The sequence below is a fragment of the Microcaecilia unicolor genome, chromosome 3 (genome assembly GCF_901765095.1).
Source record: "Microcaecilia unicolor chromosome 3, aMicUni1.1, whole genome shotgun sequence".
Classification (NCBI taxonomy): Eukaryota; Metazoa; Chordata; class Amphibia; order Gymnophiona; family Siphonopidae; genus Microcaecilia; species Microcaecilia unicolor.
The window spans coordinates 399415710-399487798 of NC_044033.1; the positions used below are offsets into that span (position 1 = coordinate 399415710).

The 72089-nt window shown below is 40.2% G+C and overlaps 1 protein-coding gene across 2 annotated transcripts; it reads right to left on the reverse strand.

Annotated features, from left to right (window-relative positions):
* Nucleotides 1-33336: 33336 nt before the first annotated feature.
* TFAP2B (transcription factor AP-2 beta) lies at nucleotides 33337-56369 on the reverse strand. Of its 2 annotated transcripts, none has more exons than XM_030195576.1 (7): nucleotides 56212-56369; nucleotides 52050-52508; nucleotides 47543-47603; nucleotides 40205-40424; nucleotides 38388-38506; nucleotides 36594-36735; nucleotides 33337-34695 (listed from the first exon to the last, which is right to left on the reverse strand). In XM_030195576.1, exons 1-7 carry the CDS (start codon nucleotides 56290-56292, stop codon nucleotides 34398-34400), a joined length of 1380 nt encoding a protein of 459 aa, XP_030051436.1. In that variant the 5' UTR covers nucleotides 56293-56369; the 3' UTR covers nucleotides 33337-34397. The 2 variants fall into 2 exon arrangements, with proteins under 2 accessions (XP_030051436.1, XP_030051437.1); XM_030195577.1 differs by lacking the exon at nucleotides 56212-56369 and adding an exon at nucleotides 53431-53775.
* Nucleotides 56370-72089: the final 15720 nt, after the last annotated feature.

Genomic DNA, 72089 nt, shown 5'->3' on the forward strand with positions numbered 1-72089 from the left:
CCTACACATAGCAATGCTTCCAAAACCAAGAGGGAAAAGCAGGGGAACCATAAGGGAAAAACAGGAAAGCTACACACACAGTCACCAGTGCACACTGCACTAACACTAACCTGGACCTTAGCAAAAGCAAGCAGGGAAACTAGACACAACGTCAGAAGTGAACACTGCACCACCCTACCTAGAGCAAACACCACTGTTGCAAAGGCTCTGAAGGAAACAACACTACTTCCTTATCAAGGCCCTCCCTGATGATGTCACACTCCCTAGACCTAGGCAAAAGCACACTGACCCAGAGAGGCCCAACCCACACCAATGCAAAACTGTGAAACACTTGAAGCCAGTACACCCAAAGAGAGTTAGAACAACTCAGACTACCCACACACAGGTGCAGTATAGTGAAACAATTAGAGCCCTGCTGCTGGAAGCTGCCAGCACAGAGAGACAGAGCCAGCTCAGAAAGGACAGAGAAAGAAACAGAAGCCAGCTAAGAAGCTGACTCCCAGGAAAGAGGTAAGTTTGAGAGGGGTTCAGACCCCAATCATAACAGCACCTCCCCCTCAAGGCTCCAGTGTCCCCACGGGAGCTCCAGGTCTCAAAAGACAATTTAGGTCTCCATGGGTAGCTGTGATGAAATCTCCCAATGGGTTTCACAACATAAATCTGGGCGGCTGGGCAGGACGTGACAAGTACATCTGGCACTAGGAAACCAGAATGGCTTTGGCCGCCACGAGGCTCTTTAGAACGGCTGCTAGGCAGGATCAGAGTCTTGGATGCAACAAGTAGAGTTCTATTCAACAGGAACCATCTCCTGAAGGAGTCCACAACTTCCTTGACTTCCTGGCACTCCACTGTAGCAGCCAGAACTGGGCTAGAGCCCACACCCATCCTGGAATCTGAAGCCAGACAGGAACTTGAACTGGACTTCAGACTAGACCTTGCCCCTTGGCTGGAGCTGGAACTCAGAAGGAGTTCAACATCTTGGCTGAAATGGGAACTCGGAGTAGACTCAGCATCTTGCCTGGAACTGGAACTCCAACTTGACCCGGACTCAGCATCTTGGCCGGGACGGCAACTCTCACTGGACTCTGCATCTTGCCCGGGACTGTAACTCAATTCTGATTCGGCATCTCGGCTGAACTCTGCACCCGGTGCAGACTCAGCACTCATCGTGGACTCGTCATCTTGGCTGGGCTCTGCACTCGGTGTAGACTCAGCACTCATCGTGGACTCATTGTCTCGGCTGGACTCTGTACTCAGTGCAGATTCAGCACTCATCGTTGACTCAGTATCTCGGCTGGCCTCTACACTCAGTGCAGACTCAGCACTCATCATGGACTCATCACTCGGTGTAGACTCAGCATCCCGGCTGGGACTGCAACTCGATCCAGACTCAGCATCTTGACTGGAACTGCAACTCGATCCAGACTCAGCATCTTGACTGGAACTACAACTCGATCCAGCCTCAGCATCTTGACTGGAACTACAACTCGATCCAGACTCAGCATCTTGACTGGAACTGCAACTCGATCCAGACTCAGCATCTTGACTGGAACTACAACTCGATCCAGCCTCAGCATCTTGACTGGAACTACAACTCGATCCAGACTCAGCATCTTGACTGCCAATGCTGCAACTCACTCCAGGCTCAGCATCTTGACTGGAACTACAACTCGATCCAGACTCAGCATCTTGACTGGAACTACAACTTGATCCAGACTCAGCGTCTTGACTGGAACTGCAACTCGATCCAGACTCAGCATCTTGACTGGAACTGCAACTCGATCCAGACTCAGCATCTTGACTGGAACTACAACTCGATCCAGACTCAGCATCTTGACTGGAACTGCAACTCAATTCTGATTCGGCATCTCGGCTGAACTCTGCACTCGGTGCAGACTCAGCACTCATCGTGAACTCATCATCTCGGCTGGGCTCTGCACTCGGTGTAGACTCAGCATCCCGGCTGGGACTGCAACTCGATCCAGACTCAGCTTCTTGACTGGAACTACAACTCGATCCAGACTCAGCATCTTGACTGGAACTGCAACTCGATCCAGACTCAGCGTCTTGACTGGAACTGCAACTCGATCCAGACTCAGCATCTTGACTGGAACTACAACTCGATCCAGACTCAGCATTCATCATGGACTCATTATCTTGGCTGGGCTCTGCACTCAGTGTAAACTCAGCACTCATCGTGGACTCATTGTCTCGACTGGACTCTGTACTCAGTGCAGACTCAGCACTCATCGTGGACTCAGTATCTCGGCTGGCCTCTGCACTCGGTGCAGACTCAGCACTCATCATGGACTCATCACTCGGTGTAGACTCAGCATCCCGGCTGGGACTGCAACTCGCTCCAGACTCAGCATCTTGGCTGCCCCTGCTGCAACTCGCTCCGGACTCAGCATCTTGGCTGTCACTGCTGCAACTCGCTCCGGACTCAGCATCTCGGCTGTCACTGCTGCATCTCGCTCCGGACTCAGCATCTGGGCTGGAACTCAAAACAGACTCTGGCACTGGGCTGGAACTCAGTGTGGACTCAGAAGCTTGGCAGACAAAGCCCTTCAGGCTGGACTCAGAAGTTTGTCGGGAAAAATCAGGAAGCCACCTTCTTTCAGCTTGGGCTTCAGGAGTATCCCGTAGGGTTGGCTCCGAGAGGAGTTGGAAGCGGTAAAAGAACAGCTTGGTAGATGGATCAATAGCAGAAACTGGGTTTTCTTCGAACCCAAGCCAGGAGACACGCCTTCTTTCCGCTGCAGCTTCAGGAGTATTCTTCAGGGCTGGATCAGACAAAAGTGCAACCCGGTAATCCTGGAGTGTCAGAAACGGATCCAGATCAAAAATGGGGTTGGAACTGGGATCCAAACTTGTACTAGGAGGCTTGGTTTGAAGCGCCACTTGAACTGGACTCCGAGGCTTGCGTGGAGGCGCCATCTGGACTGGCACCGGAGGCTCGGTGAGAAGCCCCTCTCGTACTGGAATCGGAGGCTAAGCCAGCAGCATCCCACGGACTGCACTCTGAAGCTTGAGTGGAAGCGCCACTTGAACTGGCATCGGAGGCTCGGTCAGAAGCGTCCCTCGGACTGGACTCTGAAGCTTGGCTGGACATGCTGCTCGGACTGGATTCAGAGGCTTGTCTGGGCGCGCTGCTTGAACGGGACTGGACCCCTGCTGGGCCCAGAGCGTGGAATTCCCAAGACGTCTTCTCTCAGCGACAGCTTCAGGAGTATCCCACAAAGCTGGATTCAAGACAAGGCTGCGGCGATACTCTGAGAGCGTGATGAAAGGGTCCATATCTGAAACTGGGTTTTCAGCGATTCCAAGCCACTGGACACGTTTTCTCTCAGCTGCTGCTTCAGGGGTCTTCTTCAACACAGGATGAGACAAAAGCTTCCCACGATACTGACGAAGAGTCATAGAAGGATCAAGAACAACGATGGAGCTGGACCCCAGCTGGGTCAGCTGGGCGGGGGTTCTTGCCGGGCTCATGGCCTTTGCAATCTGTCAGATTCTCCGGTTCAGAGCCCGCGGGACTGGGCTCTGGAGCAAACGTGAGCCCTTGGGCTGCTGACGAGGAGCGACAGCAGCAGGCAAAACCCACCAACCAACACTGGGTAAGCACACCAGCAGGGACTGCAGGCACTGCCCAGCGAACCGGAACACCTGGACTGGAATCCCCCGGACTGGAGGACACAGGACTGGAGCACGGGACTGGAGCACACTGGACTGGTCCACACAGCTTCACCTGCACTTAGCTACTAAGCCCCCCAAGAGTTGAGCTCATGGGTTCGAGTAGCCGGCAGGACTTACTGGACGCCGGATGACATAGGGACCAGGACTGGAAACAGAAGTGCTCCTAAACCTAAACTGATCTACGGGCTCCCAATCCCTAAACCAGCAGGAGTGTTCCTAACAGTAAACTGACAAAAAGGACTTCCTAAGCCCTATACTAAACAGGAGCTCCTAATCCCTGCTCAAGAAAGGGACTTCCTAAGCCCTAAACTAACAGAGCAGGGAACTCAACACAAAGCTAACACAGGTGCTACTAAGCACCAAGCTACAAGCAGAGCTTTACACTAATAAGCTAAACACAAAACTAACCAGCTACCTAAGCACTGCTCTAGCAAGCTAGATACAACTAACAAGGTGCTTCCCAAGCACTACTCTGGCAAGCAACCAGAAGAGCTCCTAGCACTAAAAGGGAAGACAGGGGAGCCACAAGGAAAAAGAAGGGAAGCTAATACATAAGCCAAAAGTGATTCTAAATCACCAAACACCAACAGCAAAGACTGCAATGCTCCCAATAGCACAAACACCAGAAGTACTTCTAACAGCAAACTCTGCAGTGTTCCTAACAACACCAAACCCTGAAGTACTTCTATCAGCAACAGAGCTTCCAAAGCCCTACACATAGCAATGCTTCCAAAACCAAGAGGGAAAAGCAGGGGAACCATAAGGGAAAAACAGGAAAGCTACACACACAGTCACCAGTGCACACTGCACTAACACTAACCTGGACCTTAGCAAAAGCAAGCAGGGAAACTAGACACAACGTCAGAAGTGCACACTGCACTACCCTACCTAGAGCAAACACCACTGTTGCAAAGGCTCTGAAGGAAACAACACTACTTCCTTATCAAGGCCCTCCCTGATGATGTCACACTCCCTAGACCTAGGCAAAAGCACACTGACCCAGAGAGGCCCAACCCACACCAATGCAAAACCGTGAAACACTTGAAGCCAGTACACCCAAAGAGAGTTAGAACAACTCAGACTACCCACACACAGGTGCAGTATAGTGAAACAATTAGAGCCCTGCTGCTGGAAGCTGCCAGCACAGAGAGACAGAGCCAGCTCAGAAAGGACAGAGAAAGAAACAGAAGCCAGCTAAGAAGCTGACTCCCAAGAAAGAGGTAAGTTTGAGAGGGGTTCAGACCCCAATCATAACACCACTGTTATGTTACACTCTCTTTATAGAATTACCGCCATAGTGGGGGTATTAACTTTGTCCCCATGGGTAACCCTTGTTTTACCTGCAGGACAGGGCTTTTATGTAATTATCCTGGCAGTTATATATGTATATGGTAGCCAAGGAGAATGTTTGCACCTGTTTTTCCAAGACCTTTATGAAGGCCTATTCATGAGAAGTTTGGATGTGTTAGCGATGTGAGTGATTGACTAACCTGTAAGCCCTTGGGCCATGGAGCTGGAAGAACTCTGAAAAGGCAGACAGAGTCTCAGTCTGGGTGACTGAGGTACTGTAACTTTGAAACAAGATTGCAGAGAACTAGACAGCTGGAACAGCTGATGACTGGAGTTTGGGGCTTATAAAAACTGGAACTCTGGAGAAGTTGCAGACTGAAACTCTGGAGTAGAGCTGTAGGCTGGACCTCTAAAGTAGAGCTACAGGCTGGACCTCCAGAGTAGGGCTGTGGAATAGAACTCTGGAGCTCGACACAGTCTGTGTTTCGGCTGAAAGCCTTCCTCAGGGGTCGTGTAAGCAACACAGTGAGAAGCGTAGGGAAAGCCTTCACAAAAAATAGCATATATACATACTGGAAGCTGAGCGTGGGTACCACTAGCAACATAAAACAGCATTCAAGGAATATCACAGAGAGTTAGTCTGTCCACAGACACAGATGCTAATACTCTGTGGTGTTCCTGAATGCTGTTTTATGTTGCTAGCAGTACCCAGGTAAGCAAAGACCTCTTATCCTACTAGAGTTGCCAACTAGCTCCAGATTTACCTGACAGGGTTGATCCAGTCCTGGCCTTACTTTATTGCATGCAAGGACCTATGGTTCTCATTTCCCCATTTGATTCCCTAAGAAAAGCCAGGCTACAAGTTCCTGCATGTATTGGGGTAAGGCCAGGACTGGGTCAACCCTGTAGGACAAATCTAGAGCTAGTTGGCAACCCTAGTAGGATAAGAGGTCTCTGCTTACCTGCAGACAGTGGCTAAAAGGGACTAAAGCTGACTCATGACTTCCAGAGTTCATCTGCCTGATGCAGCAGAGACAGAACGGAGAGCAAAGGACTCAGTTTCCTAGCTGTGGAAGATTCCAGGCAAATGAGGAGCCACCTTCCTCTTAGGAATATTTAGGAAAGCTTTAGAGTCACAGAGCAGACGTGTGAATATGTTGCTCCTTCCTGCTGCTTGGTGCTGGGACGCTGACTCTTCTACCGACAGTTTAGAATGGGGCAGCGAAAAGGGGCCACCAGAACTTACCCTCTGGCTCTGGTTGCTCCATGGCATTTGATGCAGACTACGCTGATGGAAGCTGTTTTGTGCCATGCTGGGGCAATGGAACCTGCTTCAGGAAGGAGTGCTGAATGAGTCGGCAGACCTCAGTGCACATCGGGCATCACTTAACCAAGATGTGAGATCCCCCCCCCCCCCCCCCCCGCAGCCTGGAGGCAAGTTAGCAGCAGTGCCAGAAGGGGATTCTTTATCCCAAGAGGTTGGTGGAGTTCCCCTCCAAGGAGGGACAGCTGCACAGGAAACTTCAGTGGAACATTCGACTGTTGAAAAAGCTGTGCTGTAGGCTGTAGTAGAGGAGTTTGGAGTTTCTGGAGGTAACAGCTTACTGTTGGGGGAAATTAAGAGACCAGCTGTTGTAGATTTAGAGACTCTTTGGCAGACTATTAGAACTATGAACACTAACCTCAAATTGGCAATATTTACTATAAAAACTGATATTGAAGCTATCTCCTCTAAGGTAGAGGAGCATTGAGAGTTGGGGGGAGCATGAGGAAAAGGTACTGGAGATGAAACAACTTGAGTTAATGTTTGTGAAAAAAAGATCGTTGGTGGCACGAAAGCTGGATTATATAGAGAACCAGTTGAGGAAGAACAATCTGAGATTTTCCCAGATCTCCAATTGTTTCTCCGTTAGAAATGGTGTGGAAGTATTTTTGTGTGATTCTGTTAATATCACCTGAGAATAATCCAACTATTATGACAGCTCATCATTTGACTTTAGGAGCACCACTGGGAAGTTCCATTCCAGTGGAGATTAAAAGAGATGGCCTGGAAGATCTGAATTTAACAGTGGTTTTGAAAAGATTCCTGGAGGTTATAACAGCAAGAACAACTCTCCTAGGGCCTCTTTTACCAAGCTGCGGGAAAAGGGGCTGGCGCTGGCATTGGCGCATGTTTTACACGCTCACTGAGGCCCCCTTTTACCACAGCTGGTAAAAAGGAAGTCTCGCTTTCCTGCAGGAAATGGCTGTGCGGCAAGTAAAGCACTTGACGCATGGCCATTATGGGGGGGAGCCCTTACCTTACTTAGCACTCCTTAGTAAACAGGGCCCTTAGTCTGAAAATTATGATGAATCTTATGATGAATAAGGACAAGTCTTCCAGCAATTAGCTTAAATATTTGATATCATAAAAGTCTTTAACCACAAATTCCATACAGTATGGCAAGGTTGCTCAGACAATAGGTGAATATTCAAATTTGAAATAATTGAACTTATCAACAGACTTGACTTGTGATGTAAAAACTGCTGAAGAATAATAAAAGACTTCATGATGACAGGTCGACCTCCATGTTCAAACAACGTGATTAAAAGACGTGGAGGAGTGGCCTAGTGGTTAGGGTGGTGGACTTTGGTCCTGAGGAACTGAGTTCAATTCCCACTTCAGGCACAGGCAGCTCCTTGTGATTCTGGGCAAGTCACTTAACCCTCCATTGCCCCAGGTACAAATAAGTACCTGAATACAATATGTAAGCTGCAATGAGCCTGCCATGAGTGGGAAAGTGTGGGGTACAAATGTAACAAAAATAAATAAATAAAACAGGCCATAAATGCTGATATTCCCATATCAGTACATATGGACTGTTTTAATCATGTTTGGAAATTAGTGCACGGCCATTAGTGTGTGAACCCTTACCACTACCTATTCACTAGGCGGAAAGGGCTCCTGCATTAACCCCACGCTAATCAGACAGCATGCGGTGATTTACTTGCACTACCCAGTTAGCACAGGGCATGCCTATTCTCCAACTCCAAACATGACCCCTGCGCTAAAAAAAAAATTCTTATTTTTTAGCATAGGATTGGCACTTGCTGATTCCAGAACTACTGTGAGATAGCTATAGCTGAGCGTGTCCCACAGTAGTGCCTTTTTAGTGTGCAGTACACATGCATTAATGCTTACTGTCACTTTGCCCCATAGATTTTTGTTTATAAACATTAAAATTAGGATCTATCTAGATGTCCTGGGGGAGACTCAGAAGGGAAGAGGAGAATTTCTTTTTTTTTTTAAGCAATTTTACAATATATTTCTAAAAATAGTCTTGATACAGAAAAGAAAGATAATAAAGAAAATAAATTGTAAGAAATACATCCTATAATATAATTCTCACCTCCAACGTTCTGTGCCTGGGACCGTGGATCGGTGGTCTCCGAGGCACCATCAGTGACGTCCCACCTCACGCCCCTCCCACACTCTGTGACGTTACCCCTCACGCCCCTCCGCGTAACCTAACCGCCCTCACGCCCCTCCCACCCAGTTCAACACTTGACTCCGCCCTCAAAAAAACGCTGCCGCCCTCCCTCCCAAATATTCGGACTGTCGAAGAGGACCAAGAGGGAGGGCAGCGAGACGTCGACCGAATGGATGCGGAGACTGGCGAATCGGAATACAGGGGGGAGGGAAAGAGCAGTAGGTCCGACCATCAGAGAGGAAGAGGGAGGGCGGCAAGACGGCGAGGTAAGCAAAGAAGCACATTGGTTGATCTCTGTTTCCACTCCCCTACGCAGCCGTCATTCCTATACACACAAAAACAACCAAAACTAGAAGCTGCTGCTTCACACTGTCGTTTTTACATTGAGGGAGGGAGGGGGACGGATGGAGGGAGGGAGGGGGGGACCCTGCAACTGGGAAAAAGCGAGAAAGGGAGGGAGGGGAGGTAAGCAAGGAAGCACATTGGTTAATCTCTGTTTCCACTCCCCTGCGCAGCCGTCATTCGTATACACTAAAAGACAAGCAAAACTAGGGGCTGCTGTTTTACACTGTCGTTTTTAAATTGAGGGAGGGAGGGGAGGGGGGGGGACCCTGCGACTGGGAAAAAGGGGGGGAGGGGGACCCTCCTGCAACTGGGACGGAGGGGGGGACCCTGCAACTGGGAGACAGACTGGGGGGGGGCGGCCACCCTAGAAGTGGGAGGGGGGGGGCCCTGGCACATACTCTCATTCTCACACACACACTCGCACCCAGTCTCACTCTCTCTCTCTGTCACACACACACACTCACACATTCACTCTTTCTCACACAGTCACTCTCACACACACTCTCTGAAACATACACACTCCGAGGAAAACCTTGCTAGCGCCCGTTTCCTTTAAAACAGAAACGGGCCTTTTTTACTAGTAATAATATAAGTTCCAATGTTTCTCCAATCTCTAGTCCACAATTAAGTGGGAGCAAGACATAATACCAACAGAAGAGGAGAACTTATTTTGATGTGACTACAGGTCCTTCAGTTGGGCACCCTTTTTCTCTAAAATGTCCATGCAAGTGTTTTATTACATACAAGTAAAAAAGGCCCGTTTCTCAAAAAAATGAAACGAGCGCTAGCAAGGCTATCTTGTAATGGTGATTATGTTTTTAAGGCTCTCGCCAAAGCAATTTCTCCTCTCTCCCCTGCCCTCCCCTCCATGTCCAGTGATTCTTCCCTCCCCTCCCATCCCCTCCGTATCCCGCGATTCTGACCTCCCCTCCATGTGCAGCGATACTCCTGTGCCCTGCTGTCCCCTCCATGTCCCGTGATTCTGGCCTCCCCTCCATGTCCAGCGACTCTCCTCTGCACTGCCCTCCCCTTGGTGTCCTGCGATTCTGGCCTCCCCTCCATGTCCAGCGATTCTCCTCTGCCCTGCCCTCCCCTCCGTATCCCAGGAATCTTACCTCCCATCCATGTCCAGCAATTCTCCTCTGCCCTGCCCTTCCCTCCATGTCTCACGATTCTGGCCTTCCTCTCCATGTCCAGCGATTGTCCTCTACCCTGCCCTCTCCTCCGTGTCCTGTGATTCTCTCCTCTCCTCCCATCCCCTCCATGTCCAGCAATTCTCCTCTACCCTGCCCTCCCATCCGTGTCCCGCAATTCTCTCCTCTTCTCCCATCCCATCTATGTCCATTGATTCTCCTTTGCCCTGGCCTCCCCTCTATGTCCAGCGATTGTCCTCTGCCCTTGCCTCCTCCCTTCCGTGTTCTGCGATTCACCCCTCCCCTCGCCTCCCATCCCTCCATTTCCAATGATTCTCCTCTGCCCTGCCCTCCTCTCCTCCCATCCCATCCATGTCGATTCTCCTCTGCCTTGCCTTGCCCTCCCCTCCCCTCTATGTTCCTCAATTCTGTCCTCCCCTTCATGTCCAGCGTTCCATTGCCTTCACTTGTTTTGCTTGCATTTGTAACATCCTGACGTCATGGAGGGGAGGGAGGGGAGAGAGGAAACATTGCTTAGAAGAGAGCCTTCCTATTATGGCCAGTTTCATTTTTGATGAAACCAGCTTGGTTCCACTAGTATGCAAATAAAAAAAAGGATCTTTTTTTTTTTGTTTTGTTACATTTGTACCCCACGCTTTCCCACTCATGGCAGGCTCAATGCGGCTTACATGGGGCAATGGAGGGTTAAGTGACTTGCCCAGAGTCACAAGGAGCTGCCTGTGCCGGGAATCGAACTCAGTTCCTCGGGACCAAAGTCCACCACCCTAACCACTAGGCCATTTGTCAAAATGTTTCATGTATTATATAATGATAACAATTCAGGGACTTTCATGCAACCACTTCTGCAGTGATTTGTCTTGTAACCTGTCAGATAAAGCATAAACGAAAAACTTTCCCAGGATGTGTCATAAAGTCAATCATACATCTGTGAACTGAAATCCAGGAATTTAATCTTACTAATAGATCAGGCATCTTGTCTATCTCATATTTTTCAAGTAGAATCATGCAAAGTTCTATCTTCAAAAGATGCTGTCACACACTACAGACATGTGTAATCCTTTTGAAATTAGAGACTTCATTACATTTTCTACTATGGATCCTATTCAGACATAGGGAAATTTAAATTATTTTCTCTTTTGCATTTTTGGGTTGTCTAAAGAAAGAGCAATTTTGAAGAGGAGAGGGTACAATTAGAGGTGCATAACTTATATGTTCATATAAACAGTCCAGTCTATGGAGCACATATAAGATTTTTTTATTTGATTCAATTCTCTCTGCATTCCTGATTACATTAGTTTCATCCAAAAGTCTGCCATATTTGGAATCTGATTCCTCATTATGACATCACTTGACATTTGGCTTCCTGAATGGAAAAAAAGTACACTTAGACATTGGGAGAGGTTTACTGAGGACAGGGATTGCCAAATCCAGTGCTGAAAGCCGTAAACTACTCTGATTTTTAGGATAACCAGAATATGCAAATTCACCTAATCGGTATTCCACATGTATCTCATTATTCCTCATTTTTGCCCATTGTGGATATCCTGAAAAACAGACACTGGAGGATCTCAGACTAGACTTGAAAACCACTGACCTGGAAGCAAACTTAAGCATTGCAAAGAGACAGCTGACAAATTATTCCAAGTTATTTTAGTAAAACCAGTGTGTTATGTTCCCAGTTCGTGGGCTGAATAGATGTAATAGATGTAATGAAACAAAATGCTTGTGTCTTGCTCAGCACTTCATAGACCTTTCACTGATTGTGCATAACATCAAAGACTCAGTTTTATTGTTGTGTCATTTCTAACAGTGTTATATTGTTTGTGTTATTGTTTGGGGTTGAAGAAAGGGCCTGCAAAGTGATCCTTTCGTATAAACATAAAGAGATACAATGATTTTTGCCCTTTCTGAAAGTTTTCTAGAGCAGATTGGCATGGTTTAACCAAATGCTGTATCAAATTTAAATGACCATGGGGTTATTTCACAGTGCTGCGGTAAGCACTAATGTGTGCTTAAGCTGCAAAAAAAATGGCTTACCATGGGGTGCGCTGAGGTGTCCTGTGATAATTTTTGGATATGCACATGCTACCTATGCGTTAAAACATAAAACTTATTTTGTAGCGCTGGGGCGGGTCAGGGGGCGGAGAGTGGTTGTGCTGTCTGCTAATCGGTTAATGCAACTACATTGCTGTATGCTAACTGATTTACACATGCTTAGTGTGGGAGCCCTTAGTGCACACTAATGGGGACGTTAACATGTGGACATTAATACAGAAAATAAAATAATAGGTGGTAAAATGGCCTTAGTGCGCAGGAATGACCTGCATAAGGATGCACTAAGGCCACTCTGAACTGCAGTTTAGTAAAAGGGCCCCCACATTTTCCTCGCTGATATCATTCTTGGGTTTCTCTTTTGTTGTGACCTTTGATATTCTTTATGAAAAATAATGATTTTTAGCTTTAACTGTTCTTTAATAGGAGCATTTACATAGTTGCATTGCATTTCGTGCTGATGGATGGAGGCTTGTGAATTGTGTTATGTTTGATTTTTTTTTTTTTTGCTTTATTGGTTTCATTTTTAGCACACAGAGGGGGCAATTTTATAACTGGCTGCCTCCCTTAAGATGGTCTGAGAATGCATGGTGAGATCCGATTCTATAAGGGCATCTGGGTACCCAGATTCCATTATACATTACTAGCATAACAGGTATTGGTGTGCCTTACATTTATGTTTCCGCAATTATACCATCTACAGTCCCGGCATAACTGCAGTTGTATAAATGTGGTGGGGACACTCGTAACTTATAATATTCTTTAAGTTATGCATGTAAGTGGAAGCCTTGTTTATTGGGGGGATGGGCCTGGGTCTGCCTGCCTGAAGTCCACTGCAACCAACAAAAACTGTTCCAGGGACTTGCATACTGCTGTCAGGGAGCTGGGTATGACATTTGAGGCTGGCATACAGGCTGGCAAAAAAGGTTTTTATTTTTATTTTTTTAGTGTGGGAAGGGGTTGGTGATTACTGGGGGAGTACAGGACGGTCATCCCCCATTCCCTCCGGTGGTCATCTGGTGAGTTGGAGCACCTTTTTGAGACTTGGTCGTGAAAATAAAAGGACCAAGTAAACCCGGCAAAATACTGATTAGCGTCGCTTTTTTTTCCATTATCCGCGAAAGCCGGCCATCTGGTACCAACGCCCAAGCCTGCCCATGTCCCGCCTTCACTACGCCACTGACAAGCCCCCTTGAACTTTCGCGGGCTCAGCGATGGGAAAGCGGCAATGGTGTCAAAAAAGCAGCTTTCAATTATACCGATTTCGCCCCTTTTGAGAGATCGCCGGCCATCTCCCGATTTATGTCGGAAGATGCCCGGCGATCACTTTCGAAAATAAGCCTGATAGTAACAAAGTAAGAACATAGAAACATAGTAAGTGACAGCAGATAAAAACCTGAATAGTCCATCCAGTCTGCCCATCAGTCACATTCATTATCAAATATTTAAATCAACAATGAATGTGATTTATTTTTATTTATTAATTTAGATTTTGCTCACACCTTTTTCAGTAGTAGCTCAAGGTGAGTTACATTCAGGTACTCTGGATATTTCTCTGTCCCAGGACAGCTCACAATCTAAGCTTGTACCTGACGAAATGGAGGGTTATGTGACTTGCCCAAAGTCACAAGGAGCAGCAGCAGAATTTGAACCAGCCACCTCTGGATTGCAAGAGCAGCACTCTAATCACTAGGCCACTCCTCCATGATGTTGTATACTTGATGATGGTCTTTCTTTGCTGTTTCTGGGACATAGACCATAGAAGTCTGCCCAGCTCTGTCCTTATGTTCCAACTAGTGGAATTGCCATCAAAGCCCACTGCAGCCTATCCAAATGCATCTCATCATTTGTGGGTCAAAGACCTTAAACGTCTGCCCACCACTGTTCTCACATTCCAAACCACTGAAGTTTCTGTCAAAGCTCTCTCCAGCCTGTCCTAAATCAGATCACCATATGCGGGACTCATACTGTACAAGCCAGTCCAGTATCGACCTTAGTTGATGCAGCCAGAGTCACCATCTAAGCATCACTTGACATGCTAACACATATGCAACCCTTAAAATTTTTTTTTAATATAATTCATTTTCTAATTATGTCTTTTTGAATTCCACCACAGGTTTTTTTTCTACCACCTCCCTCGGGAGGTCATTCCAGGCATCCACCACCCTCTCCGTGAAAATGAATTCTCTAACATTTCTTCTAAGTCTACCACCCCGCAACCTCAATTCATATCCTCTAGTTTTACCACTTTTCCTTCTCTGGAAAATATTTGTTTCTATATTAATATTTTTCAAGTATTTAAACGTTGGTATCATCTCCCTTGTCCCTCCTCTCCTCTTGGGTATACATATTCAGGTCTTCCTGCCTCTTCTCATGTGTCCTTTGGCACAAGCCCCAAATCATTCTTGTTACCATAGGAGCCAACTTTTCAAAATTATTGGGGGTGCTAAGCCTAATGGAAATAACCCCTGCCTGGACACATACAAGGAATTTTCTCAATTTTGGGGGTGCTTAAGCACCCACAGCTTTCACAGAGTCGGCTCCTATGCTTGTTACCTTCCTCTGGACCTTTTCAAGTCTTCAACTGAGAAAGAATGTCTTTCTCACATATTTTTGAACAGGAAATCACATTTTCCTGTTCAAAAATGGCTGTGAGATGGGCAGGTTTTTTAGTACGTAATGAGTAGGACGTCCTAATTCTGACTTGGATATCCTTCAAAAAATGCCCCTCCATGTGTTGGTCATACTGTACCTAGAAAAATTTACCATTTTCATGCGTGAAGGCCTATTTTATATAAATCTTTCACACTGGTAGTCAGATATCCTGGTCAGGGCTGGTTCAATTCTGATAGAATATTAGAAAAGGCTCTGCTGGATGTATTTACCAGCATGGAGAGTAGCAGCTATTTTACAAATATACATGTGGAACAAATGAACAGCTCTATCTCAGTAGCTTTCATTTAATAGTGTTGGCTCTTCTGTGTGGAAGTGGTGATTTTGTAGCTTCCACATGTAAGTAGAACCACTTCCATTGTTTCTGTCCCATTTATCTAATCTAAATGTATCCATTCATTTATGTACCACTAAATCCCTATCTAAGTTCTAAGCGGATTACAAAATTCAGCATATGGGAAAGACAGCCATTTTATAAACACCATATGTGTAAGTGCCACCAATTTAGTAATGAGGCCACAAATTTTATTTTTCTTCATTTGGGAGGTGGAAATAAACAATGAGGGATTCAAGAGAATTATTCCGTTAATGCCTCATTTAAAACCCTGCCTGAAGCAAATGCTTTTTAAAAATCTGATGTAAAACCCAAGAGGGAAAATGTTTCTATTTGTAAAATGGGTGTCGATTTTTGTCCCACCTCCTTGAAATCTCTATAGAGTGTGGATTTCCATGTTTACATATCAGCTTTCTGATATCACCCTTTACACTTGCATGCATTCTGCATGCTTAAGTGTCACTATTTTCATGTGGTGATGCTTCTAAAATAACTCCCTGTGAGGGGGTAGATAGAATGCTGCACTTCACCCTTAACTATGATCCCTCAGGTACTATGAGTCACCTTAGTACTGCCCAGAGAGGAAGTGAGATGGGAGGGGTGGAGCCAAATGGACAGGAACCAGGAACTATAAAAGTCAGGGCAAGAGTGGGGTTAGAGATGCCAAGGAATGGAAGAAGCAAACTCCAGCATATGCCTTCATATCATATGTCTGGCTACTATGACCTGGCTGAGGTAAGCCAACCTTTTCAGTTTGATACTTGTGACCTGGTTCTGAGTCCTGGCTGGCCCAGTGAGAGTGAGAAAAAAACTTTACAGACTGTGTTTGGAGCATGGAGTCACAGGCCATGGACTGAGTTTGGGCCTTGTGAGCCACAAGCATTTATCAAGACTTTCCCCTCTGAATTAAAGAAAGTTTACCTTTTTGTTCCTGAACCCATGAAACAACAGGCCTGAGGCTTAGTGACTAAAGCATTTATCTTATTTCCCCAACCTTGACTGACTGTGTTATTTGGAGGCCTACTGTCAACCCTCACTCACATACCCATAGTCTTTCATATTTGAAAGTTTAATTTCAAAATATTTGAAATAAATCATTCATTTTGAATTTGGCAAAAGGGGCACATGATAGGTCTGTTTTTACATTAAATATAGCTGTACCTCGATAAGATGCAGTTATCTCTGTTTTACATTTGCCTCATGGCTAAGTTTTTTGTGTAAGTTTACTGCAGAGCTAATCTCAATAGCAAATTTTCCTACAAAGAGGCCACTAACCCTTGGAAATCCCATGGATTAGTACATTAGCCTCCTAGGGAAAAAATTACGTACAGAACCAGAGAAGGACATTTCTCATTTTTAACTTTAATGGTTGGAATAAGGAAAGCATTAGAGCAGTTCATATTTTACCTTGGGCACCGTGAAAAAGATATCACTAGAAAAAATAATGGTAAAATGCATTTTCTGAGCTCTGAATAGATTATACCATGCAGAACATAATTATACTGTTAGTTTTAAGGAATCTGTTGAAAAGATATATAGTGGCCTTACTTTCTAACTCATGATCTATCACTTCCTCTCTACCATCTGATATATATACTCTCTGTCAGAGAAGACAAGTGATGGTGGTAATGTGATAGAGACATTCAAATACTTTAGAAGTATAAATAAAGACCAAGAAATCACTGCTGTGCATTGGAAAGAAAGTCCTAAAGCACTAAGTCATGGTGTAAGGTTTAAGAAGTGACATGAGAAAATATTTCTACATGGACAGGTGATAGACACATAAAATGGCCTTCCTGGCTAGACAAAAATCAGTGGTGAAATTCAAGCAAAATGCAAGCATTCTGATTTTGATCTGCCTAACTAAATAATTTTTTTAAACTATTAAAAAAGTTTCATCCAGATTAAATGGCATATATTTATTTATGCATTCTTGTATCCCACTATTATCCAAAAACTGGTTTTGGATCAATGTGTCTTACAATACACAGTTAGGTGAAGTTACAATAGTGTGTTGCAGTCATAGGATGGAGTTACAGTAGTGTTTTGCAGGCACAGAGTGGAATGTGACAAAGTTACCCTATGGATTTAACTATAGAATTTTTTGAAGAGGTTGGTATTCAGTTCTTTTCTGAAATGAAGATAGTTGGTAATACTTCTTGAGGCCTTGGGTATTTTTACTGCTGTAATTGCCTATTGCTCATGTTTGATCTATTCTTACTGTACACCGCCTTGAGTGAATTCCTTCAAAAATGCGGTAAATAAATCCTAATGAATAAATAAATAAATAAATAAATAATTCCACCATTCGGAGCCCAGAGAACTAAATCCTGCTGTGTAGATGGTTTTGTAAGTTATGTTTCTGCATTTGGGTAGATAAAGAAGTAAGAAGCCTCTGGGTTCAGGGCTTGTGTTTCTTAGGGATAGTTCAATCACATTTAGTATGTATTCAGGAGCCATTCCAAATAGTATTTTAAAAATGAGGGTGCCAGTTTTGAAGAACAGTCTTGTCTTGATTGGAAGCCAATTTAGCATTTCAAGCAATGGAGTTGCTTTTTTGTATTTAGATTTTTTAAATATCAGCCTTGCTGCCATATTTTGAATGGTTTACAATGATTTTAATGTGTTTTCTTTACATCCTACATATGCTGCATTACAATAGTCTAGTTGTGCCATTATCCATGATTGTACTATTAGTTGGAATGATTGTCTAGGAAAATAGTCTCTGATCCTTCTCAGTTTCCGTAGTGTTCTGAAGCACTTTGTTGTGACTGCTAATACTTGGTTTTGCAGAGATAGATGAGTATCTAGAATAATTCCCAGTATTTTTAGTTGCAGTTTGATTTGCTATGTTGAGTGGCTGATTGTGAATTGTTGTTGGGTATTGGGTCTCTCTTACTAAGCTGCGCTTGTAAATTGGTTTAATGCATCCTAACATTGGGTCTTTCCCATGTATTAAGCCCACTTATAGCATTGCAGTGGGAATTGAACCCAGTTCCCCAGGACCAAAGTCCACCACTCTAACCACTAGGCCACTCCTCCATGCTCCCAATTCTCAAAACCATGCCCCTGATCTGCCCCAAAACACTCATGACCCTAGTGTTGCCATGCCCCCTTTTTCGGGTTACACATACATTTTAGGTGTTGATCTCATGCCTAAGTTTATAAGCGTAAGTCCCAAATCTAATTTGTGCAAATAACTGCTTTTTAAAAATCCAATTATTGACACTAATTGTTTTGTTATTCTATTAATTTTCATGCATAAATCAGGGACTTGCCTAAATTTGTGCACACAATTTTTGGTGACTTTTATAGAACTAGATGGTTAGCACATGCAAATGGCAGAACAAATGCAGAATGCTTTAGTGTGTCCTGCCTTAGACCATTTTTCCTGCATTAGTCGTTCATTAGCACTTAATGCAGCTTAGTAAAAGGGCTCCTTTGTAAATGAGCCCCACTGAACTGTGTGGTAAGATTTGCCCTCTGTGCAATTCATTTTCTTAATATTGAAAGTTATATACTTTCCATTTGGTCTTAAAGGTGCATACCATTCAGGAGGGAAGGCCAGGTTAAGAGCCATTGCTTCAAATGACAGTACAATTTTCAGTGTTGTTTTGCAAATGGGACAACTGTGCCAAAGCTAGTGCAAGGGCTAGCATTTTGATAATGAATCCCATAAGTTGCAGTGGAGCATGCAGTACAGGATTGCTTAGTAATGCACAATCATTTAAATAAGTAATACAGGAGTCCTTTTACTAAGGTGTGTTTAAAAATGGCTTACAGTAGTATTGACGTGGGTTTTGGGCACACGCAGAATCATTTTTCAGCACACCTGTAAAAAAGGCCTCTTTTGTTTTTTTGGCCGAAAATGGACGTGCGGCAAAATCAAAATTGCCGTGCGTCCATTTTGGGACTCTGACCTTACCACCAGCCATAGACCTAACGGTAAGGAATTTGGGCGGTATTGATGCCACTTGTCGCTCGTCGCTACACGTGCCAGAAAATAAAAAATATTTTTCAGACCCGCGTAGCGGACGTGTGCCAAAAATGAAATTATCCCAAGAGCCACACAGTAGGTGGATGGTAAATCCATTTTGGCATGCTTAGGCGCCTACGCAGCTTAGTAAAAGGGGTCCACAATGCTATGGACACTGCAAATTCATATTTAAGTTTCACTTGTGCTGTTAAAGCAACACAAATGCCACTAAACTCCTGTATGCTCACCTATATAGTATCAACTTTGTTTTCTGAGAATTTCAAACGTTCATACATTATTTTATGGTTCACTAGCTTTCTCTTGTGGCATACTTATAACATTTTAATGGCAAATATGTGTTCATATTATTAAGATAACTACATTAAGTTGCACAATAATTGCTATTAGCAATAGCAGTCATATTAATATCAATAATAATAATAATAATATAAGAGTTAGATTCAAGTTTCATGTAAAGAAAGTTTTGCAAGTTGATTTTAATTGCATTCAGGTGTGAACGTTTGAAACACTGCATCTTTTACTGAAGAATTTGTTACAACTTCAGGAAGAGAAAGGCACACAGGGAAATGAACCAGATTTGATTACTCACCTTTCCAAAAGCATGCTCAATAAGTTATAGTGCAGGTGCACTAGGTAGCTGCCTATCCCCAAAGAGCCTGCAATCTTAGTTCATATCTGAGTTTATGAAGGCTGAAGTGACTTGCCCAGAATCACAAGGAAACTCAGTGGAAGAAGTAGGATTTGAACCATAGTTTCCTTTCTTTCAGAGATTCTATAAAGGGACATAGGCTTCTCCTTTCCTTAACAGTATGTTATCCCCCTGATTCTATAAAGGTCACCAAAATTGACATATACAAATTTAGGAGCATTCCTGATTTGCGTGCGCACTTAAATGCCAAAATTGGCTTTTAAACAAGCAGTTATTGGCACTAATTAGATTTAATTGGTACTTACCCTTGTAAAGTTAGGTGCAGGATCTGCGCCTAAAATTTACGTGTGGTCCAAAAAAGGGGGTGCAGAAATGAGAGGGTCATGGGCATTTTGGGGCTGTGGTTTTGAGTTATGCACGTAACTGTAGAATAACGGTGCTCTTTGCATAAATTTAGATGCAGGCATTTGCACGTTTTCATTGCTGCAAATGGCCCTGCTAAATTTATGTTCAACTTCTTTACTTAAGCTTTAATTCTAGAAACCATGCTTAATTTTAAGCACAGTTTGTAGAATACCACTTATGTGGGTGATTTTGGCACCAGTGTTTTAGGCTCCATACATAGAATCTAGCACAATATCAGGCTCATTTTCGAAAGAGAAGGACGCTCATCTTTCGACACAAATCATAAGATGGGCATCCTTCTCACAGGGTCGTCTAAATCGAAAGCCGATTTTGGACGTCCCAAACTGCTTTCCATCGCAGGGACGGCCAAAGTTCAAGGGGGCGTTTCAGAGGCATAGTGAAAGCGGGACTTGGGTGTGCCTAGCACATGGACGTCCTCGACCCATAATGGAAAAAAAAGGGTGTCCCTGACGAGCACGTGGATGACTTTACCTGGTCCTGTTTCTCTTACGACCAAGGCACAAAAAGGTGGCCAAAATGACCAGATGACCACTGGAGAGAATCGGGGATGACCTCCCCTTACTCCCCCAGTGGTCACTAACCCCCTCCCACCCTCAAAAAACATCTTTAAAAATATTTGTTGCCAGCCTCTATGCCAGCCTCAGATGTCATACTCAGGTCCATCACAGCAGTATGCAGGACCCTGGAGCAGTTTTAGTGGGTGCAGTGCACTTCAGGCAGGTGGATCCAGGCCCAACCCCCTCCCTACCTGTTATGTTTGTGGAGAAAACAGCGAGCCCTCCAAAACCCACCAGAAACCCACTGTACCCACATCTAGGTGCCTCCCTTCACCCATAAGGGCTATGGTAGTGGTGTACAGTTGTGGGTTTTAGGGGGCTCAGCACACAAGGTAAGGGAGCTATGTCCCTGGGAGCATTTTATGAAGTCCACTGCAATGCCCCCTAGGGTGCCCGGTTGGTGTCTTGGCATGTCAGGGGGACCAGTGCACTAGAAATGCTGGCTCCTTCCATGACCAAAGGGCTTGCATTTGGTCGTTTCTGAGATGGGCGTCCTTGGTTTCCATTATCGCTGAAAATCAGAAACGACCAAGTCTAGGGAGAACCATCTCTAAGGACGACCTAAATTTCAAGATTTGGGTGTCCTCGACCGTATTATCAAAACGAAAGATGGACGTCCATCTTGTTTCGATAGTATGGGTCTCCCTGCCCTTGGATGGGGACGTTTTGCAAGGACGTCCTCAACAAAACTTGGGTGTCCCTTTCGATTCTGCCCCTCTATGTGGCATTTACACGTCTCTGTGCATGGATATGCATGCAAATTCCATTATTCTAAACATTTATGCACATAATAGACATGGAACTGTTAGGGCCTATGCTACAGAATTCCCTTCTTTGTGGTCAAGTGCTCTAACCAGTATATATGTCTTTTTCCCTCAATGCAAAGGTTAAGAATTTGGTAAAAGAAAATCATACCATTTTTCTACACTCGTTTTTGTTTCTATTATTTATTCAAGGATTTTTTTTATCTGTTCCAGAAATTTGCACAAGCAAACTGATTTGTAAGTTGTTTATGCTATTTCACCAGAAACTTACACTGGTCCCTTTCTCTGGCATCCATAAAAGTTGCTAATATTTATAAGGTTTCTGTGGTAGGAAATCCAAGTTTTGCCACATAAAATAGTGCATGTAGTAAATTAATGAAACAAAAACAACATAAGTATGAACTTTATTATAAATTTGCTTAAAAACAGGAAGTATGGATGTCGGTTTGAATAAGTACACTGCTGAGTCAGACAAAAATGTCAAGGTTACTGAGAAGCTAGATTCCTTATTGTGTTCCGCTTCTCCCAAAATCCAGTGTGGTTGGAAAAGACCTCTTTCCAATGCCATCTGTCTGCTGAAAGATCAGCACCACAATTGAAGATGAAAATACAAGAAAAACACAACAATCTTTTATTAATGTAACTCAGATAATCACTGGACAAGAACCAATTTCTACCCATTACCATAACAGCTTGTCTAAAGAACAGAAAATTCAGATAGGAGCCTATCTAAAGGCCAACGTTTTCCACCCATTCACAGAGGTATAGATTCACAGATAAATAACCCCAACTATTGTACTTGCTCATCATATTTACAAATCCCCATTAAATTAAGCATAAATAAATACATACAAACTGAATATTGTAGTCCCACTTGGTTTCTTCCAACCAAAACTGAATCAACTGATATTTCTCATTGCTGCATATCAACACAATAATGATTAAGATTAAATAAAGAGATGTGGGCGTATTGTAAGGAAAGCAGTGTCAGATTGAAGGTTGTTTTGTTTCTTATTTCTAAATGGCAAATGGTAGAAACAATAGGTGTGATCTTCAGTGCTGTTAGATAATTGTACATATCAAGTATAATTAATCTAGGCAGTGCTTCAATTGTTTAAGAGGTAGGGGAAGAAAACATTTTCTTTAGATCTTGGCAACACTTCAACCCATAAATACCATGCTTTTAAACAAAAATGCTTCCTTATAACAAGATGCTAAGATTATAGTTTCAGGTAAGATTTTCTTCTCTCAGAAAACTGAATTAACTTTACGGAATAGAAGTACCCTAGTTAGAAGGTGGAAATAAGAACAAAAGGTGATACCATCTGGAATGCTTCAGACTTTTATGCAACATAGTGAGTGGTTTGAAGTGTTGGCCAGCATTTATAGCAGTAAATAACTAATCTAAAAATAAAACCTATTAAATGTTATCTCCTAAATTGAGTAAACTTGCCTATATAAACTAGAAATGAGTTGTTGTTTGAAATGAGTGTTGTTTCCCAATAATAGTGTGCACTATCGGAAAGGAGTGGGCGCTGTGTGATCATGCCCCCTAATTCTAGAAAGTTTTCACATCCAAATTTCTGAATAGAACATGAATTTGTGCAAACAGCTTATTGAATAAAAGCCATTATGTGTATAGCTAAGGGGCCCTTTTATCAAGCTGTGGGGAAAAGGGTCCTGCGCTGGCAGTGGGGGCCATTTTTCCCCATGTGCCAGGGCCCTTTTACCGCAGCGGGTAAAAAGATCCCAGGCACACATGGCCATATAGTAAGAGAACTCTTACCGCATGGCCATGCAATGGGAAGCCCTTACCTCCACCCACTGAGGTGGCAATAAGAGTTCCCTCACTAACTCTGCAGTAATCTGGCAGTGCGTGGCAATGCTCAGTTACCGTCGGGTTATCGCCATGCAAGCCATTTCCAGGGGGTTTCTTCCCCCCCCCCCCATAAATGGTGTGAGCTTGGGGTAGAACTACTGCCAGCAGCTACGTTGGGCCAGTGGTAGTCCTGAAAGAGCGAGCGGTAAGCCCACGTTGGGCTTACTGTCACTCTGTAAAAGGGTCCCTTAATGAATTAGCTACTAATTGATCTTAACCAATTATTGGCTATAATTTGTGTTATTGGTGCTAATTAGCAGTTACATATATAACTGCCCTTAGTATTCTATAAGTTTTGTGCCCAAATTCCAGAGCCTGCAGCTTCAAGGAGGGCATGGAACTGGTAAGGATATGAGGGGGTTGGGGATGTGTCAGGCAGTTACATGCATTAGGTACAAACATTTACACCAGACACTGAGCTAGCGTAAGTAATTGTGCATAAAATTAGGTGCATAAATGTGGACTTACACTACTATTACAGCTGCCATTATAGAATTTGCGCTTATCGAGCAGTATTCTGGTGTCTAACTTTAGGTGATTTATAGAGAATTACCCCATAGTGTGCACTTTTCTTAAAGAGTGCACACTTTCTCAATAGTGTGTGCATGTGCTCACATACATAATGGTTGACAAATGCATGCGCTATCCAGAAAATTCTATGTATGGCAACTAAAGATAAATGCACAATTCTGATCATGCCACCAAATTGCACTCATAACTTGATTGATTAACCAACTAATCCGCACCAATAATTGGACATAAACAAGCAATGAATGACACTAATTGGCAAGAGTTAGAATTTACATGCACTACTCAGTAAGCATAGTGGTGCATGTAAATTCTACCACACAGATCTCAAAAGGGGGTGTGGCCATGGGAATAGCATGGACAGGTTTTGGGTGTTCCTAAAATTTACATGCTATGTTATAGAATACACCCGCTCTGCGTGTAACTTAGGTGTGGGCACTTACACCAAGTTTTACTTGTTATAAATGGCTGTGACTGTATTTAGTCACAGGGACAGGTATTATGCGTATTCTATAAACCGCACCTAACTTTCAGCGTAATTTATAGAATGCTTCTAGATGCATTTTCTTCATTGTTAATTTTTTTTTGCATGATATACAGAATTACTACTACTACTACTTAACATTTCTAGAGCGCTACTAGGGTTACGCAGCGCTGTAGAAATTAACAAATAAGGACGGTCCCTGCTCGGAAGAGCTTACAATCTCTAGCTCTATGTGCATATACTCCCAAATTCTATAAAAGTCACTAAAAATTGTGCGTTCAAATTTGGGTGCACACAATTTAATTCAATGAGCCAATTAGCATCAATAATTGTATTTTTAACAAGCAATTCTGGGTGCTAGTTAGATTTAATTAAAATTTACATGCATAAATTTTACATGTGGGTCCAAAAAGGAGGTGCAGCCATCGGAGGGTCGAGGGCGGATTTGGGGCATTTCCACAATTTATGTGTATTATTATAGCATACAGAGATATGCACCTAATTTAGGCATGGGGAATTACACCAAAGTTTTGTTGGCATAAATGGTTGTCTAAATGGATTTGCAGTTCCCAGCACTATGCTCTATTCTATAAATGTTGCCTAACTTTAAGTGTCATTTGTAGAATAGCACTAAGCAGTTTTTTGCAACAATTTTGTAGGCATCCTTTATAGAATTTAGTCCATAGTGTGCACTATTAAAGACATTTGTTTTGAAATGAAAAAAAGACACAAAAATGTTCTGCCGTCCATCCTTAATATTAACCTACGAGTAGCTAAAATTGGTTGTGGCTCTCAGACTAGTTGAGAAATGAGTGAAAAACATCGTTTAAAAGTGAATCATACTGTATATACACACTCACATGCAAGCTTCAATGAAGCAATACTAGTATTGATATTCAACTCTTGTTAATTCTTTGTGAATTTTTCTTTCCATTCTATTGTGGTCAAGGACCTTGATGGTAAAAGGAAGAGAAAACATATATTCACAGTAAATATTCTAATGCATAGCTCAGAATAAAAAGGGATCTGTTTAGTTAACCACTCTAAGCAGTAAGGGGGAATTTTATGTAGGGCGCCCAAAGTTATGCATCGGGATGATGCGTGCTAAGCGCAGATTCTATAAAGGGCATTCCACTCAGAACTGTCTTTATAAAATTCTAGCATAAGTCAATTTTGTACCTAACTTTGGGTGCGAGCATTTATCCTTGCCAAAGGCTGGTGTAAATGCTTGTGCCTAACTTCTGACAGGCACAGAAATGGAAGCCATTCTATAACTCCATGCCTACATCCTGGGAATGCCCAAGACCTGCCCATGCCCTACCTTGGCCATGCTCCCTTTGGTGTTGTGTGTGAGATGCATTAGATGCACAGGTTATAGAATAGGGGTGCAGAGCAGATAAGCATATACCCAGCAATTACTGCCAATTAGCACTTTTAGGGACAATATTAATTGTTATCACTAATTTAGCCATTTACTTTATGTGTATATCTTACAATTCATGCCTAAAATTGTGTGCCTGACTTTAGGTGATCTATACAGAATTTGGGGTAAATGTATATCTCAGCATGCAATAGTCATTAGCACAGACACACTCGAATGGCTATTACACACTAAACACAGCCAGTGTGATAAAAATTCCAAGCTGATTGTTTAACAAAGGTAAGGGTAGGATCTAAGCAGGTTATGAGTGGAGATGAGCTGTGACCAGCCCTGACCGTTATCAAGTGGGACATTATATGTGAACTGTCAGGACTATCAATACAGTAGCTGCATTTAATGGCACTCAAGAGGTTAAGTGCAGCTACGCTATTGACAGGTAGTGTGGCCACAGTCCTTACAAAAATTACTTGACCTCCTCATGAACAGTATCCTTCCAATATGTAGCCCCTGCCTCAAGAGACACCCCACAAGCAACCCCTCTATTATACTCCCCCCAACCAAAAACTCCTCCCCGGGTAGAAGCTTCTCTCATCAGCAACCTCTAACAGTCTTTCAGCTCCAACTCTCCTTGGATTTACCCAGAGTCTCCCTGGTAATGTAGTGGATGGGCAGGGGCAGAACCCCTCCACACCCACCCTGTAGCCATTGGGGTTCAAAATGATTGTTATATCCCTTGTAGTAGTCTCTCAATACTACTTCTAGGGGTCAACATGCCATATAAGGAGCAGTTGCTCTTATAAGGCAAATTCACCCCAAGCAGTAGTACTAAAAGACCATTGTTAGAGGTTATAGCTGCCATTTTGAACCCTGGCATCTATAAGGCAGGAATAAAGGGGAGAGAGCACTCTCACCCCATCCAGCAAATTACCAGGAAAACTCTTGAATATGTCCTAGATGGGTTCTTTGGGTGAGGGAGAGTTGATGTTGTGAAGAGGAGCCTTCTACTCAGGGGGGCTTTTGGTTGGAGGAGTCTCTTTGGGAGATTTGATTGCAGGTGGGGAGTCTGTTGAGGAGATGCTGTTCAGGAGGTTAGTTGTTTGGAGGGGGGTACCCTTTAAGGCAGGTTGAGTTGCACCCAATTTGAATTGTAATTTTTGTCTGTGTGTTTGCAACAGGACACAAACAGCTCAGCAGAAAATGTGGGTGTACCTACACTATCAGCTCAGCCATGTAACGTGGTGCAGTGCGATGTCTGTCCTGTGTTGTAAATGCAGGATAGATGTGTGTTGTGCCCGCTACATTTACTGCACAGGTTTTGTAGTTATCACACCTTATGTTTTACATGTAAGGTGTGGTAATTTTTAAAAGAAAACAATACAGCTTTCTTTCTACCGTCAGAAAAATTCACAAAGAATCAATAAGGGATGCCATCCAGTACAGTTCACACTCCATATGATGAACACATCATACAACTGATCTGGATATAAAGTATATAAAAGACAGAGATATCCTCCATCTAGATGACTCCTTCATTATATATTCTTAAAAGACCACATATAACGAGAAATGAACACAATGATCCAGCCATAATTCAATATCCATTCTTCAGCGAGCTCAGTTGCCCATCATCAAATAAGACTAATTGCAAATTCAATATCATACTATGCAATTATGTCAGCCATTACAATTAATATATGTAAATGAAAATGTTTAGGGTTAACAGAAAATTCATAGATACAAAAGCCAATGTTTTCAATCCATTTAACATTATCACAGTTTGCCTGGCTAGAAATATCTGTGAATGTATAGTACGGTCAATACTGGAAATCACAGTTAGAGTTCAGATGGAACACATGGCAATTGCTGCTGTTTATTAAGTTTGCTAAATTATTTATATTTTAGATAACGTAGGGGACCTTTTACTAAAGCTTAATTAACACTAACAAACATTAGTGACCGTTAAGTGCCACGTGGCCAATAGGTACAAAATAGAACGTGCAGCATTTAGCGTATGCTAAGTCTGTTAGCGCTAAGCTTTAGTAAAAGGGCTCCATAGGCTTTAAACTTAACAATGCCACTAAATATATGAAAAAGATTTGGAAATACCAATTGCTTTATTCCTTGGGGCCTTTTTTTCCAAACAACCTTTCACATTCTTAGACCATAGGAAAACTTGTTGAGGAATAGTGTTTAAGAGATTAATTTTATAACAGGGCACTTGGGTTAATAGGGCAGAAAGGTGCCTGTTTTTAGCCCATTTTATATGTGTTTTTATAAAATCCTAGCACAAATCCTGCTGAAATAGATTGTGGGTGTTCACATTTACGCCTGCTCTGGAGTAGGACTAAATGTTAACTTGCTGATAAATGGAGCAACACTGAAAAATGGAAGCTGACAGTGGAAGCTTTGGTCCAATTTGGAATCCCTGATGCAGCGGTGGTTTGACCATCATCGGGTAGACCTGAACAGCACTTTTGTGCAACCTCTTAAAAGCTAAGTTAAATGCATGGATGTATAATTGAACATTTTTGTGTCTGACTTAGGGGAAGGCTTTTTTTTGCCAAGGATTGAATAAACATTGAGCACTGTTATAGGGCATCATAGGTTCTGAGGCTTTCTCCTTCCACCATATAAAAGAGGTGCAATCCTGTTTTAATTTAGTCTAGTGGAAGTGTTGATTTAATTTGGATTTTGTAGACAGTCCTCCACTCCTCTTGTGCTGTGGTTTTATAAAATATCCCTGGGATTCTACTTGGCATAGCTGCCCATGACTAAATTTAGTTGCATGGAGCAGCGCTCGGCATACTCTATTTACTGTGTGGAAATTTAGATTTATTCTATAAAGGATGCCTAAATTAAGGCGTACTTTATAGAATACACTTAGGTGAATCTTATTTTGACACTGAATTTTTTTTGGCATGATATATAGCATCTAGTCCTATGTGCATAAATAACAACTTAACCCACACTCCACCCAAACTCCTCCATTAAGTATGCCCCACTCTACAAGTACACATCTACTTGTGCCACGTGTGTTTTAGGCGTGACCTAATTTTATAAAAGGCCATTTACTCATGAGACAGGTTTATCAAATTCTCTTCTTGATGTCTTATTTGTAGGCTGGAAAAAAATATTAATGTTTAGATAATAGTGGTATTATGAAAAAAAGTTTAAAGTAAGGGATCATAAATCAATAAATGATAAATTTACTAGAAGGCTACTAAAGTAAGATATAGTTTTATTCAATTCTGAATATTAAATAATTGACATGCTAGAGCTGGTTCATCGACATGTGCTCACTTGAAGGCCTAAAGCCCTTCCCTACTCCAAAATGAATCATAAAAACTTTTAAGCTGTAGCATTAGCATGAAAATGTGTGTGTGTGTGTGTGTGTGTGTGTGGTGGGGGGGGGGGGGGGGTGGATCATAATAAAGTGCAGTAAAGTTTTACTTTGACAGTAACTGCAAAATCTCTGTATTAACTGGTGTTTCCAGCATCTTCCCATATAATGAATGTGGAAAAAAAATACAGTTAGCTCATGTTAATTACATCACAATAAGCCAGATCTGCTTCTACTGAGCTGATATGAACTGCATTATCTGCTGCCTTAACAGTTCATACTCTGTACTGTACCATGCATTAGATGTAAGGTGCTGGTCTTACCAAATCCCTTCTGATTCTCTGACGCAGCCATGTTATGCAGATAGCTTCCAAATCAGTGTGCACTAAGTGTTATGCAATTGCTTTAATTGTTAATGTGTGTGGAGGGGGAAGGGTGCACTAACAGTGTACGTTAACTTTTGTGTTAACTGCATAGTACAATTTTGCAAAAGGCTCATGTCTTTAGAACCGACTCTAAGACAGATATATATATATATATATATATATAAACCCAATTTATGAGCAAAAGCTAACTCAACAATGTGCTTAATTGCGCCAATATTTAAACAAAGTTGCACATTGCTTTGCAATTACCAGGAATTGCTGTGCACCTTGGTTTTAATATTACAATCAAGGCAGGAAATAAGTAAGTAACTGTGACCCACTGTGCAAAAAGGAAACTTTGGAGTATGTGACTTATTTATACCTCAAGATAGAGGGATATCAACTGCATAATCCTGAAAAAATTCAGCCTCAGGTATGGATTAATTATGTCTTTAAAAAATGAGAACTGGTTATCAATTTAAAAAAAGTACTTAACCCCAAGAAATCACATACCCCCCCTTCCCCTTTTAGGTCCCTGCAGTTTTTCGGTTGCAGACCGTGGAAACCATCTAGGTACTGAAAATAAATTGCATGGTCCCATTCTACTGACCCTTTAGTGCACAAAACTTTCAAAAACAAAAGTTGTCTCTCCAAACTTTCATAGCCTTTATCTTGTTATTTGCTACCTCACTTTATATTGTTGCTCTTCACTGATTCAGAAGTGATAATTCTACAGCTTTTGAATTCTGTAAAATTAAAACAGGGATGGGACAGAAAATGACTGACTATAAAATCTAAAAAGAGGGAGATTCAAATGTTGAAAGAGAGAGGGGGCAAAGTCATTTCAAGAGCTTCTAGTCTTCCTAAGCAAAACATGAAAGGTCCTGTAAAAATTCTCTGGTTAAAACTGGATACCTACTGATTACTGTTTGTATGGGGGTAAATTATTCCGGCTATTGAAGAAAAATACTTTCCTGTGTTAGGGCATATGTGGCATAAAAGTGGGTCCTTGAAAATACTAGAAAACTACTTACATTATTTATTTGTTTTGCTGCAAGGTTCATGGAAAGACATTTGCTTCAGTCTGGGCTCAGTTGCTATAAACCTTAATTCAATCTTTACATAATTATTTTATATAAGAAGTGTCTTTCTGCTACATTGTTGTCCTTGTTACACTTCTTTGGCACAGACCAAGTTTGTCAACTGGCATTACATGAAGCTAATTTTTATTTTGGCACTGAAAAGATGCAAAGTGCTTTGCTAACTTATGAATTATTAGCCAGCCCTTCAGTTGGTAAACTACTCATGTCAACATATCATAGGTCAATTTTTGCCTTTCTCTGTTATGATTATCCAAGCTACCATTTTGTCTTCTGAATATCTGGCATCATTTTTACAGCACCATAAGTCTGACTACCAGATTAGAATATATTAGCAAAATTCTCTTGTACTACAATCAGCGAGTAGGGGTAGGAAGCAGAACACCCATGTAAGATTTTTTTTTTTTACAATTTCCTTCAAGTTAATGGAATTTGCTCCTGATTCAACTGAACTTTGAAAAATATAGAAAAACATCTTTCCCTCCCCCCCCCCCCCCCCCCCCCCCCGAACTAATGATGCAGGGGATGAAAATGTCCTAGGTATGAGCTGTCATTTGTGACAAAATGTCATTCACCGATAATAATGTCCATCCCTATAATGTTTTGTTTATGTAATTTTTAAGGATGTGTATGTATTAATTCCTAACATTTTGGGGATTCTTTGTACCATTAGTAGTGTGCATTATTGTTTGTGTGTCCTGTTGCTCAATACTGTGCACTATCTGTAAGACTCACTATTGAAGAATAGTATCCAATAGTGTACACCATTGAGCAATAGGGTGCACTGTTGAAAATAGGTCACTTTCTTTGGGTGATAGTGTGTACTATTGTACACAGTATTATGTAAATGTGCACACTATTGGCAATGTTGTTCTGAAACAAAAACAAACATTAAATTCTAAATAAAATGAAATATTTTGTAAATAAAATGAAAACTTTTGGCCTGCACACTCCTAGTACTTTCATAAATTTGTATGTATTTTTTGTCTAAATTTTTTGTTATTGTATGTAATTTTTGTATTGACCCAGAATCCTAGCAATTGGGCAGGATGTAGTTATTTGAAATAAATGAAATAAATAAGCCACATTGCCTCTGTTTTATTTATCATTTTAGAAAAAAAAAGGTTGATGATAAATGAATTAGATCTGAAATTAAATTGAGTTGTGCAAAACTTAATAAAGATACTTATATTGTCAAGTATTTTCTGGTTATGATGTAGAACTAGATGCTATGAAGCAAGATATACTGGAACATTTGTGGAAGATCGGTACTGAGCACAGAATGCTACAATTTTTAGCCATTTCCACAGGAGTGCTAAATGCTAACTCAGTTGTCTTCTGTTTAGCACATGATCAAACAAACATGACCATTCACACTGCAGTTGTGACAGGTTGTCTTACCCTAGATCTTCATAACAAGCTTTGGTCGATTTAGCAAATGTAATGTTCCTCAGGAGAACTGTTCTGGTACTGAAATGTTACAGCCTCTGTAGACCGGGCAAACTGAAGTCCGATATTTAAAAACCCTTCCCTAGTTTACAGTTCTTAATGTATTGGTACTGTGTAAAAAAACATATTTGTTTCTTTTTCATTCTGCTAAAGTGGTATTCAAGAGGGAAAACAGTACAGCGATTGAAAAATAAGAAAGACATTAAAAAATGCCCCTAGTTTGTTTCTGGTTTCCATTACTACCTCCATCGCTCTACAGAATTCTAGAAATGTTGTGCAACAAGTTTCCAGCCAGTACTTTTTCATAAGTATATTGGTCACAACAGTGACAGAACTATAAAGTAATTATTCCATCACTTTGTGCAGCGTCATTATCATATTTGCTGCTATGATTTCTTAACCCAAATTCCCAAATTACATAAATAATTTTTTTCTCGTTTTTTTTTTTTTTTTTTTTTGGGGGGGGGGGGTAAATTTCTCCCGCACTCTACAGGGTTAATTCGAGTCAATAAAGCCCTCATTCTTGTGCTACGTTTACTTTTAATTATTTATGCAACAGATGCAAAATAAATACAGCATTTATTCTGTTAACTTTTGGTTCAATCTCTGAATTGAGAAGTCAGGTTCTCTTTGTATCAAAATTATCTCACTGAAACCCTAAATAAATGACCACAGTTTAGTATCTGGGTTCATCTGAAAATAGCACTTCTATTTGGAAGTCATAAATTTATCACACCATAAACTAACTGGTGGATACTCTAATAAACTTGGAGCAATGTAGACACAGATTACAAAAGCCATCGGCAAATGAACGCACTCATCAATAACCAACCCATATTGATGTAATGTAATCCACTTTCATTTAATTTATACCCAGAAAGCTAAAAGGGTGTTCTACTAGCCTGGAGGGACGGCACCAACATCCTAAGGACATTCCCCTTAATGTTAGCCCTCTAAATTAACAAAACTTAGCAACTAGTGCTGAAGAACCCACCTATTCAACCTTTATTTTTAATGGAAGCTGAATGGAGCTGTGCGTGTGTGTGCTATTTTTAATTGGTAAATCCATCTGTTGTGGTTTGTAAACATTCAAGAAAGAGTAGACTTCCTATGTTTCAGGAATGTGGATAAGAAAGGTCAGAAGGAATGTTTGCCTTATTACAAAAAAAAAAAAAAGGCGACCCCTTCAATTCCAATTTTATGGAATAATGGAAAATGGACTTTCCAAAGGAAAACACAAACTTTTACACCCAAGTTCATCTCTTTTTCTGTGATTTTTTTTTTACCATTAATCGCGAACGTCACAAAATTCGCTAAATGGTAAATCGGCGTTTCCACTAACCACTAGGGCGTGAGAGTCCCCCCCCACCCCCCCCCCCCACTTTTTAAACCAGAAAGCCATGCTCCCCAATTTGTCTTTTACATTTTTTGAATGGCGTTATACACATCATACCCTCCCCCACTTAGCAATCAATACTGTTTTTTTTTTATGTGAAAATGTATACTGTGATGATGTCATATTGGAAAGCCGTATAGCAAAACAATAGTTTCATCTGAAACGAACCTTGACACTTCTGAACACTACATAATCACACAACGTTGAGTACTCTGTCTCCTTTGCACAGAGGTATACCTTGTCAAAAGTTTCCATCTTTGAATTAGCTAATCGGGGAATAAGGTTGGAAAATATTTTAATTAAACTGGTGTGTTTTCTTGGAAAGGAGCAGGACATCTGGAGATGAGCCTTACTATAGATATGAAAATTGCTAGCCACAGTCAATTGTAACAATTAAAAAAAAAATCTGATTTGTGCAAACACTGCCCTAACTTGAAATATAAACCGCCCAAACAAAAATAAGATGATTGACACCTTCAACAGGTCCTTCGTTATTTTCACCCCATGCCTTCTTAGTTAGTGACTGCTACAGCTGCACCGCCAAAAAGTGCCTAGAATTGCAATTCTTGCACGTGTAATTCTAAACAGACTGACAAGATAAGAAATGAACACGAATGATAAATCCTCAAATCAAATCACTCCACTGCGAAGATTTCCTCCTGTAGAGACATTTAAAAATATATATATGTATATATTTATATATGTATAGATCGTGCACCTCAGCAACAAGAAATCAAAGTACCGGCAACGTTTTATTCCCCCGATTTCTTCCAGTAAGTTAGTTTTTTTTTTCTTTCAGGATTTCTTTTCTTTCTTTCTTTTCTTTTTTTTTTTTTTAGATGTTGAAAAGACAGAAAATGAAATTGTGGCGGTAGTTTTCAGATATCTTGCTGCAACTTGGAGTCAAAGTTACTCCAATATGCCGCTTGGCTGTAAGATGGGATTCTTTTTTCATGTCCTTTTTTTTTTTTTAATGAATTTAATTTGTTCTAGCTAATAAAATTCTCCGAAGCCAATCCAATAGTTAAAGCTAAAATGAAGGGAGTTAAAACTTTTTTTTTCTTGCTTTCATTTCCTATGTTTGTCCTCCTTGTCGCCTGTTTTACTTCCGGGTCCTTCACCAGATGTGTGCCTATTAGTGGTGCTGTTTAAGAACATCTTGTCCATTCCTTTGAGAGCCTCGGTCAGGTAGTTCTGCAGGGCTGTGAGAGCAGCGCAGATGGCTGGAGCCCCGAAGCCATGGGTGATGAGGCTGAAGTGAGTCAAGCAGCTCTGAATTCCAGGGTCTAGAATAGGTGCTGGCCTGCTATTGCCTACGGGCGTCCTGTCCTGGGCCAATAGATCTGTAAACTCTTTACAAAGTTGCCTAGAGTGAGAAAGAAACAAACAAAATAGATTCAAAGGCATTACAACCATGGAAACTCTCTTCACCTGCACATTTGGGATTCTACTTAATCAATACAAACAATTATATTTGTTGTTCTTTTTTATTACAATGATTTGCTGAGAGGAGGGTAACTGATTATTGAATTGGCTAACGTGCCATTTGGAATAACTAGATACAGTTTGACAATGACAGCTTCTGACATCCTCCTTGCCAGCCCACATTTAGGATTACTCGTACTAAAACTATTTTTCTGGTTTTGTATCTGAGAAAAGATACCTAGAAAGTAAAGGAGGGCTCTTGCTGTGAACTTTTCAACTAATTTTGTCAATTTAATGTGAATAAAATAAAAATAAAATTTGTTGTTAGAGTTGGTGAATGGGAGTTAGGTGCCAGGAGTCCAAATCCCAGATCTGCCACTAAATGGGTCGTCTTGTTTTCTCAACCTTAATTAAATTTGCAGAGCTGTGACTGATAATGACTAAGGGCTCAGTTTCAAGTATTTTGAACATCTTTGGTGCAGTGTCAGCAAATGCATCGAAATACTGGCATTTAGATTCTAAGCTTCTTTGCGGCTCAGAGAGGACTTTAGAATGTTATTAATTCCAAAATACTAGCATTATTGTCTAAATGTGTTGCAGAAATCACTGTTCCCCCCACCTCAACCCCGCTTCAATTGGCTGGGAAGTCTTTAGGCGAAATCAGATACCTGGACGGAATTTACACTATATAACTTTCATATGAATATCACACCCTAATAGGTACATAATTTGAAGATTTGTTTTTTTTTTATTCCTACTACAAAATTGATTACAATGTTAGACAAAGTACATTAGCATTTATTTATTTAACTTTCTCCCAAATTGTTAACAAAAAGACACCCATAATGCCAGTGCATTGGAAGGCAGAATGAAAACCCATAATTTTCTCTAAATGTTATTTAAGTAGGATCTGTACAGCGCTCACAACAAACACCATTCAAATTGGATGGGTTATCTCGTGTAATTTCACAAAATCGTGCGGGTTAAAAGGTTTTATGTGAAAATGGTTGAGGTCTTCAATATGTGCTTTATTCATTACGACAGTGCAAAAGAGGAAACTTTGAATTTAGAGAGCAAATGGTAATGAGTTCAACATTTGAAATCTTCAAAGGCTAAACGGGGGCCTGCAAGCAATTAAAGTTCTGGGACATTAATATCTTCTGACCCTGCGGAAAGGGGCAATCAAATTCAAATCACGTCTAGAAAACATCTGGACAAATTTGAGCAAATGATTTTTCAGTCATCCATATATTTCTTTAAATTATGCTGTCAACGGTGCAAACCACGTCCTAGAGCACGAAATAAATGATCACCATTTTGGTGCTGCCTGAAAGATAAACGTGAAGGAACAGGTTCTGTAACACTACTACCGGTCTGAGCCAGCAATTAATTAAAACATTGCAGAAATATAAAAAAAAAACCAGCAAAAGTAAGACGTAAATTAGGGGAATGGACAAGTTAAAATAAGCCAGGGCTAAGTCTATTACTAGATTTACTGCAATATCCTTATTTATTTCACGTGAGCGGAACCGAAAAAAAAAAAAAGCAGTAACAGATTTGAGAGAGAGAGAGAGAGAGAGAGAGAGAGAGCATGAACATGTTTCAAAGAGACCGACACAGGGGAGGGAGAAAGAGACAGACAGACAGACCCAGGTTATTAAATACCAAATGTTCTACCTAAATTTCTTTTTTTTTTCTAGCAAAAGAAAAGAAAGCAAGAAGTACCAACAGGTTGTGATAAAGTGCCATATTAATGTAAAGATAAGTCAGTAAGAAATAATGTTAAAATATTATGACAATGCAGTGATTCATAGTAAGAATGAAACAAAACGAACTCACTTGGTTGCAAGCAGCATATTTTTTCTGGAGTGGAGATCACCAGGGTCCGTATGCTGCCTGTTTAGATACTCAGAAACTGCTTTAGCTGGGAACTCAGTTTCACAGATGTATCCAAAATCTCGAGCTAAATGAACAGCTTCACCTTAAAAAAAAAAAAAAAAAAAAGTGTATGTGTATTGAATACATTCCAGTAGATAGGAAGTAGGTCAAATGAATTTGAAAACTTGGAAGGAAAGTTGGGTCATCAGTTTCAAAAATGCTATTCTTCACGTTATTTGCTTGATATCTGAAAAGCAGCTCTAGACATCACAAAAGTTAATTCTTGAAACTTTTTTGAGGGGGGTAGTCAAGTACTGGTTAAAATTTTTTTGTTTGTTTTTTGTAAGAAAGCAACTGACAATTTATCAGTATGAAATGTATGTGATAATTTGAGAAAAAAAATAATTATTCCGATTGCAATTGTCAGTTCATCTGTCTGTCTGGTTTCAGGTTTCTTCCCTCCAGAGACTAAGGTCATCAGGCTTCCACTGTTGTACTTTCTGCCAAAAATGAGACACAGTAGCTGTGAAAAGCTAAGTTCTAAGGGGATTCCAGCAGATTATGTCTCGGCCCCTCTGGTCTAAAGCGTTAAGCCTTTTAAAGCACTGCCTAGGGCGACTGCAAAAGATTTCCAACACACAAAACAGGGAAATCTAATAATTCTACCACATTATTTCAAACGACAAGGATTTACTTCTAAACGTTATATATGGGCTCACCAGGCTCATCAGCCTGCAACTGACCTGAAGAGGTTGAGCCATAAATTAAGGACAAATCAACCCTACCAACTTTTAAACACATTCAGCAAATAATCAACTATTATTGAAATGGGCATTTATAAACTCTGCCTTTTCTAATAAAAAATAAGTCTGACATAAGAGTGACTAGGGCTTTAAAGAGGAAAGTCCAACTCTTACGTCATTCATTGGTGAGTTCAGGGTGCTATTTACCTATAGGGGTTTTTTTTTGTTTGTTTTCTTTTGTTTGTTAGAGTAGAAATCTCTCTGTTTCAAGACTTTTGGCTTATGAATTCACAAATGAGTGAAAGCCTGTGACAGTGTTCTAAGAATAAGCCCTCTATCATAATCAAGTAGGCTTCTAAAATGACGTCATAATCAGGAGAGCAGTACTGCCAGACCTTTCAGAAATAAATGATTTCACTCTTACCCAATAAATTATCAAATCGCCAAATAAATTACCCTTTGATGAGGTGCATCATTTTCTATAGGATTAAGGAGTTGATGCATCAGACGCAAGTGATAAGAAGTAAGTATACACTTTTGAGGTGGTATTCTTTATTGTTTACATTTGAATTATTCTAATCTAGCGGTATATGGCCTGTAATTCTTAAAATATGCTGTGTGCATATTCATTATTCGTTTATTTTAATATGTAAGAAACAATTCGTTATAAATTAAAAGTGTCTTGAAGTTAAAATCAGTATAACAGATGCATAATGGCAGAACATTCACACTCCCAAGCAAAAAGATCATAGTTTATAATCTATAATCTATATATACGCTGCCTGTTCAAGTGTATCTGAACAGTGAATTGAATATTTGAATCTTCCCCCGGCAAACACAAATTGTTCTTGCAGTTTTTACACTGGTTATAACTGAAGCTATAATAGCACAACAATTAAAAATGATTTTGGTTAACCATTAAAAAAAAAAAAAAACAACTTGCAAAATGTCAGCCTTGGCGGAAATAATTAGAACAGTCAATATCTTAAATTAACTGTTATTCTCTGCTTACCTTCCACCAATGAGGTTAGCAAAGTGACATTTGCGGCTTTGCGCCTGCCCGCGGGTAAATTCAAACCGATTTTTTCTAGCCTCTCTCTCAACGATCTCCCCCCATTTTTCGATTTCGCTCTGAAATTGCAAGAATTAACATTCTGATTAACCTTTGAATATTCCAGAAAGAAAGTTGATGCAAGCAATCTAAAGATTATCGAAGCTTGAAGAGGTTTTCAACTTCAGAATTTAAGAACATCAGGTGCTGACAATTGCTTAATTTCTGCCTGAGGAAAAGAAAAAGTTGGAGGGGGGGGGGGGCGGGAGAGAGGGAAGAGAAGAGAGGACGGAAAGGTTGACATCTCTAGAGGACAAACAACAAAAAAAGGTACTATATGTATATAATATATGTACTAACTGGTATCCTGTAGGGGAAAAAATGACAACGTCCACTTAAATGCAAAAAAAAAAAAAAAAAGGCTGTTATTTCTGAGTATGCAGTCCAGTGATGGTAAAAGAAATACATTTTTTGCAAATCTATGCAATGGGGAGTTATTATTTGATCGGTTTTAAAAGAAAGGGGAAAGGAATTGAGGGCTTTTAAAAAAATTATAGCCTTATTCAACAGTGCTGAGTAACTGCCTAATCAGGAGTAAATATCAGGCAACAGAGAAAGAAATGTGTATGTCTGAACTATGTAAGTATCTTTCACATTGGACACTGCAGGGTTTATACATAAAACAAAGCACCCAGCTGCTGGCTGGGGCCTTGTCAACTACTGTAACGGCCTGTTGTACGTATAAGGATTTATGGGCAGTATTTATTTCCATTTAGTTTATACCAGCCCTATCTTGCCTCCAAAAGTGAGCTAAGCATTGAAGCATAGTCAGAGAAAGATGGCAGAGGTAAAAATATGTCTGAAAAATAGATTCGATGTAATTCTTAATCTCATATATCTTACAAAACGAAATGCAAAGAAGGGAAGACATGCATAATCCGGTACCATTTGTAAAGTAACATCTCTGTCTACACAAAAACATATTTGGCAACTATGTGAAAGAGAAGCACAATCGAAACTCACAGAAGTGAAATTACTTCCAGGCACTAGAAGAAATAGAGTAAACGTGATAGCTAGTCCATTTAAAAAAGAAAAAATCTTCACTGATTCTTTCAATAATTCTTAATGGGTTTTGTGTGTGTGTGTGTGTGGGGGGGGGGGTTTACCAAACATACCCCCCCCCCCTGTTTACTAAAGCTTGGCTCGAGTTACCTGCAGCAGGGCCCATTTTATTCCTATGGGCCTTGCTGCAGATAACTCGAGCTAAGCTTTAGTAAACAACCCCCATAGATTCTAATATATTATTTCTTATAATGCATGCAATTGAATGGATAAAACAGACACTTCTAGCAAACGAACTACCTATATTAACGGGATAAAGCCTAAGGACAAAAATCATCAGCATATTATCGAATACAATTAGAAAAATAAAGTAGAACAACAAATGTTGTATTAGCAGATATGCACGTTTAGTTTGTGCAAAACTATTTTGGAAGTAGTTTATTATAAAATTCTAATATTCAATTAATAGGTTTTAAAGCTCATGGTGATGCTATTAAATCCAGACGGCATAAAGTAAATCAGCTTTCAGCCACTTTTGTCTACCTGCTAAGTGTTTGACTACCTGTCTGCAGAATATATGTTTGAGTAATGTCATTGAATTGGTCAAATTTGTAGCCCAAAAATGTGGTACATCGCTAGTCTGAATAAGATGCAACTAGTGAGTTCTTAAAGTTTGAGCCCTGACTCGTTTGCTTTCTGTTGAGATAGCTACCTACCTTCTAAGTACTCCTCCTAAGAGGGAAGCGTTGAGACACTCTGGAGGAGAAAGGCGTCTTTGAACTTCCCCCACAGTGACTTTGTATTTCGAGGTTGAACTGAGTAAGGACAGGCGACCCGGTACTGAACAAAACACCTCGCTGGCATTCACGGATATTCCTCCCAGAAAGCCATCTTTATTCATCATCAGAGAAGTCACTGACTTTGGAGGAACAGGAACTAGAGGGCAAAAACCACAAAGCTATGAGAAACCTGCTTTAATAAGCAACTTATAAGTGACTGTTTCTGGTCAGTGTTGATTGTGCTGAATCTAGTAGGGACGAAACTTGAAGAAACATTTGGCACAAAACAATAATAAAACAAAGTCTGAATGCAGTAGGATGATTTACTTAATGATTATTCTTCGTTCATTTGTGTTCATATGAATAAGACGACTAAGTTCATTAACTTATGAAATAAGGGTCACGTGCTTTTAATTGGTCCTCTTCCTTATTCTGTGTCTCTAACTGAAAGGTTTTTTAAAAAGGCGGTGGGCGATGCATAATATTCATAAAATTAAAAATCTATTTATCGTGAAGAGGCGAGCAAGCATGTACACACACAATGAGTAGTTAAAAATGTTTCGCCTGTGCCTAGAAATAACAAAAGCTCATTTCCGTGAAGATAATTGATGTACATTAAGCACAGGTAAATAAACATTGTACTGCCACCACTACCCACATATAATTGCATCAAAATAAATATAGGTGCTCATAAGAAAATATTATCGAGCCAAAAGAGCAGTTCTTTTGAGTGTATATTGACGTAGTCATCAGAACGTCTCTTCGAAAGTAGTTTATAATTGTCGTTTGCATCTGGAGGCTTCACAGAGGAAACACTATAACCTAATAACAGAGCTCAGATCTGCTAGTCACGGTTTTAAAGGGGCGCTACTGAACGCATCGGTCTGCTTTACATTAGGAGAGGCATGCTTCAATTGAAGAACCTTTTATGAGGAAATGCAGTAAATTTAATTACCTGTTTTCCCACTCACATCCCTCTAACTTCCAGTTAATCTTCAATCCAAGTAAATCCCTACAATATAAGATTGTTTCCATGCTGACTTTTAGTCTGCATCTGGATACGTTTATTATTACTACTACTATTACTGCAAACTATTTACAGTTTTTAAATGGTATACTTTACAACTTTTGGGTACTGATACTATATGAAAAGGTTTGGTAAGCGTGTCCTTGGGTTCAGGTAAACTTTCCAAAGTAAAAAAAAAAAAACTGCGAGCATCTTATATCCTATGCCCGGATCTAATGGCTTAATATAATCATACATAGAATCCAATTTTTCAAAGATAACTCCAGAAACAAAATGACAGAGAGTCTATGGAAAACCTAGCTTAGTAAGGTATACATATCTGGTGGCACGCTGTAGCTTACAAACCATATGTTGTGTCCCATTATTTGCGGTACCTATTTGACCTGAACAAAACTACTTTCAAATATCATTATTTTTTTTTATTATTTGCAATGTTATTATATGTGTAATATTAGTAGCACTTGTAGCTAGTAGTAGAAGTAGCAGTTAGTACAATATATTATCATATGTTCTTTTTGATCATTAAATCGATTTATTTCAGTGACACGTTTGAGGTATTTTATTCAGGTGTTTTTGTTCCCCCTAAACCTTCTTGTATGTCCCCCACCCCTTAATGTCTGATAAGAGGAAACGCTGATAAAACACTATATTTCGAAGACGTCCATGAAACTACCATGCCAGGACAAATCCTTCGAGAAACTCTCGGCAGATATTTCATCAGCTGAAACTCAACAAAAGTTTGGTTTGCTTCAACTGCCTTATTTTAAAACTGAATATTGATCAGTTCACTGTCCAGTGATCTGATAAATTAGAAGGAAACCGGAAACCTAAGAACATGAACTTAAAGTATGCATCTGACACGGGTGACAGACGTGTTATATATATTCAGCAGCTCAATTGCTTAGAATCTTTGGTAGAGATTTACCAGCTGCCAGGTACACAACAGATATTCCATTTAAATTGGCATGCAGATATATGTACAGTATTCTGTAATGCGGTGCTTAAGAAAAAACGATTCTATTTTACACGGTGATTGAACAGAGATCTACCAGTCATGCTACTGTAGTGTTGAAAGCATTACATTTGTCTTGACTTCGAGAAAAAAAAATCATAATTATTGTGATCCCAGGCTGCTTTTCTATTTTCTGTTCCGTAATGATTCCTAGTGGTGGATAGGCACAAAAACAAATTTCACTTATATGTATGATCTGAATAACATCAACGAAATCATTTATTTGAGAAATAAGTACTGCTCTGGGAATCATTAAATCTCTATGATTGATTTTAGAGATTTTAGAACTTCTTAGGAACTGTAGTTAAGATGGCGAGGCCCACCGAATGTCACACATCACAACAGTGCAAGCTAGGGCTTGGAAAGCGACCTACAGTTAACGTTGCAAGAGTACAGGACAGTCAAACCAAAGCACACAGACTATTTTTCAAAAGTTAGAACGTCCACTAAGCATAAAATCTAAGACATGTAAAATGATAAAACGATTAACTTTTAAGAGAAAACTTTATGTTCATGCCTTACCCTTGAGGGGGTGATGTTTTATATCACACATACACACACACGCGCGCGTGTGTGTGTGTGTGTGTGTGTGTGTGTGTGCTTTGGTCCATTCAGTCCAAAAACTGGCCACTCCCAGTACTTCATAGCCTCCAATAGGGGAAGATTATTATTATTATATTTTTTTTACTAGCATAAGGCTTTCTGTCGTATTGGATTTAGTATCAATGATTCACTTATATAAATGGGAATTTTGTTTTCAAATCGTATTGGTATAGGTTTCATTTGTCCAGGGAGGTTTCCTTTTATGATTCTAATATGCCATATGCTTCCGTGTTCCCCCCTTCACTGTTTTCTCCCTTTTTATGACTACAGGAAGAATGTACCTGGTTGATTTGTTAGTAATTATGAGCACACTGTTCCTGCAAACGGAATCGTAAGATGAGCGAGATAGCTTTAAAACGACAGCAGGAAATAGCAAGGAAATGGAGCATGGCAAAACTCAGCTTGAGGCTTCGACTTTTTTTTACGCTTGCAATCTTCTGTGCATATATTAAGGCTAGTTCTTTTACTCCACAATCTCAGTTGGGTTGCTTCATAGAACGTAAATAAAATAAAACACGAGCAATATTTCAACTCCCCACGGTGTATTCAAAAATCAATAAGGCAGCACCCACTGTAGAGGAAAACGTTAAGAAAAACTGATTAGGTGACTACTAGTCTTTTGTCTTCTGTATATAGGGCAGAATGTTAACCAAATGACAATATTCGTTTATTAATTCTGAGTTTTCACTGGCCGTTTTATTATGAGTATTTTCTAGGGAGAAAAGGCAAAACCTCTTGGCCCCTTAGGGCCCCAATTGTGTGTCAGAATAAAGTGAAATCACCCTATAACAGAACCCTGAACTGACAATGATAGACAGTAAAACTATGCAGCTTTCGGCCATTAGAGGCTCTGCTTTTTCGACTCTGTATGAGTGAAGAAAAAAGGTTTAGCAGAGGGAAAGCATTCTCTGCATTTCTTTCTTTATATATTTCAGAAATTATTGAGAGAAGTATAAATAATGAAATCTGAGAAAGGTAAACTGAGAAAAAAATGAAGTCTTAATCTGGGTACTGCCCCTAGGTCCCTTCCCACACCCACACATACACTCACAGTCACTGAAAATAAACCACTCAAATGACAGCTTTCTGCAATACTTACCTGACATAATACTAATAACTTCTCAAATTGTATAAGCAACACATTTCATTATTATCATCACCACCAATTGTTTTTCTTCAATTGTTTAAATGTATCTAGGAGCTAAGAATGATTTTTTAATGTCTAGTTGGAAATTTTAGACTGCTAATGTACCGCATCCTTCTCATTATTACTTTATTGATTGCTCATTGACCAGCCCCTTCAAATCGTATTAACCACCCTCTGCCAGTTTATATTAGGAGAGTTTAAATGCACCTTTCATTATTCCCACACTGGAGTTCAGACTTTCCAGCTTAATGTTAGCTCTAATGGGGCAGCTAAGAGACAGGGGCCACGGTCCCTGACTATTGCATTAATAGCTCAAAGGGGGCTAATACAGAAAATTAGCCTTAAACGAGCTCTGGAGATCTTCAAATGAAAGCGTCATTTATCACACTGGCTACCTTAACTCGACTCGTTTGCTCTCTCTACTGGGAACAACTCATTTCCTCTTAACTAAATTACTTCACAAATGTCAGCTCAGCCCAGATAGCAAACATAACAAGAGCATATATATAATCTATGGTGGAAAGCACAGTCGATAGGTAGACTAGGGATATTTGAGGATCTGTTCCAGCAGACAACAGGGTTAGTTTTAAGCCATAGCATATTAATTTGAACATTTTGGGCTAGATTCTATATTTGGTGTCTGAAAATTTCAGGCGGAAAAAAAATACGCCTAGGCATATTCTGTAAAGTATGTCTAAATTTTATAGAAAAGGCTTAAATTTCTGCACGGTATATAGAATAACACAGAGTGCCTCTCCACACAACCAAATGTAGTTGTGGCCATTTATGCCATTTTACTTGGCATAAATCCTGATGCCTAAATTAGGCGCAGAGTAGGTGTATTCTACAACAGTGCACATAAATTTTAGAAATGCCCACATCCTGCCCTTGCCCCCTTGTGACTTAGAACTTAGGTGCACCATGTTACAGAATACCCTTAGCAAGTTATGTGCATAAATCTTAATGCCAATTAGTGCTGATAATTGCTTGATAACGTCCAATTAACAATGATTAACTAGTCAACCAATTAAGTTAAGTGAAATGTTATAGAATATGCTTCAATTTCCGCACAGAAATGAAGGTGCTATATATAGCATCCCGGAGTTAAAGACCAGAGGGCGTGTGCAGTTTTTGTAGATCAATATTGTACAAATTTCTGTTTTCTTCTGATAAGCCAATAGAAGCCATTTTTTTTCCTGGAGGAGGCATGAGAAGCTCTAAAACCACTATCTGCTGAGTACTTTCAATCTCATTTGACAATAGCAACCTCATGTGAAATTTTTATCATGTGATATTTTGCGACAATAGTTAGAACACTAATTACTTTTCACTATGCCTAATGTACACATTAACTGACCCTACAGATATGAACAGCAACAAACGAAAATTTTGCAATTCTTAAAAAACAGTTCCGCCTCCCATGGGAAGTTATGAAAAATGGGTTTAGCTAGCTCCCAAATCTTGTACAGTGTATCATGTTCTCAGGGATGCTCTAAAGTTTTATTTTGTTGTAATCATAACCACAGAGTGGAGGACAATCATGGGACATAGGACCTTAAGTTAAATTCTTAGTGCTTTGGAACCATTAAAAGAACTCCCGTATTCAGCATGAAGTCAACCTTCAATCACATTAGGCCTATTAGATTTTGCAGCATCCTACACTCACAGCCTTTCTTGTGTTAAATGTATTTATAAGCAACATGACAAATGCCAACTATGCCTATTAATAATGGAAACACTCCACCTACACAGATACTAGTATTATGAGGACAGGAGGAAACCACCAGCTTACACACATTGAGAATTTTGCAAACACATCTACTAAATCAAACAGAATCAGGGGTGGACTGACAGTGTTCTGGGCCCTCAGACAATAAGAGCCATGAGCCCCTAACCACCTATCAAAAGTGATTAAATTAGATGGAAGCAAGGGGAGAGTGGTCCCTCTACTGCTCCGGGCCCTCAGGCCTATTGTTCCCAATGGTCAGTCACCCTTGTGCAGAATAATAAAAATAGGAATATTTGTTGTTATGAAACTGCAGCAAACTATTTGTCTTTTGGAGATCATTTTGCCCCCCCCCCCCCCTTCTCCCTGCACACTATGGGTATGGGTGTGGGTGTGTGAGGGGAGGAGACAATTTAATTGTTTTTCTTTTTGGTTCTGAAACATGGTGCTAACATTTTCTGAATTTTCACAGAAAACAAACATTTCCTCCAGTTTCTTTCCCCTCAATAAACCTGTTTTGGTGCTTTATTTTTTATGTAAACCGCTTTGATGTCTGTGTGCACCAGCAAAGGCAGTATATCAAGTCCAAATAAAATAAAATAAAACAAACTATTACCATCCTTTAGCCTGTGCAGACCCTTTTCTAACTAGGACCCTAGTTATTCCTCTAAACTCACAAAATAGTAAAGGACCCTATTACATAGAGTCTCAGTAATAGCACAGAAGCATCCCCATTCTCCACCCCCCCCCCCCCTTAAAAATAGTATGTGTGCTGCATTTGTCAAAAACTGATTATCGTATACAGTCCACACTGGTTTCTAATAACAAACATCTGGACTTGAAATTTTGTTGCATATATAATTATCTAGTACTGTATACAGAGAGAAAAATCTCCTTATTGTTAGTTAAAGAGCTCTGTTTACTCAATTCACTTCCTAAACTTGCAGCCTGTCTGCGCTATTGTCTGTCAGCATAACATAATACTATGCATCGTCAGTAACTGTCAGACAAATTAAAAAAAAAAAATCAACAGCTGCAAACGCCCAAAATGAGTTATTGTAATTACTTTTAATTAGTTTAATTAGTTAATTATTTTGCTTACAGCTGTACAAGAGACTGCAAACATTTGTTAATATCACACACTCTTTAACAGTAGGGGTGTAGAACAGTTCTTCTAAATCAAGTATGTCTATGTGTATATAATATAACAGTGCATGTGTTTCTGCAAATGCATGTTTACAAACCCCCATTTGGCACAAATGAAAAACACTTAAACATTCAAATGAAACTATATCTAATTATAAGGCTGAAGAGTCATGTAAAAGAGAGCATGGGGTGGAAAGTTAGGCATGAATGGCGATGATTGCATTCGAGAACTGGTACGACCAATGGATGCAGCCAATAGCAAAGGCAGAATTTTCATAGCATATCTACATGTTCTCTCCTTAAGTTCATCCAAAATTCAAAGACGTTTATAATTCAGGAGAAAGTACCAGATAATATAGTACCTAACAAAACACACAAACACACACACACACACACACACACACACACACACGCACGCACACATCAGTCTGTCCAGCCTATGAGAGTAAGATTCCCTTAAAATAATAGGATTTAGAAGTTGTCAGGCTTATTATACGGGTAACATTCTAGCATGGAAGTCATACAACTATTGAGAGAGAGAGAGAGAGAGAGAGAGAGAGAGAGAGAGAGATTATAATATACAATAATCGTAAATATGGTTGCGTATTTCATACCTTTTTTAATGACAGACTGGTCCAATAGGCTCATAGCACTGTTATTGACATCTTCAACTGCCTGTAGATAAAAGCAGCAAAGATTAGACACATCTGTATTCAAATTGACTGGATATTAAACATTCGTGTATATAAATCATGTCATTCCCAACTCCAGATCCTGTTATTTCCATTTATATTAACCCACTAGGGAAGTTTTTATTATTCACAAAAATCGACATGGAAATGAAATTCATCCATATTATATGCGCTTCTAATAAAAATGGGTGTGAAGCATCTGTGGTGCAATGGTGGTTTTGCTATCCTGTTAAACATTCATTTTATACATATATTTTTTTCATCCAATAAATCTTTATACTTTTTCTTCACTAATCCTTCAGTTTAGCTTCTGCAGGATGCATATTTACTTTAGATTAAAGTCACTGAACCCATGAGAGATACCTATCCAAATGCCATTTTCTTTCTAAACGATTTTGAAGATTTTTTTTCATTAAAGCCTGATCAGTGCCAAATGTCTTTAAAACTTCAAAGGCAACATGCCATAATATCTGAAAGCAATAAGTGTAAATGTTTAGATATAAGGGTCAATACTAAGCCTGTTTAAAAATACAGGGACCAAAATGGGAATAGTTCAAAGTTTGTTTCAACACAAGGGTCCTAAAGACATTTTCAGAATAATAGGAAATTAAAAAAGTTATAAGATTAACGTATCATGCTAACTGCAGTTATTGTTTCCTTGCATGAGGAAAATATGTTTTTCGTCCTGTGTCTAGATTTTTTTTTTCACACAGGGGGAAGAAATGTTTATAAAACAAAACTCAATGATATAATCTAAACCATTTCAGTAAATATAATAGGACATAATCTATATGTTATAAAGCTAAATAATAGGTTTCTGACGGCAGCACATATTGCACTTCATTGTTTTAAATCTATCAAAATATTTTAAATAATTCACTTATTCTTTAAAGAAATACTAAGTTGCTACCAAATGCTAGGTGGCTACCGCTGAAACACAATCAATAATAAAACTCCAAAGCATAACTTGTACAACCCCCACGACTTCCTGAAGTGGGGAATCAAAGAGAACCTGCTTGATGAACAATCTAGCATAGGTTAAAAAATATATTTAATTTTAAAATATTAGAATGTATTTGTATTCATTCTGAATATAGATGCAATCAGTTGCCAATGTCATTATTATTATTATTATTATTATTATTATTATTATTATTATTATTATTATTATTATTATTATGCCTTTGATTAAGACAATTGACCGTGGAAGGTGGAACACTACAATTTAATTTCAATGTCCATTATATTCTTTTAATGCTATTAAAATTACAGCAACGGGTTAACCTATTTCTCGAGTGTTATTCAAGAAAATTGTACCCGCCATAACTCATAGTTTATTGATGGATGACATGAGAAGTACAAAAAGGAGGCAAATTACTAAGTTGAGTTTTACAAGTAGTAGAAGAAGAAGAAAAAAACCTCCATGAAAGTAGTCTAGAAATTTGCGGTGATCTGTCTAAAATGAGTACACTGAAGTAGGTGTGGATGAATATTAAGCACTGTGATTTTCCTTTATGTCAATGTGGTCATTTTACATTTTCTTCAATTTGCCATTTTTTTTGAAGGGGATGTTGCTTTATTTGTTCATTGTACCCTTATCTGATCTCCCTGCGTTTTGGAAAAATATAAAGGTGAAATAAGGGAAAAGGCAATCCACACGCCTCATCAGCATCGTGGCTTAGCTGTTGTAGCTAATGAGAACACTATCGTCTGATTTTCTATCTAATTACAGCCGCCTGCTGGGTTTTTGTACAGGATATTCACGCAGCATGTTGGCACTTAATAGTCACATAGAGAATCGTAAAGATTTAATTAGGACTGCATGCGGAAACGTGGATAAAAAAAACAACTCAGACTTTTAATTACTATAGTTCTTTAGTTAAAAGTGGCATAGGATGGCTTCACGAAATAAGGACTTTGGGATGGGGGGGGGCGAGAGGAGATGAGAGGGGGCGGAGAATATGAAAGTGGAAGGAGGTGGTGGTGGTGGTGGTGGTAGTTAAGGTACACCTGCACACCTTCATATAACAGAACTGCCCCAGTTTAAGTTGGGCAGTCCTTAACGCTGGGACACAAAGAAGGTTCTAGCCAAAGACAAAATTTCACCCGAAGTATTGACTGAGGATGTCTTTACTTCATTCAAAAAGAGGCTGACCGAATATTATAGTTTCCTACAATGTTTTTCGACCTAACATGTTAATCTATTTGTGTTCCAGTGAATTCTTTCCATGTGTAATCAATTTGACTCTACAGAAGGTCAACATATCGTATTCACTGATGATTTAAAGCTTAGCAGCACTGTTATAATTTTAGTAAAATACAAAACATTAGTTAAAGTTGCCCTCGATATATTAGTATTGGCTAATTTTTAACCTGAATAAGAACAGAAAAATCAACAGGGAATGCTATTTTACAATCCGAATTTATCAAGTCATCTGGCTATATAGCCTAGTACAAAATCCTTAACTAACAGACTATAATTATTATTAAGCAGACTAAATTTATTCTACTATACAGTAAATGCAAATGCATCATTTTTGCTGAAATACATATGTTTGTCATCATATCCACAAGGTTGAAATTCATTTTGCTCAAAAGGCATGGTCCGTTCATGATAAAAATATAACTATGCAGGAAGAATAGGTAAATACATTCCAGATTTCAAGACACCAATGCTCAATGTTTCAGGGGGAAAAAAACACATTGTATAAAATGTTGACTGCTTTAGGTAATGATTTTTTTTCTTTGAATTAAAATGTGTAAATTAATTTTAAACTTTTATTACAGTTGGTCATATCTATCTATTTACTATCTATTTAAATAGCTTTAATAAAGCTAGTCATTAACTTTACCGCCATTTTCTTAAAACGAAAACCAAACAGGCAAATAAAATAGGGAAAGCAACTTCAGTTTGCATTTTATGACATATAACGTATGAACAGTGCTGCTGCTGCTGCTGCTGCTGTGTGTGTGTGTGGGGGGGGGGAGGGGAGGGGGTTAAATACACCCGGTCACCCACACACACTATCCATATAAAATTGAAAACAAGTTTGAAAACAATATGGGTCTCTTTTACAAAACCGAGCTAGCGATTCCTGCAGGGTCAATGAGAGGAAGCCCGAAGGAATGGGCTTCCTTTCATTTACCGCGCAGGAATGCTAACGCGGCTTTGTAAAATAAGCCCTATTACCCCCTACTGGAAAGTAGTAAAGCAATCCTTGTTAGGTATATTTCCACATAATTCGTATATGTCCTATCAGAAACAAAATGACCAGGTTCAGAATTAAGACAGTCCAATGCTTCTGAAATCAAATATTCATCATTATGAAATCACCCTCCCAAAACGTTAGCTAGCAATAATGCTCATTTTTACTGGGATATTTAGTTGTAATTGATTGGGTTTACGGCAAGATTCTTTTGCCTTAAGTAATACGCGGGAAAGCATATAACGCAATCATGTCTGAAGGTGTTCTTCACCCCTTTACCAATTCTTTTGACTGGCACCTCTTTTTTTTTTCTTCTATCTATTCTTCTATAAACTATACGTTTTTCATAGTTTTGGAAAACCACCTGGGTGATTTGAAAAATAAAATAAAGTGGCACTTTTTGAGAAGAGCTATTAAAACAACGTTCCTTTTGGGACTTGCAATTTCTTAAGCCTCTTTGGCCATTTCTTTTTATATCAAAATGACATATTATTCCCACATCTGACACCTTTTCAATAATATGAGAGGCATTTTTTCATACAGAATAATTTAACTTCTGAAGTACAACTTTTCCGCAAAAACTAGGCTTCAGAACTAGACCGAGGTAGTTGAATTTTGACTATTCTGTAGCAGATTACAATGTCCCATTCATTTAGGATATTTTAGTATTGTTCAGATATCCTAAAAATCGTAATATTCTGCCCTTTAAATAGTTACTTAACCTCCTGTTTTGTTTGTTTTAAATTTTACAATGTTCATGATATGGCAGCAATTTTTTATATGCGAATACTCAAGACTATTCGTTAAAGCTTTTATTGTACTAAAAAGGTACATGGAAGAGAATACATATCAAAACAAGACAGTGTTCATCCCGGAATGTTATATAACACAAATAAATATTCAATTCCTTAGACGTAAGAAGCATTCTTCCCATATTGCTACAATTTATGTTCCATGTGAGGAATAACAAAAATTTTTTCACTATAATCACAAAGACTTAACAATGCATTACTCAAACATATAACATGTACATAGTATCCCAGACTCATAATGTTCCACAAAATGTATTTTTTTAAAAATACCTAATTAGATGTGTTATACTATTTATTGAAAACAATTTTACACACACCCACACACTCAGATTTATTGAAACTACATGGATGTCAGGTGTTTTCAACTTGGTGAGAAATAATGATTCAGTAATTTTTGGATTTGTCTCTTACCTGCACATCTTCCATTCCTGGATGACCTAAGCCATGCAGAGAAAGGCTGTCCCCCATGCCAGTGTCCAGACCATGGTGGGCTGAGTGCAGGAGCACATCTGGCCGTCTTACTGAGTGGTAGTCCCGCCTGGGGTCAAGGCCCGAGAGCTGAGGCAGAGAGGCCCTGGGTTGAGGTAACAGAGAACCGGCCTCTGATCCCACGTCTTGCCTTTGCCTTTGGCCCCAGGGATGCTGTTGGGGTTGATGCAGAGGATTCAATGAGTAAGGATCATTGACATGGGAATAAGGGTCCTGACTTTGGTGATACGGAAGAGGCTGGTAGGGAGGTGGAAAATAGGGCGGCTGAAAATCCGAGGAAGGGGTATGAGATAACGGAGGGGCACTGGAATAGGGTCCTTGAGAGACAGATCCCAATTGGGACAGTCTGGAGCTGTGGCTTGGCACGCCATCATGCCGGTCCTGAAAGAGGAAGACAAAAGTTATTTAGTAAAGAAAAATAATATGTTCATAAACTGTATCGCATATGTACTGATATCCCATAGCTGATTAAAAGGAAGGCTGAAAGGCATTGCATTGTAAGAATGAGGGTTTTTTTTAACGTATAGACAACTTTCCAAAATCTCCACATAATTCTTATTAATGTAGAACAATTTCCATAGAACATGAGTAGTATATCATATATATAAAAGTATCTGAACGTTTCTTCTTAAGCTTCTTGCAGAGGGTTTACACAACCTATTAAGTCTACAAAAAGCAAAAGTCTGCCTCTCTTCGAAACTTAAAGGATTTCTCGGCAGCCACCAAGGAGCAGAAAGTCAGTACAAAGGCGATATATATGAAAACAAAATGTAGTAGTAGTAGTAGTAGTAATAATAATAATAATAATAATAATTGGCATTATTAAATTCAAGATCAGGGTTTTTGTTGTTGTTGTTATTATTATTATTATTATTATTGTTGTTGTGTAAGGTGCAACCCTTAGCTCATTTTATCAATCAATTCAAAATATGATTAACCTATTAACAATAAAGTGCAAGGTGAACGTGAACAAAAATGTATATAAATATAATTTAAAAAAACACATGTAAGACTGTCTCCGCTACCTTTAATTCTCAAAGTTGAGTCTGCAAAACGAAGTAAAGCGTAAAAATCTCCCTTGTTGAAAGTGTAGCTCAAATAGCCAAAAGCAATCCCTTGCAAAACTTTTTTTTTTTTTTGTCTGTTGACGCATCAAGCTTAAACCGATAATAAGAATGCAAAGAGGCAAAGGGAGACGAGAACCAGCTGCAGCCCTAACAATTATATTGTCCTAAATTACAAAGCCAAAGGCGTTTTTAAAAGAACCCGGAATTCAGAAAGAGAGAGAAAGGATTCAACTCACCATGGCTGAATAGGTGTGGACTAACATCTGGACAAAATAAAAATGCCTGGTTACAGCTAAATAAAATAAAATCAAGGAAAATTGAACAGAAACGTGTTAGGCGCAGGAACTGTGCTCCAAGTGATCCCAAGACTATCCATCAAAGAACGCCCTCAGAATAAAATTAGCCAAATATACATAGACATTAAAAAAAAAAAAATCCCGTCTTTAAGCTCCAGATGCAATCCTCTTCAACCTAAGGCTAGGTTCAGACTGCTCGGTCGCCCCTTCCCTCTGCTTCTCTACACCGCCTCATAATAATTGATATTCATGACTATTAATATTACACGTCTACTTTAAAGAGAGAATGGAGGACAAATGGAGCGTGAAGCTGCAGCCAGCTCCCGTGCTCCCCTACCATTGTAAATGACGTTCATTCAGTGGAGAATTACTAGATGTAATCAGACAAGGGGGTTGGGAAAGGCAGACTTTAGGACAAGTTTAGCAAGGAAAGAGGCACAGCTTCAATTAACTTAGAGGGGAATGTAAACTACACCTCACGTTTGCAGTAAGGAAGTGCTAAGGAGCAATGCTAGAGGCTAAATAACGTATTTCCTTATTTTTTCATGTAATTACACTGAGTGTTAATCTGAGAAGTTTGATTGCTTTTGGTGTTTTGTACATTTTTGTTTAAACAAATAAACAGGACTTTTATTCCTAGAAATACTAATTTGGAACTGAAAACATTTAACTAGCATAATTTGTTTCTTTCTAGCTGCAATTAAGGACTTTAGTGACGTCTAGGCAGAAACCTGTTTGATTGAAAAAAAAAAAAAGATATTGCAATGATTTTTAAAGGATACTAAATTTATTAGATCGCAATCAAGCCAGGGGCAATGTAACCTCCCTCCCCCCCCCCCCCCTTTCGTTTATGCAGTTTAAAGAATTCGCTCAACTGGTCGGACCTCTGTTTCTAGAGATTCAGCTTACATGCCTAAATATATTTACCTAAATCAAAAACACTACAGGTATAAGCAGAAAAAGAATATAACAGGGGGGACCTACATATTCAGTCAAGTCTCACAGAAAGCGTTAGCAACAATTATATAAACTCAATAGCAGTGTAAATGATAATGTGGTTAATCAACTAAGGCAATTGAGTAGCAGAAACAGTAACCTCCCCCTAAAGAAGATCATGATCCAGGATTACCGGAGTACAAAAAGCCGTTTACAATCAAGCTAATATATTCAAATGATGTGTATTTGGCTAGTGAAATCGAAGCAAAGGGAAACTTCACTCCATCCCGCTTAACTTACCTAGTCAGAATCTAAATCAATAGTACTATCCATCGTTTTCTGTGATTCCCCCCCCCCCCCCCCCCCCCCTTTTTTAACATTAGTTGCTAGGATTGAGTGGACACATGATCATTCCAGCGTCATGAATGGATCTTTCAAATGTGGCTAGAAGTACTTAGTTGTGTAGAAGGAAGGAGAGAGAGAGAGAGAGAGAGAGAGAGAGAGAGAGACTGCTTCATGCCAGCCTTGGAACTAATTCGGGCATATGCTGGATTTTGCCAGTGTTCAGTTGATAATTAGCTTGACGGAGCTTTTCAGAGTTGAAACATTCCTGCTATCTGGAAGACGGCTACCCGCCGGGCTCATCCAGGAGATCTCAAAGAGCATATTCAGTGGCGTTACGAGATTTAACATGCTCTCCCATACAGCCGTTTATATTCTATTGTGTATTCTTATACCAACTGCTTAATTTTATCCGACACTTCCTCCATATTATTCTGCACAAAAACGTGTCTTCTTTTTTGTTTCCAAATGCTCTCTTTCTTTAGTCCTCCTCCCCCAGTTCTCTTTCCTCCAACACGTACTTAGTTGTGGCCTGAGATCTCCATACTTTAAATATTAACTAACTTCCAGAATTATGTTCTTCAGGACTCTGACCTTTGGCTATTCAGAGTTTGACACGTTCTCACTCCAGTGACTGCAGGAAAACCGGACTAACCTCTCCATCCCCTTAGCAAGCTCGGGAACATAAACACATAAGGCAACACCACGAAATCGAAAATACGCTGCAGACCCCATATAACCCTCTAGTTAGGGACCAAGATATTCGACCTCTTTATAAGAGATAAGGAATCCGCGTTATATGAATTCTACAGTACAGTACGTACAAAAGCAAAAAACAAACAAACAAAAAACAGTTGATCCCTTTATCGTGAAATGTAAACCAAGGTGCTCCATCCTTTAAGAGGTTAAAGGAATATTTACAAAAGTTTTCCTTACTAACATCTACAAGCCTACAGTGTAATTCTATACTATTATAATTTAAACATATATTTTTTTCTGTTATTAATTCGTTTTATTACATTGACTAATCTAAGAAACATATATAAATTTTATTCTGGAACTAAGTTAATCAACCACATTAGAAAATTTAGTTGTATTAGAAAAGCAGAAAAAACAATCGATTATTTGTCAGCTGCTACTGTCATTACTGTTGGAATTTACAGGCAGATATATGTGAAAAGAGAGTCACAGAGGACTGGACTACTTCTTTAAAAATACAAGGTCGAATATTTAAACGTAAACATCTTCTATTTTGTGCCATTTCATTCCAACCTTGTTTTATTATTTGCGTTGACTCGTTCCTGGAACTAGATATCAAGGGTTTACAGTTTTCTAATCTAATTAGCCAACTTTTCTTCTTAATAGTAAGCAGTTTCTGCCTCAGCTTTCTAACATCTACAAAACGCAGTTGTTGTTTTTGTAAATAATCGAATACATGCTTACCTCGTAGATATCCTCATACTTGACATTTTCTACTAGTTTCCAGAGCATGATGGCAGCCTGTTCCCTTGAAGGTGAGTGCATTCATGTGAAGAGCAGATGTCTGGATTCTCAGCACTTCCCCGTCTGTAATGATCCATCTATAATTGGAAATGGGGGCTAGACACCAAATCCTGACGTTCCAGTTCCATCGCAGCTAATAACTGTGGTCTGAAACAATAGGCTGAGGAAGGAAGCCACACGCAGTTGGGTGGTAAAGCATTATCTGGGGTGTGTGTGTGTGTGTGTGTGTGTGTGTGTGTGTGTGTGTGTGTGTGTGTACATACATATGCACACATGTACGTATACATGCAGACGAATGAAAACCTGCCAGATTCTAAAAGACAGTTTGATCTAATTATATATGGGTGCACTTTTGGTTGAGGAGTACATTCTCATTACTTTTACTAGATGCAAAAGAGAGTTATTTATTTTAATTTGATTGGAGAAGATAGAACTTTTCACAGATGAAGTAATTTGTTTTGGTTAATTGCGTTCATGTACTAAATACACTCGAGCGATTAGACCTAAAAGGCAGAAAGGAAATGTAGAGAGAAATTGTTGTGGCACCAGAAGAGAAGGTCAAAATCCCTTCTAGGATTTACAGTTGCTTCTTTTCTATCGAAGGGATAAACTTGTATTTAAACGTTATGTATACAATGCAGGGATTGTGTATTCTGTACACTGTGATTAAAGGCACAGTGCATAATTTTTTTTATTTTGTTTTTCATGTCAAACTGTTTTTTTGTTGTTGCTGTTCTTTTTCTTCCCGTAAAACTAAAGTAGTTTGCATAGTTTACGTTGGAAGTCATAATTAGTGTCTTTTAGTACAAGTATCAGCCTCTGGGTTGTAATAAAGGCAGCACACTTGAAGAACAATAGTCTCTGAAAAACTTTAAGGTTTCATTAAAACTAGATTTTATTCCAGGATAAACAATTAGAAAGCCATTTTTTAATTGTTCTCATAAACATTTGCTTGGTAAGGGCATCCAGCAAGCCCTCCCAACTATTCCTTCAAAAGCTGATGGATATAGACATGAAAACTTGTCTCAAACTGTATATCTAGATTAATCTAGATTAATGAATGTCCGCCCACCCTTCCACCACACAGGATGTGGAAATCAAGACAGTCAGTGGTTCATCTTAACCACCACAACAAAAGCCTCTGGAATCAAATCAACTGTATGCAGGTATAACTGGCTCTTTATCAATTTTATTTCAAGTTATTAAACTCGATAGGAAACAAGAGCAAATGGAAAAGCCAAATGCCTTGAAACCGGATGATGTGAGAGCCATAAAGAAACAGGTCGAAGTGTAAATCCGAGGTTTACAAGTACTCTGAAATAGGCAAAGGGCGATTAAGAATAATAATAATAATAATAAAAAAGCATAGGCATTTATAAGGTATAGATGACCCTGCGCATTTTATCTTGCAGGGACGCTTATTAATATGTAAACTTTTGGAACAGACACCACAAGTGCTAAAAATGTGAACCATATGTTCTTTTAGATGTTAAAAGTATCAAAAAGTTATAAGATAAAACTTAAAAACTATGTATTTACAACAAGAAACTGACTATCCATCCTTCCACCTTTCTATCCATTTGCTATCCATTCACTCAGATCCTTAACAATGACCGGTAGATGATAGATAAGTGGCACATATAAGATGAACAGACACTCTCTTTCTATGTTCTTTTAATAATGCATTATTTGCAGTGTGAAGTTTTTTTTAACAACTGTGGGCAAAATGACTCCCCAACCCAGATTGCCTAGCCTTTAAAAAGTACGAGTCCGACTCTAAAAATGCAGGGCGATATAAACAGTTTCAGGTCTGTTCAGTGACAGGATCTCTGCTTATCTTCTGGCAGACCAGGTCCAGCTTTGTGAATTGTACTCATGAAATATTGTTTATTGATCCAATTAATATCAATATAAGACTATCTAAAATTTATTGGAAAATAGCAAATACATATCTAAGTAGCAAAAATCTGAATAGACGCTATTTTAAGATATCATGCTATTTAGGCATCCAGTAAAAAAAAAAAAGTTGGATATTACTAGGGTAATTATGCAGCTCCATGTCAAAGGGGAAGGGGCCGCTATTGGCTGCATGCACGGACTTTGCAATTCTGATGTCTCCTGGAACAACAGGGCTGTACCTCCATACATGCAAGAGAAGGGGGTAAAACCGGGAATCGCACAGCCTCGCTCGGTTGACACCCTAGGTCTTAGTGTTATTTGGGACATAACTAGATTTCACAATGTTTCAAAATTCAGCATTTTGAGAGGAATACAATTTACTCATAATGTGTGTTATTTTAAATCGGTTGCCCCCCCCCCTAATGCTAACAAGACTGGTAGCAGAAGCATAAGCAAGGGTAAAAATCAGAGCAAACACCATCGTCTAAAACTTCTTGCCAGCTGTTGGTTTCATACCAGCGGCTTGTACTGGCTCAATGTGAATTTGTTTGTTGAAGTCAAATAATATAAAATAAAATTGGTTGAAGAATAAAAAAAAAAAAACACGTTAGAAGGCGAGTGGCTCTTTCCTTTGACACTTGCAACCTTTTAGTGTTTTAACCTAAACAAAATAAATGAAAGTTGTGAATAAACTTTAATTTTCTGATTTTCTATATTCTACTTAAGTTGACCAGATGCAGAAGACTGCCAATTGTCCTCCCCTCCCCCCCCCCCCCCCCCTTGGTTTATGGTGCGGAATCTTAGTAGCTAAAAGGATGCACTATGCCAACCTCATTTTCCTCGCAAATGTTATCGTGCATACTGCCTACCAGTAAGCTTCAACGATTTATAAACATTTGTTTTAATGTTTTGCAGTGCCTCGCCTTCATTTTCACCCGATAGAAAAACTTCAGTTATGTTTTCTGTAAATCACTTCTAAGATAAAAGATGGCTTTAAAAGTAGAGACGTGCATATGATGTTTTTTCATTTTTATCATAGTATAAATATATTTTACTTAATTGTATATGTTTTCAGTCTGTTGAATTATTAACTTTTTTCCCCCACTGCAATTACGTTAACTTAAGCATTTGTATTATTTCCACTGTTGTGGTCCTTTCTATCACTATTTGTAGCCTTGCTAATCTCTTTTGTACTTATTGATTTTCTAAATATACGTATTCCTTTAATTATTTTGCAGATACTTCTCTAACTTGTCTTTAAACTGATATTCCGATTGGCGCAACTCTAGAGCAGGATATATTGCACCGATGAATGTCTTGGTTAAGGATGGGGTGAGAATGATTATAAGTTTGGCATCCTATATGAAACATTTCACGGCGTGTCATTTTTGTTTATAATTATGTTTTACATAAATTGTTCTGAATGACCAACCCTGGAAAAACTGTACCGCACGACCTTTAGACAGCTGGATTAAACGGGTTAATGGCGCCCTCTTTTGGGATTTTGCATAACAGAATGTTCACAACCCAGGAATAAGGCATAAAACACGGAACCATTCAGATGTTATATGTGGATCCGCTTATCACGCTACAGTTTACCCGAGTTTAGATAAACTGTACGAATTAATTAAGGCATACAAATATTCAGCTGTTTTAAAGAACTGAAAATCTGCAAACCTCCTTCAGACTATTGCTTAAGTGAAGAAATACAAGCGTTAAATAAGATACCAAAAGCATCTGCAAACATAGATGCAATATGATATTAGAAAGGAAAGGAATAAGGAAGGAGATAATAGAAATGATTGCGTATAAAAATAAAACCAAATAAACTATGATTTATGCAGTTTTGAAGTATACTGGAGAGTTTTGTTTTCCTCGTTTAGTATAGCTTTAGAACAGAGAGAAAGAGGGAGAGAAAGAATGAGAGAGCGAGAGAGAGAGAATGAGGGAGAGAGGAGAGAGAGAGAATGAGGGAAGGAAGGAAGGAGAGAGAGGGAGAGAGATAGAGAGGGAGGGAGAGAGAGTGTGAGAGAGAGAATGAAGGAGAGGGACAGAGAAAGAGAGAGAGGGTGAGAGAGAGAGACAGAGGGAGAGAGAGAGAGAGAGAGCAAGAAAGAATGAAGGAGAGAGGGAGAATGAGGGAGGGGAAGAAAGAGAGAGAGAGCAAGAGAGAGAAAGGGAGGGGCAGAAAGAGAGAGAGAGAGAGGGAGAATGAGGGAGGGGAAGAAAGAGAGAGAGAGCAAGAGAGAGAAAGGGAGGGGCAGAAAGAGAGAGAGAGAGAGAGAGAGAGAGAGAGAGAGAGAGAGGGAGAATGAGGGAGGGAGAGAAAGAGAGAGAAAGGGAGGGAGAGAGAGAAGAATTCTGCTGTTAATTTAATGGCTCTTACATTGCTAATCACCATTAGCTTGAGTTCAGGACATCTAACTGCAGTAGCAGGCAGTTAAATGACAGTATAGATCTCTAGGGGTGGCATATCTGTTATCATCTTTATAATCTGCTTATGTATATAGCGCAATAAGTGTAGACAGTGCAGTACACAACCATTCATCTGATCACACTACCTCTGCTATATTAAACCAATATACAAATGTCCTATTTCCTAAGGCAAGATTAAGAAACATGCAAACTAGGCATATGCCTAAGGTTCAAACGTTTAGTAGGGGACCTCTCAGATGTGCTAAGTCAATGGATCCCAGGGTATATTTTTGCCCTTGTTAATTAGTTGGTAGCAGAAATAAAAGTAAGTGTGTTTTTGTTTGTGTGTGTGTGTGTGTGTGTGTAGGAGTGAGGGGTCAAAGCCACCTCTGCCCACAGAAGGGCAGACGTCTGTGGGCAGACGTTATAATGAGGTTATAATGAGGACATTATAATGCCCATGTATCGCTCCATGGTGTGACCGCACCTCGAATATTGTGTTCAATTCTGGTCGCCGCATCTCAAAAAAGATATAGTGGAATTAGGAAAGGTACAGAGAAGGGCGATGAAAATGATTAAGGGGACGGGATGACTTCTCTATGAGGAAAGGCTAAAGCAGTTAGGGCTCTTCATCTTGGAGAAAAGATGACTGAGGAGAATTATGATAGACGTCTATAAAATAATGAGTGGAGTTAAACGGGTAGGCTTGAAGCATCTTTTTATGGTTTCCAAAAATACTAGGACTTAGGGGCATGTGATGAAGCTACAAAGTAGTAAATTTAAAACGAATCAGAGAAAATTTGTCTTCACTCAACGTGTAATTAAACTCTGGAATTTGTTGCCAGAGAATGTGGTAAAGGCGGTTAGCTTAGCAGATTTTAAAAAGGTTTGGACGGCTTCCTAAAGGAAAAGTCCATAGACCATTATTAAATTGGATTTGGGGAAAAATCCACTATTTCTGGGATAAGCGGTATAAAATGTTTTGTACTTTTTTGGGATCTTGCCAGGTATTTGTGACCTGGATTGGCCACTGTTGGAAACAGGATGCTGGGCTTGATGGACCTTTGGTCTTTCCCAGTATGGCAATACTTATGTACTTATGCACTCACTTGGCATTGTCCTTCACACAGTCAGCGCTTCTTACCAGCTGCTTTCTCATCTGCCTTTTTTCTACTGCAGAAAAAACATGCAGATCCCAGTTTAAAATGCATTTTTATGATGATGATGAGGGGGTTCAATTCATTTGATTGCCTAGGGCAGATCAAAAGATTAAGCCTACCTTGCTATTTTCCAAAGCTTAGTGACACTAAGAAAATGTAAAAAGCTTTAGTGCAAGGACATAACATGATTTAAGTGGCAGATATAGGGGCTCTTTTATTAAGCTGCAGCAAAAGGAGGCCTGCGCTGGTGTCAGCATGTGTTTTTGATGTGCACTGAGGCCCCCTTTCACCGCAGCGGGTAAAAGGCTGGGTTTTTTTTAAAAAGAAATGGCCATGCAGCAATTGAAGCACTTGCCACACGGCCATTTCCAGGGGGAGCACTTACCGTCACCCATTGAGGTGGTGGTAAGGGCTCCCGCGCTAACCCAGTGGTAACCAAGCAGCACGCGACACTGCCCGATTACTGCCAAGTAAACATCAGCACCAGTGGCGTAGCCGCAGGTGGGCCTGGGTGGGCCCAGGCCCACCCACTTAGAGCTCAGGCCCACCTAACAGTAGCACAAGTTTAGAGGTAGCTGGTGGGGATCCCAAGCTCCGCCAGTTGAAAACTTCCCCCTCATGGTAATGAAAACACTAATCTCCATGATATCGGCACCTGCGCATGCTCAGTTTTCAATGCCTGCCTGCTGCAGACTGCCAAGGTGGAAAGAAGCGTTTTCCCACCAGCTGAGATATTTGTTTTATGGTGGGGGGAGAGAACACTTGGTGCCCACCCACTTCTTGCCTAGGCCCACGCAAAATCTGTTGTCTAGCTACGCCCCTGAGTCCAGCGCTACAAAAGTAAAAATATTTTTGTAGTGCCTTAAATGGCACATGCTGGGGTTGGGAACTACCGACAGGCTGCTGCGGTAGCCCGGTGGTACTTCCAGTTTAGCGAGTGCCATTTAGTAAAAGATCCCCATAGAATCCTAAGAGGATTTCATCAAGTTGCACACTATGGGGTCAATTTTCATAGGGTTTAGGATTCTGACTTTATGAGTTAGGCTCCTAAATTGACCTCTTTGAAAATTTACTAAGGCTATCTTCTTTAGGGAACCTTTTACTAAGCCATGCTAAAAAGTGTCTGGCGCTGTTGTTAGCATGTTGGATTTCACACACGCTGTGGACACTTTTAGTACGGCTATAAAATGGTCAGAATTTTGCTTGTGCCATTAATGGTTATGTGCTAATTTTCCAATTACATTGTGGTCCTTGCTTCCTGAGCCCTTACCGCCACCTATTTTGTAGGTGCTAAGGGCTCCCAGGCTAACCCTCATGTGACAATTTATCTACGCTACCCGATTAGTACAGGGCATGCCATTTCTCCACCTCCATACTTGCCCCCTCACTAAAAAATGTCATATTTTTAGCACAGGATTGGTGTGCGGTGATCCAAGAACTAGTGCGTCCCACTGTAGTGCCTTTTCAGCACGCAGTAAGCACCTGTTAGTGTTTATTTCCACTTAGTAAAAGGACTCCTTAATTTGCACTTCTTGTTTCACTAATCACCTAAATTTAGGGACCATAAAGTGAATGACAAGAATGACAGATTTAGGGTGGGGAATAAAGGTTAGGTGACGTGCCGAGGGCATAATCTAACAGGGCGCCCAAGTTTTAATCTTAAAACACCTGGATGAAAACTGTTTCAGGAGAGACGTTACTGAATTTGCATAAGCTGGAAAGGACCTAATTTTGCATATTTCTGTCATTTTATTGAACTATTCTATCTATTGAAAAGATTTGCGGGAATTTTGCATTTTTGTTTCCTTTTGATAAGGTCATTAAAGAGGACACTAAGAAATTGCTGAGAGTCATAATAGTTGTTTTCTTTTCCACTTCACTCTGAGTGTATGAGTAGCTAGGAAGACAGATCTGAACCCGCTGGTGAACTATTATAGGATGACTTTCTTTGGAGGTCCTTGGTGGTTGGGTAACTCTGGTCCCTTCAGAGCAGGAGTGGTGGGTGAGATTCCTACAGATTAAGAATACTTTCAACCTTGAGCCTACCTATCATGGGAGGGGTAGTGTGGCAATATATACACATAGTGTGGATTGGCCTTTATGCCAATTTTTCTATGGTTGTGGGCTTTCATTTTTATTTTATAGTTTTATGCCTTATGTTCACAATGATTATTGCATTATTAATTGTAATTTTAAATGTCAAAACTGAATTGGCAGGTAATAAATGGAAACAAAATAAAAATCAGTATCTGTATAGACAATATTAGTAAATATTTGAACATATGTATTTGATTTTCTTTTCAAGTTTGTGCTATTCAATGGGTAGGGTCAAGAGACTTCAATATCTATATTCTGATTTCCATTCACTGCTAGTAGCTGACTGTGTACACTCACTCGCCTTCCTCTCTTTTTCTCTCTGTCTCCTACAATTTGGGGAGGAGAAGAGGGGGGAGAAGAGAGCTAAGATAAATTCTGCAGCAACTCACCAGCAGGGGTTAACTGTAATTAACTGCATCCTAGCATTAGTGTATTACGTACAGTGAATTCCAAAGAAAAATGTCTTAATTGCAAAAAACATAAAGGGTTAAAGAAAGACAAAAGCATATTTGGACATGTGTTAAAAAAATTCCTCCAAGAAATTGATAAATAATAACTAATGGCTTAGGAGCACATGTAAAGCCTCAGTACACTATCCATAGCTTTCTAAAAGAGGGCTGTCTGTTGAGAAGGATGCCTATTCTTATATGGTTCTTACATATGTAAAACACAATATATTAAATAGAGAATATATAGATATGTCAGCAATCTAGTTTAAGCTATTTCTTATCCTAAGTATAGAGCAATCACTCTTTCCCCTCATAAAGGTAAAACAATTGAGATAATCAGAGCCAACTATTTTGATCTCGTGAAATGCCCTCTGCTGGCAAATAGAAATAAATGATTTATCTATCAAAAAGCAAAAAAAAAAAAAATGTCTAAGTCTACAGACTTAGAAATATGATTCTTTTTGTCTTCTGATTCATGAGTCATTTAAATAAATTGATAGTTTTTCACTAATTTAATTATTAATACATTTGTTTTATTTAAATCTGTTTAACATCGTGGCAGTTGACATTCCAGTGCATTCTTTCTCTTTCCTTCATTCTTTTCAATGTCCCCTTTCATGATTCACTTAGGTGTATTTTTGGTGGGACGAAGATAATTATTGCTTTTACTAGTAAGACTGAATGGACCAACCTTGCAGATTGCGGGCTCCTTTTACATAGCTGTGGTAAGGATTCCCTGCATGGCAAATGCAACAAAGTCCATTCAATTCCTATGGGCTACATTGCTTTCGCTGTGCAAGAATCATTACTGTGGCTTTGTAAAAGGAGCCCTATATGTTTAGGACAGGAATATATTTATTGCGAGCTCTGGTTTTTTTAACATACTGGGGTCCAGGACGGGAAGAGGGCCCAAAGCCCAACAGGTTGCATATATATCCTGCTACTTGAAGCCGGTTTGGGGTTCTCTATGGCATGGGGGCAAGGGCAATTGCCTTGTTGGCACCCCTCCTCCAACACCAGCTTTTGTTTTTGCTAAGGCAATAAATCTTATTTAGACTATGGGGCCCTTTTACTAAGCTATGTAAGGGCCTATCAGGCTTATTTTCGAAAGTGATCGCCGGGCATCTTCCGACATAAATAGGGAGATGACTGGCAATCTCTCAAAAGCGGCGAAATCGGTATAATCAAAAGCTGCTTTTTTGACACCATCGCCGCTTTCCCGTCACCGAGCCGGTGAAAGTTCAAAGGGGCGTGTTGGTGGCGTTTTGAAGGCGGGACATGGGCAGGCATGGGAGTGGCTACCAGATGGCCGGCTTTCGCGGATAATGGAAAAAAAAAAGCGGCGTTAATCAGTATTTCACCGGGTTTACTTGGTCCTTTTATTTACATGACCAAGCCTCAAAAAGGTGCCCCAACTCACCAGATGACCACCGGAGGGAATGGGGGATGACCTCCCCATACTCCCCCAGTGGTCACCAACCCCCTCCCACACTAAAAAAATAAAAATAAAAACCTTTTTTGCCAGCCTCAAATGTCATACCCAGCTCCCTGACAGCAGTATGCAAGTCCCTGGAGCAGTTTTTAATGGGTGCAGTACACTTCAGGCAGGCAGACCCAGGTCCATCCCCCCCCCCCCCCACACTTTTCACACTTGTGGTGCTAAGTGTTGAGCCCTCCAAACTCACCCCCCAAAACTCACTGTACCCACATGTAGGTGCCCCCCTTCACCCATAAGGGCTATGGTAATGGTGTAGAGTTGTGGGGAGTGGGTTTGGGGGGGATTTGGGGGGCTCAGCACCCAAGGTAAGGGAGCTATGCACCTGGGAGCTAGTTGTGTCTTTTTTTTTTTATTTTTAGAAGTGCCCCCTAGGGTGCCCGGTTGGTGTCCTGGCATGTCATGGGGACCAGTGCACTACAAATGCTGGCTCCTCCCACGAGCAAATGCCTTGGATTTAGCTGAGGTTGAGATGGCTGCTTTTAGTTTCCATTATCGCTGAAAAACAAAACCGGCCATCTGAAACCCGACGAACTCTGGCATTTGGCTGGGCCAACCCGTATTATTAAAAGAAAAGATGGCCGTCCATCTTTTTCGATAATACGGCTCGGCCAGCTGTTTGCGGCGCTGCCAAAATAGATCGCCGGCAATCTATTTCGCCGGCGCTGTTTGATTATTCCCCTCCACGCGTGCCCAACACATGCCAAAATGAAGTTACCACCCAGCTACTGTGTGGCTCTTGCGGTAATTTCATTTTTGGTGCATGTCCAATACGCGCATCTGAAAAATAATTTTTATTTCGGATGCATGTATCGGCTGTGCGCCAAGTGGCATTTGACGCATATAGGTCATTACTGCCGGTTACTGCGTGAGACTTTACCGCTAGGTCAATGGCTGGCGGTAAGGTCTCAGACCCAAAATGGATGCGCAACAATTTTCATTTTGCTGCTCATCCATTTTCGGCAAAAAGTTTAAAAAAAAACATTTTTTTGCAGGTGTGCTAAAAATTGATTCTGCGCACACCCAAAACACATGCCTACACTACCGTAGGCCACTTTTCATTGCACCTTAGTAAAAGGACCCTTACATTTTCTATTTGATTCTTCCCATTTCATTGTGAGGTGAGTGCAGCTGATTTATTGGGCATTATCGTTTTTCTGAAGTTCCAATTAGAAACCTGCCACTCTTTCTTCATATTATCTACTTGTTGTACTGGACTTGAGTATTTGCACACTTACTCTTGTTAAGACTACCATGGAAATGTTCAGTGACATTTTTATACTGGTAGTTTCATGAGAGGAGGGGTTGATTTGTATTAATATAAAAATGCACACTCCTCACATTTGTTAATTTAGTTGACAACCTGGTTCTGAAACTTCTTGCAATAGAAGAGCTGAGCACCGTGTCATATTGTTCTCCCTATTAATTGTTTCTGTGGCTCTTATAGGATATGACCTTAAAGGGTCCTTTCCCGATTCTACTGGCAGGTCAGCTACACTTTCTAATGCAGTAATTAAAATAATTTGCTGGTCTTTTTCGGCAATTCTATAAATTTTTGCTGCTTTCCAAAATACAGCAGCATTGAACAGCCTGATCCTAACTGGAGTGATGATTATATTATGGTGTAAAAATCATACAAAAGGTGAATGGGAACCTAGATGTATCCTTTTCAAAACACAACTTTTATTATTATAGACATCAACAAGTCATATTGTTTCTTCATCTTAGAATTATCCGTGGTAACAAGGATGGGCATTTGTTTGCAACGATAAGGGAAATGTCAACATTTCCCCATGTCATTATCAAATCAAAAAGAGCAGAAAAACAAGAAAATTAGGGGCTCTTTTACTAAGCCATGGTAAAAACTGACCTGCACTAGTTTTGGTGTGTGAAATTGGTGGACGCTGGGCCACCTTTTACTGTGGCAGGAAAAAAGCCCTTTTTAAAATGGGGCATTAAATAACCATGCGCTAATATTAAAATTAGCACATGGCTCTTTAGTGCCTGAGTTCTTACTGCCACCTGTTTAGATGGTAAGGAATCACGCACTACTCTTGTGGTAATTGGGTGGTGAGTGGCAATGTAACTGTGCTGGTGATTATCACTGGGAATGCCCCCCCCCCCCCCCCCACCGTAGAAAATTATTTTCTACCATGGGAAACTACGTATGCCAACTTCAGAGCTACCGCCGAGCTCCCACACTACCCCGGCCAACTTAGGTGCATGCTACACACGTGGTAGCCTTACCACTGCTTAGTAAAAGGACCCCTTAATGTTTTATCATTTGGCAATAATAGTGCACACACATTCGAGAGCGTGCACACTATTTACAAAGAGGGCATCCATTATGCATGTGCAAACTTTTATGCATTTTCAAACCACTACATCAAGGGCATAGCTGCTAAGGGGCCACGGGGGCCTGGGCCCCCATTGACTTGGCCCTGGACCCCCCTGGCGGCGACCCTCTCAACCCCCCTCCTGCCGCCAACCCGCCGCCTGCTACATTGTACGTGCAGGACGTCAGACTGAGAAACCAAATGAAGGAAGAAGACTTTGGCTGGCGGGGGTTGGGGTCCCCTGCCAGCAAAGGTAGGCAACGGCGGGCGGGGGGTCGAGAGGTTCGTCGGCGGGGGGGGGGGGGGTCAAAGTTGTTGGAGGTGTCAGCAATGGCAGGGGGTGTCGGCAATGGCAGCGGGGGGAGGTCATCGTCGTCAGCAGTGGCGGGGGGGGGGGGGGGGCTAAAATGTGCCCCCTCACCTCGGCTCCGGACCCCCCTACCGCTGAAGTCTGGCTACGCCCCTGCACCACATTATTGTGTAGTGTGCACTCTTTCATAAACAGTACACTTTCTGCACATAGGGGCCTTTTTACTAAGTGGCGGTAAGCCTACCATGGGCTTATGACATGCCAATCTGGAACTATCGCTGGGCTATTGAAGGAGCCTGGCAGCATTTCTTACCCCTAGTGCGTGCCATCCGTCACTACAAAAATATATCCTACTTTTGTAGCACTGGAACTTAACTGGCGGTAATCGGGCAATGCCGTGAGCTGCCTGGTTACTGCCAGGTTAGCACGGGAGCCCTTATTGCCATCTTAATGGGTGGCGGTAAGGGCTCCCCCCCCCTAAAATGGCCACACGGTAAGTGTTTCACTTACCGCACAGCCATTTCATTTTTTCAGGAAAAGCCTTTTATCCACTGCGGTAAAAGGGGGCCTCAATGCATATCAAAAACATATGCGGACACTACTGCAGGCCCCCTTTTACCGCAGCTTAGTAAAAGGACCCCCATAATGCACCCTCTTTCAAAAGAGTGCACACTCAGGGGCTGTTTTACTAAGGCACGTAGGCACCTATGCGCGTCCAGCATGCGTCAAATTGGAACTACCGCTTGGCTACCACATGCAACGGGCAGCTATTCCATTTTTGATCGGCATTCAAAACATGCAGTAGAAAATATTTTCTATTTTCTACTGCGTGGCGCTTACCCGGTGGTAATCGTCAGTTTATGCGCTCTGACCCTTACCACCTAGTTAGCACATGAGACCTTACTGCTAAATCAATGGGTGGCAGTAAGGTCTCAGGCCAAAAATGGATGCACCCTGGTTTTAATTTTGCCGTATGTCCATTTTCGGCCTCAAAAAAGGCCTTTTTTTCCAGGCATACTGAAAAATGGACCTGTGCGCATCCAAAACACACGTCTACACCAGTGCAGGTCACTTTTTAGCGCACCCTAGTAAAGGGGTCCCTCAATGACTTTTGCTCCCATGATGAAAAAATTGTCAAATGAACATTCCTGGAAACAACAAGGGAAACAGTATGAAATGAACATTTTTTGGCTGCTCATTCCTACTTAGTAGTAAGTTGTAATTCCAAAAACGTTTTTTTTTTTTTGGGGGGGGGGGGGGGGTCATATGTTTGAAAGACTTAAAGTAACTATTAATTATTACTTCCAGGTATATAACTTGAAGAACAAATTGCTTTATTAAAGTGCAATATCTCCACATTGGAACAAAATAATTCAAGACCTACCCATAGTCTAAAATGGTGTTCAAATTCATTTCTTACATATAAAAGCCCAGTCAAAATTGACAGATATTATGGTGCCAACAAGATGTCTATATTCATTACATAGCTTTGACTCCAGTGAAAGAAAAATCATTGCATTGCTGCAAGATACAGTAAAAGTTATAAAAAGAAGAGTTTCCAAATGGAATGTGTGACTGGCACAGTAATAATGAAGAAACTAATAGAGGAGATGAACATGAGTATCTGATGCATTTATTAAATATTTCCTAAGATTAATTGAGTCAACACTACTATGCACCATTTTACAAATGATCTAATTGCTTGTAGAAATTAAAGTCTGTATATTCAAATTACTGTGTAGAAATTCATCTGAGAGGTGTCTGAAAGATAAGTGTTTGTTGACATTTTTTTTAAAGTAAAACATTATTACTAATTGCATTCTGCTTTGTGATACAGAATGAAGACCTAATGGTGTCTTATCTATCTATCTTTAATGACTGCACCTTTTTATAACCGTATCCATTTGCCCATGAACCTATTTTTCCCGAAGGAATGATTTTTAACCCCATTTCTGAAGATTAGTTTGCGAAGGTGGTTGCTGACACTCTGTTTTTATGTAATGACACTAATCCTTGAGGTGGCAGCTTTATATGGCAAATTTCTCTTTTCAAAATGCACTGCCGAAATGCCCTTATAATCCATGTTTCCACTCCAAACGGAGATAGAGTGGGGACTTAGAAAATTTATTTTTTCCCTAAGGGGATTATTCTCATTTTAAAGCTTTAAAACTCAGCATTAAGAGAGAGAGAGAGAGAGAGAAGAGAAGAGAAAAAGAAAACTAGCTATCTCTGTTTTTGTTTTTTTGCTTTTGTCTGTCCTTTTTTATTCACATATTGCTTCATTTAACTTCTGTTTTCTATTTTGCCATTTAACTGTGGTGCTGGAGATAATACGTAGTTTATGAATTTATTGTTATGTGTATCAAACATATAAACGGCGAGTGACCGTACTCACTCGCAAATGCGCAGTAGAGACTTCCCTGTCTGTCCCGCCCCCGCATCAATACATGATGATGGGGGGGGCGGGACAGAGAGGGAAACTGCGCGAAGGGGAGGGAACCGCTGAGGTCACCACCGCTACCCCCACCCCGAGGTCGCCGCCACTGGTACCCCCCCGGAGTTGCTGCTGCCACCACCCCTCCACCCGGCCCGTCTCTTCGCTATTCAACTTACATCTCCGCAGCAGGCAGATCAGCTGAGCTGCCGTTGGCCTTCCTTCCCTGCCTGTGTCCCGCCCTCGCTGACGTTACGTCACACGAGGGCGGGACACAGGCAGAGAAGGAAGGCCGACGGGAGCTCAGCTGATCTCTGCCTGCTGCGGAGATGTAAGTTGAATAGCGAAGAGACGGGCCGGGTGGAGGGGCGGCGGGGGCAGCGAACTCGGGGGGAGGGGGCGGTGACCCACCAGCCCGTTTTAACGGGCTCAATGGCTAGTTTTTATATAAATTGCCTTGGTTGACATTTTAATGAATGCTGATTTGGATAAATTGTTTTTATGAATATTATTATGTAAACTGCTTTCGATGAATTTTTAAGTTTGTAAAGTGCTACATAAGCTTTTAATAAAGATGAAGATAAAGATATTTGTATTCTTAACTGTACCAAGTGCCATGTTAGACTGTGCCCAGTTTTTCTAATGTATACTTTTTTCTCAAACATGTCTACTACATGTGTCTGTGTTAATTTTATGGAACCTCATTGCTTTTCACTATCTCTGGGATAAGCAGTATAGAATGTTTTGTACTTTTCAGGGATCTTGCCAGGTACTTGTGACCTGGATTGGCCACTGTTGGAAACAGGATGCGGGGCTTGATGGACCTTCGGTCTGTCCCAGTATGGCAACAATTTTGTACTTATATGGGTATTATTAGTGAAAGAAGTGCCCTTATTAACAGAAGTCCATGTTAGAGTCTCTCATTGTTTGACAACATATAGGACTAGATTTAGTAAACTGGGCACCAAAAAAGTAAATTCTAAGTACTATTCTATAAAAAGTGCTCTGAGTTGGTACTGTTTATAGAATAATATGTAGTGCCTGGATCCATGCCCAACTTTGGGAGTGAGGATTTATTCCAACTGAAACCTGGCATAAATCCTTGTGTGTAAATTAGGCACAGATACCCCAGATCAGGGGCATAGCCATAAACTCAATTCTAGGTGGGCCTGGCCCCAAGATGGGTGGGCAGAAGAACTCTGCCTTGTCCCACAAGTGATTTG

Excerpts from the sequence above, each read along its gene's own strand:
- TFAP2B (XM_030195576.1), bottom strand. The coding sequence starts at position 56,292 with ATGCACTCACCTTCAAGGGAACAGGCTGCCATCATGCTCTGGAAACTA. Across the intron at positions 38,507-40,204 it reads TTAGGAGGAGTACTTAGAAG|AGCGAAATCGAAAAATGGGG; the intron begins GTAGGTAGCTAT and ends TTGCAATTTCAG. Across the intron at positions 36,736-38,387 it reads GCTAACCTCATTGGTGGAAG|GTGAAGCTGTTCATTTAGCT; the intron begins GTAAGCAGAGAA and ends TTTTTTTTTAAG.